Source organism: Mobula birostris, chromosome 11 (assembly GCF_030028105.1).
Source record: "Mobula birostris isolate sMobBir1 chromosome 11, sMobBir1.hap1, whole genome shotgun sequence".
Classification (NCBI taxonomy): domain Eukaryota; kingdom Metazoa; phylum Chordata; class Chondrichthyes; order Myliobatiformes; family Myliobatidae; genus Mobula; species Mobula birostris.
The window spans coordinates 46,175,616-46,247,704 of record NC_092380.1 but is presented as its reverse complement, the minus strand read 5'-3'; the positions used below and the strand labels follow the sequence as shown (position 1 = coordinate 46,247,704).

The 72,089-nt window shown below is 44.4% G+C and overlaps 1 protein-coding gene across 1 annotated transcript; it reads right to left on the bottom strand.

Moving 5' to 3' along the window:
• Positions 1 to 17,118: 17,118 nt before the first annotated feature.
• On the bottom strand, positions 17,119 to 58,450 carry ehf (ets homologous factor). Its single transcript, XM_072273109.1, has 8 exons — positions 58,391 to 58,450; positions 57,467 to 57,571; positions 53,087 to 53,380; positions 47,318 to 47,377; positions 39,270 to 39,338; positions 38,467 to 38,523; positions 25,802 to 25,997; positions 17,119 to 18,974 (listed from the first exon to the last, which is right to left on the bottom strand). The coding sequence occupies exons 1-8, from the start codon at positions 58,443 to 58,445 to the stop codon at positions 18,875 to 18,877; spliced, it is 936 nt and encodes a 311-aa protein (XP_072129210.1). The 5' UTR covers positions 58,446 to 58,450; the 3' UTR covers positions 17,119 to 18,874.
• Between the last annotated feature and the right edge of the window lie 13,639 nt (positions 58,451 to 72,089).

Below are 72,089 nucleotides of genomic sequence, written 5' to 3'. Positions count from 1 at the left end.
ATCACACTGTCTGTGTGGGACTCTGTTACCCTTCCCATCTCCATCCAGAGACACTATTACCCTCCCACAGTCTGTGTGGGCACATTGATACCCTCACACTGTCCGTACGGGGACTCTGTTACAATCACACTGTCTGTGTGGGACTCTGTTACCCTTCCCATCTCCATCCAGGGACACTATTACCCTCCCACAGTCTGTGTGGGCACATTGATACCCTCCCACTGTCCGTACGGGGACTCTGTTGCCCTCCCACTGTCTGTGTGGGACTCTGTTACCCTCCCACTGTCCGAACAGAATCTCTGTTACCCTCCCACAGTCTGTGTGGGCACATTGATACCCTCACACTGTCCGTACTGGGCATCTATAACCCTCTCACTGTCTGTGTGGGCTCATTATTCCCCTCACACTGTCCATACGGGGACATTGTGACTGTCTCAATGTCTGTATGGGAACTCTATTACCTTTCCACCATCTGTGTGGGGACTCTGTTACCCTCTCACTGTCCGAACGGAATCTCTGTTACCCTCCCACTGTCTGTGTGGAACTCTGTTACCCTTCCCGTCTCCGTACGGGAACTCTATTACCCTCTTACTGTCTGTGTGGGACTCTGTTACCCTCCCACTGTCCGAATGGAATCTCTATTACCCTCCCACTGTCTGTGTGGGACTCTGTTACCCTCCCACTGTCCGAACAGAATCTCTGTTACCCTCCCACTGTCTGTGTGGAACTCTGTTACCCTCCCACTGTCTGTGTGGGACTCTGTTACCCTCCCACTGTCTGTGTGTGGAACTCTGTTACCCTCCTACCGTCTGTGTGGGACTCTGTTACCGTCCCTGTCTCCGTACGGGTCTCTGTTAACCTCCCACTGTCCATGTGTGAAATCTGTTATCCTCCCCGTCTCCGTATGGGAACTCTATTACCCTCTGACTGTCTGTGTGGGACTCTGTTACCCTCCCACTGTCTGAACGGAATCTCTGTTACCCTCCCACTCTCTGTGTGGAACTCTGTTACCCTCCCTGTCTCCGTACGGGAACTCTATTACCCTCTTACTGTCTGTGTGGGACTCTGTTACCACCCCACTCTCCGTACGGGGTCTCTGTTAACTTCCCACTGTCCGTGTGTGAAATCTGTTATCCTCCCACTCTCCGTATAGAGACTCTATAACTCTCGCACTGATTGTGTGGGGACTCTGTTACCCTCCCACTGTCCGTACGGGGACTCTGTTGCCCTCCCACTGTCTGTGTAGCACTCTGTTACGCTCCCCATGGTCCGTACAAGCAGACTGTTACCCTCCCACTGTCTGTGTCGGGACTCTTTTGCCCTTCCACTGTCAGTGTTGGGACTCTGTTACCCTCTCCTGTCCGTACGGGGACACTGTTAACCTCCAAATGTCTGTGTGGCAACTCAGGGATAAGTCTGACGGAGAGTGCAACGCCATTTCTAATCAGTAGACTGTAAGAAAAAGGTCCCAGATGAATAATCAATAAAAAAAACTATGGAGGCAGGAAATAGAAAATAAAAAAAGAAAATTCCAGAAACTGTCAGCAGGACAGGCTGGATCCATTGGCAGGCAAATAGAATTAAAAGTTTTTGTTGAAAGCTTTCATCTAATGAAGAGTCTGTAAAGTAAAACCTTAATTCCATTAAGATACCCACTGTCCGTGTGTGAACTCTGTTACCATTCCCACTGTCCGTACGAAGACACTGTTACCCACCAAGTGTCTGTGTGGGGACTCTATTACCCTCTCACAGTCCATGTGGGTACACTGTTACCCTCCCACTGTCCGTACGGGGACTCTGTTACTCCCATACTGTCTGTGTAGGGACTCTGTTACCCTCGAACTGTCCGTACGGGGACTCTGTTACTCTCATACTGTCAGTACGGGGTGTCTGTTACCCTCCCCCGCTCCGTATAGGGACTTTATTACTCTCCGACTGTCTGTGTGGGGACTCTGTTACCCTCGCACTGTCTGTGTTGAATCTCTGTTACCCTCCCAAAGTTGGTACTGGGACTCTATTACCCTCCCACAGTCTGTGCGGGGACATTGATACCCTCACACTGTCCGTACGGGGACTCTGTTACCCTCCCACTGTCTGTGTGGGACTCTGTTGCCCTCCTGCTGTCCATGTGGGGACTCTGTTACCCTCCGAATGTCTGTAACACAGAAACATAGAAACATAGAAAATAGGTGCAGGATTAGGCCATTCGGCCCTTCGAGCCTGCACCGCCATTCAGTATGATCATGGCTGATCATCCAACTCAGAACCCTGTACCTGCCTTCTCTCCATACCCCCTGATCCCTTTAGCCACAAGGGCCATACCTAACTCCCTCTTAAATATAGCCAATGAACTGGCCTCAACTGTATCCTGTGGCAGAGAATTCCACAGTTTCACCACTCTCTGTATGAAGAAGTTTTTCCTCATTTCAGTCCTAAAAGGCTTCCCCTTTATCCTCAAACTGTGACCCCTGGTTCTGGACTTCCACAACATTGGGAACAATCTTCCTGCATCAAGCCTGTCCAATCCCTTTAGAATTTTATACATTTCAATCAGATCCCCCCTCAATCTTCTACAACTGCAGTGGTACCTCCCTGCTCCTGTACTCGAATCCTCTTGCTATGAATGCCAGCATACCATTCGCCTTTTTCACCGCCTGCTGTACCTGCATGCCCACTTTCAATGACTGGTGTATAATGACACCCAGGTCTCGTTGCACCTCCCCTTTTCCTAATCGGCCACCATTCAGATAATAATCTGTTTTCCTGTTCTTGCCACCAAAGTGGATAACCTCACTTTTATCCACATTAAATTGCATCTGCCATGAATTTGCCCACTCACCCAATCTATCTAAGTCACCCTGCATCCTCTTCGTATCCTCCTCACAGCTAACATTGCCACCCAGCTTCGTGTCATCCGCAAACTTGGAGATGCTGCATTTAATTCCCTCGTCTAAGTCGTTAATATATATTGTAAACAACTGGGGTCCCAGCACTGAGCCTTGCGGTACCCCACTAGTCACTGCCTGCCATTCTGAAAAGATCCCATTTGTTCCCACTCTTTGCTTCCTGTCTGCTAACCAATTCTCCACCCACACCAATACCTTACCCCCAATACCGTGTGCTTTGAGTTTGCACACAAATCTCCTGTGTGGGACCTTGTCAAAAGCCTTTTGAAAATCCAAATACACCACATCCACAGGTTCTCCCCTATCCACTCTACTAGTTACATCCTCAAAAAATTCTATGAGATTCGTCAGACATGATTTTCCTTTCACAAATCCATGCTGACTTTGTCCGATCATTTCACCGCTTTCCAAATGTGCTGTTATCACATCCTTGATAACTGACTCCAGCAGTTTCCCCACCACCGATGTTAGGCTAACCGGTCTATAACTCCCCGGTTTCTCTCTCCCTCCTTTTTTAAAAAGTGGAGTTACATTAGCCACCCTCCAATCCTCAGGAACTAGTCCAGAATCTAACGAGTTTTGAAAAATTATCACTAATGCATCCACTAATTCTTGGGCTACTTCCTTAAGCACTCTGGGATGCAGACCATCTGGCCCTAGGGACTTATCTGCCTTTAATCCCTTCAATATACCTAACACCACTTCCCTACTAACATGTATTTCCCTCATTTCTTCCATCTCATTAGACCCTCTGTCCCCTACTATTTCTGGAAGATTATTTATGTCCTCCTTAGTGAAGACAGAACCAAAGTAGTTATTCAATTGGTCTGCCATGTCCTTGTTCCCCATGATCAATTCACCTGTTTCTGACTGTAAGGGACCTACATTTGTCTTAACCAATCTTTTTCTTTTCACTTCTCTATAAAAGCTTTTACAGTCAGTTTTTATGTTCCTGTAACCTTCACACTGTCTGTACGGAAACTCTGTTACCCTCGCACTGTCAGTGTGAGACTCCTCTGTTACCCTCCACACTGTCCGAACGGGGACTCTGTAACCCTCCCACTGTCCGTACGGGGTTCTGTTACCCTCGCACTGTCTGTGTGGGACTCTGTTACCCTCCCTGTCTCCGTCCAGGAACACTATTACCTTCCCACTGTCCGTGTGGGCACATTGGTACCCTCACACTGTCCGTACGGGGACTCTGTTACAATCACACTGTCTGTGTGGGACTCTGTTACCCTTCCCATCTCCATCCAGGGACACTATTACCCTCCCACAGTCTGTGTGGGCACATTAATACCCTCACACTGTCCGAACGGAATTTCTATTACCCTCCCACTGTCTGTGTGGGACTCTGTTACCCTCCCACTGTCCGAACAGAATCTCTGTTACCCTCCCACTGTCTGTGTGGAACTCTGTTGCCCTCCTGCTGTCCATGTGGGGACTCTGTTACCCTCCGAATGTCTGTAACACAGAAACATAGAAACATAGAAAATAGGTGCAGGATTAGGCCATTCGGCCCTTCGAGCCTGCACCGCCATTCAGTATGATCATGGCTGATCATCCAACTCAGAACCCTGTACCTGCCTTCTCTCCATACCCCCTGATCCCTTTAGCCACAAGGGCCATACCTAACTCCCTCTTAAATATAGCCAATGAACTGGCCTCAACTGTATCCTGTGGCAGAGAATTCCACAGTTTCACCACTCTCTGTATGAAGAAGTTTTTCCTCATTTCAGTCCTAAAAGGCTTCCCCTTTATCCTCAAACTGTGACCCCTGGTTCTGGACTTCCACAACATTGGGAACAATCTTCCTTCATCAAGCCTGTCCAATCCCTTTAGAATTTTATACATTTCAATCAGATCCCCCCTCAATCTTCTACAACTGCAGTAGTACCTCCCTGCTCCTGTACTCGAATCCTCTTGCTATGAATGCCAGCATACCATTCGCCTTTTTCACCGCCTGCTGTACCTGCATGCCCACTTTCAATGACTGGTGTATAATGACACCCAGGTCTCGTTGCACCTCCCCTTTTCCTAATCGGCCACCATTCAGATAATAATCTGTTTTCCTGTTCTTGCCACCAAAGTGGATAACCTCACTTTTATCCACATTAAATTGCATCTGCCATGAATTTGCCCACTCACCCAATCTATCTAAGTCACCCTGCATCCTCTTCGTATCCTCCTCACAGCTAACACTGCCACCCAGCTTCGTGTCATCCGCAAACTTGGAGATGCTGCATTTAATTCCCTCGTCTAAGTCGTTAATATATATTGTAAACAACTGGGGTCCCAGCACTGAGCCTTGCGGTACCCCACTAGTCACTGCCTGCCATTCTGAAAAGATCCCATTTGTTCCCACTCTTTGCTTCCTGTCTGCTAACCAATTCTCCACCCACACCAATACCTTACCCCCAATACCGTGTGCTTTGAGTTTGCACACAAATCTCCTGTGTGGGACCTTGTCAAAAGCCTTTTGAAAATCCAAATACACCACATCCACAGGTTCTCCCCTATCCACTCTACTAGTTACATCCTCAAAAAATTCTATGAGATTCGTCAGACATGATTTTCCTTTCACAAATCCATGCTGACTTTGTCCGATCATTTCACCACTTTCCAAATGTGCTGTTATCACATCCTTGATAACTGACTCCAGCAGTTTCCCCACCACCGACGTTAGGCTAACCGGTCTATAACTCCCCGGTTTCTCTCTCCCTCCTTTTTTAAAAAGTGGAGTTACATTAGCCACCCTCCAATCCTCAGGAACTAGTCCAGAATCTAACGAGTTTTGAAAAATTATCACTAATGCATCCACTAATTCTTGGGCTACTTCCTTAAGCACTCTGGGATGCAGACCATCTGGCCCTAGGGATTTATCTGCCTTTAATCCCTTCAATATACCTAACACCACTTCCCTACTAACATGTATTTCCCTCATTTCTTCCATCTCATTAGACCCTCTGTCCCCTACTATTTCTGGAAGATTATTTATGTCCTCCTTAGTGAAGACAGAACCAAAGTAGTTATTCAATTGGTCTGCCATGTCCTTGTTCCCCATGATCAATTCACCTGTTTCTGACTGTAAGGGACCTACATTTGTCTTAACCAATCTTTTTCTTTTCACTTCTCTATAAAAGCTTTTACAGTCAGTTTTTATGTTCCTGTAACCTTCACACTGTCTGTACGGAAACTCTGTTACCCTCGCACTGTCAGTGTGAGACTCCTCTGTTACCCTCCACACTGTCCGAACGGGGACTCTGTAACCCTCCCACTGTCCGTACGGGGTTCTGTTACCCTCGCACTGTCTGTGTGGGACTCTGTTACCCTCCCTGTCTCCGTCCAGGAACACTATTACCTTCCCACTGTCCGTGTGGGCACATTGGTACCCTCACACTGTCCGTACGGGGACTCTGTTACAATCACACTGTCTGTGTGGGACTCTGTTACCCTTCCCATCTCCATCCAGAGACACTATTACCCTCCCACAGTCTGTGTGGGCACATTGATACCCTCACACTGTCCGTACGGGGACTCTGTTACAATCACACTGCCTGTGTGGGACTCTGTTACCCTTCCCATCTCCATCCAGGGACACTATTACCCTCCCACAGTCTGTGTGGGCACATTGATACCCTCACACTGTCCGTACTGGGCATCTATAACCCTCTCACTGTCTGTGTGGGCTCATTATTCCCCTCACACTGTCCGTACGGGGACATTGTTACTGTCTCAATGTCTGTATGGGAACTCTATTACCTTTCCACCATCTGCGTGGGGACTCTGTTACCCTCTCACTGTCCGAACGGAATCTCTGTTACCCTCCCACTGTCTGTGAGGAACTCTGTTACCCTTCCCGTCTCCGTACGGGAACTCTATTACCCTCTTACTGTCTGTGTGGGACTCTGTTACCCTCCCACTGTCCGAACGGAATCTCTATTACCCTCCCACTGTCTGTGTGGGACTCTGTTACCCTCCCACTGTCCGAACAGAATCTCTGTTACCCTCCCACTGTCTGTGTGGAACTCTGTTACCCTCCCACTGTCTGTGTGTGACTCTGTTACCCTCCCACTGTCTGTGTGTGGAACTCTGTTACCCTCCTACCGTCTGTGTGGGACTCTGTTACCGTCCCTGTCTCCGTACGGGTCTCTGTTAACCTCCCACTGTCCATGTGTGAAATCTGTTATCCTCCCCGTCTCCGTATGGGAACTCTATTACCCTCTGACTGTCTGTGTGGGACTCTGTTACCCTCCCACTGTCTGAACGGAATCTCTGTTACCCTCCCACTCTCTGTGTGGAACTCTGTTACCCTCCCTGTCTCCGTACGGGAACTCTATTACCCTCTTACTGTCTGTGTGGGACTCTGTTACCACCCCACTCTCCGTACGGGGTCTCTGTTAACTTCCCACTGTCCGTGTGTGAAATCTGTTATCCTCCCACTCTCCGTATAGAGACTCTATAACTCTCGCACTGATTGTGTGGGGACTCTGTTACCCTCCCACTGTCCGTACGGGAACTCTGTCACCCTCTCTCTGTCTGTGTAGCACTCTGTTACGCTCCCCATGGTCCGTACAAGCACACTGTTACCCTCCCACTGTCTGTGTCGGGACTCTTTTGCCCTTCCACTGTCAGTGTTGGGACTCTGTTACCCTCTCCTGTCCGTACGGGGACACTGTTAACCTCCAAATGTCTGTGTGGCAACTCAGGGATAAGACTGACAGAGAGTGCAACGCCATTTCTAATCAGTAGACTGTAAGAAAAAGGTCCCAGATGAATAATCTATAAAAAAAACTATGGAGGCAGGAAATAGAAAATAAAAAAAGAAAATTCCAGAAACAGTCAGCAGGACAGGCTGGATCCATTGGTAGACAAGTAGAATTAAAAGTTTCTGTTGAAAGCTTTCATCTGACGAAGAGACTATAAAGTGAAACCTTAATTCTATTAAGATACCCACTGTCCGTGTGTGAACTCTGTTACCATTCCCACTGTCCGTACGAAGACACTGTTACCCACCAAGTGTCTGTGTGGGGACTCTGTTACCCTCTCACAGTCCATGTGGGTACACTGTTACCCTCCCACTGTCCGTACGGGGACTCTGTTACGCTTGTGCTGTCTGTGTGGGACTCTGTTACCCTCCCACTATCTGTATCGGGACTCTGTTACCCTCTCACTGTCTGTACGGACACACTGTTATCGTCCCACTGTCCGTACTGGGACTCTATTACACTCCCACAGTCTGTGTAGGCACATTGATACCCTCACACTATCTGTACGGGGAGTCTGTTACCCTCCCACTGTCTGTGTGGGGACTCTGTTACCCTCCACACTGTCCGAAAAGGAACTATTACCCTCCCACTGTCCGTACTGGGACTCTGTTACCCTCCCACTGTCCGTACGAGGAGTCTGTTACCCTCCGACTGTCCATGTTGTGACACTGTTACCCTCGCACTGTCTGTGACGAATCTCTGTTACCCTCCCAAAGTTGGCATTGGGACACTATTACCCTCCCACAGTCTGTGTGGGCACATTGATACCATCACACTGTCCGTACAGGGTCTCTGTTACCCTCACTTTGTCCGTAGTGGTACACTGTTACACTCCACACTGTCCGTATGGAGACTCTGTTTCCCTCTCACTGTCCGTACGGGGACACTATTACCCTCCCACTATACGTTCAGAGACACTGTTACCCTCCATCTATATGTTCAGGGACACTGTTAACCTCCAACTGTCTGTGTGGGTACATTGATACCCTCACACTGTCCGCGTGGGGACTCTGTTACCCTCCCACTGTCTGTACTGGGACTCTGTTACCCTCCCTCAGTCTGTGTGGCCACATTGATACCCTCACACTGTCCGTACGGGGACTTTGTTACGCTCTCACTGTCCTTGTCGAAACTGTTACCCTCCCACTGTCTGTGTGGGGACTCTGTTACCTTCCCACTATCTGTGTGGGGACTCTGTTACCCTCCCCGTCTCCGTACAGGGACACTATTACCCTCCCACTTTCTGTGTGGGCACATTGATACCCTCACAATCTCCGTACGGGGACTCTGTTACCCTCTCACTGTCCGCGTGGGGACCCTGTTACCCTCCCTGTCTCTGTACTGGGACTCTGTTACCCTCCCACTGTCTGTGTGGGCACATTGATACCCTCACACTGTCCACGTGGGGACTCTGTTACCCTCCCTCTGTCCGTATGGGGACTATGTTACCCTCCCACTGTCCGTGTGGGGACTCTGTTACCCTCCCACTGTCTGTGTGGGGACACTGTTACCTTCCCACTGTCTGTGTGGGGACTCTGTTACCCTCCCTCTGTCCGTATGGGGACTATGTTACCCTCCCACTGTCCGTGTGGGAACTCTTACCCTCCCACTGTCTGTGTGGGGACTATGTTACCCTCCTACTGTGTGTATGGAGACTCAGTTTCCCTCCCACTGTCTCTGTGAGCACATTGTAACTCTCGCACTGTCGATACGGGGATGCTGTTAACCTCCCACTGTCCATACCGGGAATCTATAACCCTCCCACTGTCTGTGTGGGCACATTGTTCCGATCGCCCTGTCTGTATGGGGACATTGTTACTGTCTCAGTGTCTGTATGGGAACTAAATTACCTTTCCACTGTCAGTGTTGGGACTCTGCTACCCACCCACTGTCTGTGCGGGACTCTGTTATCCTCCCACTGTCCTTGTGGGTCTCTGTTACCCTCACGCTGTCCGTATGGGGACTTTGTTACCCTCACGCCATCTGTGTGGGGACTTTGTTTCCCTCTCACTTTCCGTACGGGGGTTCTGTTACCCTCCCACCCTATGGCTGGGGCTCTGTTTCCCTCCCACTGTATGTACAGGGTCTCTGTTACCCGGCATAGGGTTCGCTCTCAGCTAGTGCAACTGTGCAACACATGAGCCTTTGTAAAGGTAAAAAAACCGGCATGTTAAAGACTTATGTAACACCCTGTTTAAGATTTCTACTGATTCTCTGTGAGTTATTTTATTTTAGCAGATATCTGTAGTAGTAGTCTTTCCTGCTGGTAGACTGTTTTGGTTTAGGCTTAAGATAAGGATCTACGTTCTTCAACTTTGGAATATTGCTCAGCTAATCAGCATGCTGGGATGAAGCGAAGCTTTTAGAGAGAGCTGGGCAGAGAGAGATTTCTGATTGACAGTAGTCGAGTTCATTGTCCTCTGGTGGGAGATGCCCAGTGGAGCAAATCAGGGAAGACGCCTGGCAGATCGGAATTGAAGGGGAGACCCCAATGCAAGGAGTGCTTCATGAGATGTAGGCGTCCATGAACGGCAAGTTCTACCTGTGATTGGTGATGAGAATTCAGTGCCGTGAGTAAAGCAGTACAGAGACCACCGCAGAAATGAGCTCCAATGTTTATGTGCATATTTAGAATAGTTTAATTGGAATGGGTCCTTTTATTTATTTTTTCTCTTTTCTTTTCCTATTTACTGTTCGATAAAGCTGAAATTGGTAAAAATGCTTTCTTTATAATTTTATCATGCTGCACAATCTGTTATGTCTTGGTGACCGATAAGGTGTGTAAGGGCAGTATTTACACAGCATTGGCCCAAATTGAGAATCCTTTAATCGGATTCCCAGTGTTCCTGTTTGGTTGAACCCCAAATCATACCGACCCTAGACATATATTACTTAGAAACGTGGCCCGCTAATTGCTGAGTCATGTGTTTGTTAGCAGAGTTAGCTGAGGAGCAAAGCTGGCACATGAGTAAAGGTGAGGGGTTTACGTTTACATAAAAACGCACACACACTCACTATGTTGGTCTCCTGCTACTATGACTGGGTGTTGTTTGATTGAGTTGCTTGTTGTGCAGGCAGGGTTGCCTGTTGTCCAATATACGTGCCAGTTGGAATAAGGAATTTCCATAATCTAGGTCTGGGTGTGGGATGCACACATCTGTCCTTCTCTTCTCTCACAGTCCAGGACAGCAGTATCTGATGATCTTTATGAGAAGAGGCACTGGATGTCATCGAGGAGTGTGAAGCGTGTCATTGTACTCACCTCCGCATGCCAAACCTTACAACAAAGCTCCATCACCTCAAGTTATTTTGGATGCAGAGTCCTGGGACTAAGCCTCTACCTGATAGATTGTACATAAGCTCAGAGGTCAAGGCAAATTCACAATACCTGAGTAGGATGCTCTCACATACAGACTACAGAGCCATCTGGACAGGTATCTCACTGGGCACTGGGTACAGATTTCCCTGAACCAGGTCCAGAAGAGGAAAAAACTGTCCATTTTTATTACTTATCATTTTAGAAGCTCATGTGACCTCTTCACATTTCAGAGGTAGTCAATTTCCATTGCAAATTATGAATCCTACAGAATAATTTTAAGTCATTTATAAAGTTGCAAATATCTAATTTGCATGTTGGCTTTTCTCAGCTATCTTTTATCATGTTGCCTCTGAGCTCACGTTTTCCATGGGATCCATTAGCTGCTCTCTCGTAATTCCAATCTTACTTAACACGTAAGAGGAAGCCATTCAGCCCATCATAATGCTAGCTCACAGAACAATCCCATTCTCCCGCTGATTTTCCCTGTGATCTATTAGCTCTACTCTCTTCCAATTTCTTTTAAAACCTCACATTAACTGAGACTGCAGTTGGTTGATATTAATATAAGCCTTTTCCTTGTTTCAGAGTGGGATGCCTAGTGGAAAGCAATAAAGAGAACACCTTCAATTTCTGTTTAGAAATGGAGGAAGATTTGGAGGGAATTGTTTTGAACTCCAGAAAGCAGATAGAATCTGTTCCTGCTGCAGTCAGTGTGGAGGATTAACAAAAGAACATCTCCTGACCCAGGGTCCACCCTGTGGATCAGGATGAGAGCTAATCACATTACTTCTTCCAAAAGTTTCACTTGGGGATCTCTGTGATCTATATCTGTCAGGAGAAGAACATACCATAGCAGATCTGCAAAACCTTTTATGCCATACTGTACAACAAAAAAACAGAGACAGCAAAACCTCCTGGAATTTCCTGCCCTCTAGATTGGAAATTTTACAATACAACTAGCGAGGGAGTTTGGACTAGCCAATGTTCATGGGAGAGCTGACAAGTTCCAGACCTTCCAGTGAGATTACTAATGCCTGTGATGGCTTACTGGCCGAGTTGTACCTGGCTAGACTTGGGCCAGACCTACCAGAAATGTACAACCTCATGCTTTTATCTGGTAATGTCAGAATCCATGAGGGACAGCATCAAAGCCCTCATTTATAAGCAGGATGGGGAAGGGAGAGGGTATCAGAAGTTGGCAACTCAACTCACTGTTGAACGTACATTGTCCAAGGTGAGATTGCTGCCAACTGGGTCAAGTCTGTTCTGGGAAAGATGATCTACCAATGTGCCTTTGTTCTTCATCAACTGGCCTAGTCAATCATTTGTTACCTTCATCATCGGAAGTTACTACCTGAAGGTGCTGGCAATCTGGTTCAGATGTGACATGAAGAAACTAAAGCAGATAGTCAAGGTGATAAGATGAAGGTCATTTTAATATATGGATATATGATAGACATTTCAAATGCACAGGAACATAGGAAGCTGCAGAGAGTGGTGGATTCAGCCCAATATATCACAGGAATTTCCCTCCACACCATTGGTAGTTGCTACGGGAACCACTGCCTCAAGAAGGCAACATCCGTCCTCAAAGATTTCCACTATCCAGACCATAGCATCCTCTTGCAGTGAATGTTGGGCAAAAGGCACAAAACCCTGAAGTCCTGCACCACCAGGTTTAAGAACAGCTTCTTCTCTTCAGCCATCCACTACCTGAAATTATATCGTACTTGTTAAGTAGGGGCTGTGCACAATCCTGATTTGATGGAGACAGACATGAGAAGCACAGAGGATCTGGAAAACTTCTGAAAAGCCCGGTTTGTTGCCGCTGCTACTGTACAATTGAGAATTTCTGGAGGGAAGGCCCTAAATCCTCGGCTTTGCCTGTTGCTGGCGGCCGGGGCCAGGGTTGAAGCGCTCGGCAGAGATGATGCTCGGTGCTTGGTGCCGGAGGGCTGGTCGGAGGCTCAAAGTTTTTGGACGGACTGAGAGTTGGACTGTGGTCAGGTGCTTCCAGGATGCTGCATTGGCAAGTTTGCGGCGCTGGAGGCTCATGGCAGGGAGAGTTTCTCCGTTCTACCATCTGCGTGAAATGTTGGGGCTATCGGGACTTTGAGACTTTTTTTTATCGTGCCCATGGTCTGTTCTTCTATCAAATTATGGTATTGCTTTGCACTGTTGTAACTATATGTTATAATTATGTGGTTTTTGTCAGTTTTTCAGTCTTGGTCTGTCTTGTGTTTCTGTGATATCATTCTGGAGGAACATTGTATCATTTCTTAATGCATGCATTACTAATTGACAATAAAAGAGGACTGCGTGTCCTCATAATCTAATCTAATCTAACCAATTTGCAAAACCCCAGTCACTGCCTTAGTACAGCAACATGTTGAACATTTAACACCACAATGGACTTTGCTTCTGTTCTAATTGTGTTCTTTCTTGTAAAATTTATGTTAATGTTCTTCTTCTGTCTCTACTGCTACATCTGTGATGCTCCTGCGAGGAGGTTTTACAGTGCACCTGTGCATGTGCGCATGGCTGTATACTCAGCTTCAACTTTGAAACAGAATCTGGGACTGTGGCAGCAGTGCTCTCTCGCAGTGGTAGCAAGAAGGTGCAAGGTACTATCAGTGTTGCTATGAATGGCACAGATATGGCCCATACCCTGCCCTATGGCTGCCGCCTGAGCCATCTTCTGTTTCACCTGGAGATTCAAGGGTTGGGTTGCATCTACTGGAATGTGATACACAATTCTCTAGGGAAAGATGGAAGAAATATACCCAACATAGCCCTTATCTTGATAGTCACCTTTGGGTGTGGCTGCCTCAGGCTGTGCTTAGAGCTGGAGTATGCAAACACAAAATTTCACTCTATGCTGAACTTCTACCTATGCCCGGTGCTGCCTCTCCTCAATGATTCCATTGACCCTTGCTGTCCTGCATGCAACAGCTTATGCAAAAAGGCACCTTTCTCTCCATTGTCAGCATGGACTGTCATGGAAGCTCTGAGGGAGAAGGAGATGTGGATCCTATGGAATAGTCATTTGTGAGAATGACTCATCACCGGAACATGAACTCTTCAGTTGTTGGTGAGAAGGGCCCTTTCCTGTCAGATGCTTCATGCAGAGCTGTTGTGTCCATCCCGGAGCACACTGCCATCGTGAAAGCTCACCTAAAGGAGTAGAGTTTTACACGTGATTCTGTGCTCTGTGGACTGCTGCCTTGATTCCTGACTGAGGCAGACATTGGCCTCTAGTGAACCGGTCTGCTATGAAATTGGTCGTCTTTGGAGTAGTCCACAATAATGTTGCCTGCTGGGGTGCAAGAAAGAGAGCAGTCAAACAAGTTCGACTGAGGTCTCATTGGGATTTGCACTGGTCCATTTTTGGAGAAGAGGTGGGGAATCCTACACTTGAACAAATAGCATTTGATTGTTCACAGTGTGTGAGAGCTAACTAAGTGCAAATTGCCAACTATACATGTATATTTCAGTACTGAATCAGTGATTACACTTGAGAAATGGTTATGAAGGGAGTTAGACCATTGTGAAAGCCACATTATAAATTGAAGTTTGGTCATTACTCTCCTCAGCTACTGGATTGTAAACTCCAGGGATCACACTTCTGAAGGAGTGGCTGGGTAGGAAAAAGGGCTGAGGGGTAAAGTTGAGGGAACACAGACCCACAAAGAGGCCGTTGTAAGACAGTCAATGTCAACAGCGTAACAGTGCTGAGGGAGCTGTAGCACTGATTGGGATAAATGATATATTTTATTAAGCAGCTCCTGTCAACTCCAGCTCATGCTAGATAAACAATCTTATGCCACGTACAGGTTGTCAACTGAACAAAAGTAATTATAATTCAATTTACTAGATATGTATTTGATAAAACCTTACATGTACTAGTTACCGAGCCAGTTGGCATAGGTCTTGAAATATTAATGGAACATCTTCCTTTTTCACTTATCTCTCTGTCTGTAGCTTGCAACGTTGGTTGTTTGTTGTATGTACCATTATTTCTTGTGTAAGCAATGCTGCACTACACTTTTAATCCTGTTTAATTTATGTGCTTCCCAATAAGCAAAGCAAAGTTTTAGAAAAGTTTTTTTATTTTAATTAAGGCACTGTCCCTTTAAACAAACTTTCATAAGCTTTACAAGCTTCACAGTACAGGGATTGGCACTGTCATAAGGCAATGCCATGCTCCTCTGTTTCTCCCAAACTTAGTATGCTTTCAGAAGAAAATGAATGCAGCTTTTAAACTTCTAAAAGTAGTTAAGAGAAAGGTTTGCCTATGCGATATATTGATAATAATGGTTCTTTTCCACTGAAGAGAATGATTGGCCATGACTGTTCATAGCATGACCGATTGTGTCTGTAGTCTGTGTTACTAGGGACAGTTAACTGAGCAGATTTCACCTGAAGAATTCAAGATTCTTTTGTGTGGCTTACCCCAGTACAATGTATTATAGGGCCACTCAATATCGAGTCTACTTTAGTTTTCATTGTTAGGTTCCAACACCATGTACTCATTTCGCAGCAATGAGTAATGTTTAGTAGAAGGAAGCTGGATGGCAGTCGTTTGGCAGGTTTCCACCCTTGGCCATTGGCAGTAGCTGGTTAACTGGTTGGTGAGTGGGGACCTTCTTTGATTCAAGGGAGAAATCCTTTGTGCTACATGAAGGGGGCAAGAGGAGACCTATGTCATTGGTTTGGGAGGGATTAAAATTCCATTTAGGAAAAAAGATAGTTTTTCTGAGAGTGAAGCTGAGAAATGGAGGAGAGTTATACCCACTGTAATTTAGTCATTCTAATGATAACCATGTGAGCAAATTTTAATGAAAATATTTCCATTGTTACTCAATGGAGCAGAGGTGTGTTGGAGGAAAGATTTGCCAGATTTACAGTATGTCTATTAGAACATGCCCACAGTGTACAAGGCTGGGGAATTGTATTTCTTACATGTTTTTCTTACACAATATCAAGTTCACTGCCCCCATGGGAAAATTGATTGTTGTAAGCATCATTCTAGCTCAGAGTGCCTCAGTAAGACGCCCAGTCAGGGAATCTACCATGGCTGAGCACAGTCCTCTCCTGAAGGAATTTTACACACATTCCAACATACAGTACATTGAAAAGGTTAGGTACTTACAATCTTGACAAGATACATCATCAAAAAACTTGAAAATTATGCATTCTTTATACAGGGATTGGTGGGAGCAGTTTGGAATATTACATTTCCAAAGAGCCCAGCTAATTGTCACTGGGTTTCATTTGAATTTTATAAAATGAATGTGATGGGGAAGGCATTTGGAATATTGGGAGTATACAGCAATTTCAAACACATTAGGCAGGAAAAGATTACATGGTCTTTCTATGTCCTCATATGAAGAGAAAATCTAATCCAAAGTCAAAAAATGGAGCAGTTTTATCATTGCATGCTTATGGTGAATGTAGCTGGCTTATAAGGCAATAGGGTGGTCCCACTCCTCTTGTGTAGTATAATCTAGGCACAGCCAGTAACCAGTGGACACGAGTGCAATGAATTGTCACTGAGCATATACGTTTGCAAATTATCCCAGTGTAAAACTAAATTGCCTGGCACTTGTCCTATTTCTTCTCTTCCATAATTTCTACTCATGATCCCTGCTCCACCACAAGCCATTAGCAAAGAAAGAGATCAAACTGATCCCTATGAAAAACTACTGCTAAGTCTTTTCCCAACTGATTATCTGGTGGAAGGATACGTACAGCTGGCTGTAGTTGTACTAGAAAGAGTAGATGGTCTTTTCAGTTAAGATTGGGCAGGCTAGACTTATATCCACTGGAGTTCAGAAGAAAGAGAAATAGATGGTAACATATTTGATTCTGAGGGGTCTTAACTGGATGGATGTAACCAGAATGTTTCACCTTATTGTAGAATCAAGAGCTGTAATTATTATTTAAAACTAGGGAGTCACTCATTTAAGATTGAATTGAGTTTTTTTTTCTCTAGGAGATTCATGATTCTTTGTTACTGCCTCACTGGAATCATTGAATATTTTTAAGGCAGATGCAGGCAGATAAGCAAGATCAACAAGAGGTGAAAGGTTACCAAGGTCGGCAGGAACACAGGTCAAAGATCAAAGTTCAAAGTACATTTATTATCAAAGTATGTATACATTATACAACCTTGAGATTCGTCTCCTTACAGGCAGCCACGAAACAAAGAAACTCAAAAGAACCCATTAAAAAAAGACCATTAAACACCCAATGTGCAGAGAGTAAAAAAAAATTTTGCAAACAATAAACGCAAGCAAATAGTATTCTGAACTGAAGTCCAAAAAGAGAGTCCATCCACAGACCTTCAGTTCAGGCACATTTTCAATCTCATCCGGCACCTAAATCATCATCCAAACATCGGGTTCAGTTGCTTCAATATGCTCTGGGGACTGGACCCCAGCGCCTCGGTTCGGTCTGTACCCGACCTTTCCAACTCGGGCCGGTGCCTAAAATGATAGAACCTTGGGTCCGTTGCCTTACCTCACCCTGGTTCTGCTGCATTGAATATGTGCTGTTGTTTGAGACGATCGCTTAGCAGCAAAAGCCTGATTTAGTTGTTTTCTTTGTTTCATTGGGCACCTGCCAGAAGTCAATAAGATTTGCCTCATCTCAAACCTCAGGTACGATGTTGTTGAGTGATGGAGCAGGTTTGTGGGGCTTACTGTAGATCCCATTTTGTCTGTCTCCATGAGAAACCCCAACGTATTTTCTATAGACATGGACAAGTAAAAGAGTGTTGCTGCATTTAAACAGCTCTCTATGTCACTTTTGTCTCATTACCACTGTTCTGAGGTGACCAGAATTAACACAAATTACAGTGTTACCTCATTAGTTAAAAAATATATGAAATACGGCCTTAACTCCACCCATTGTAGAAAATTTTATACATTTACAAGGATTATGCAGAATAAAATAATCTTTAACCATTTCCATTTGTCATGAAACGTTGAGATCAGATCTTCCTATATGTTGCTTATATAAAGTTTAGCCCTTGGGATACCACGGTAACGATTTACTATTCCTGAAGCACATTTTACCTGAGCTTAAAACAGAGGAATTTGCTGATATTGTGTCAGCTGTGGTGGTAATTAACCCACAGCAAGGATCGCACTTCATGTGAAACGCTGCCCCATCTTCCCAGAGTGTTCTTTACAGATGGGATGAGCTTAGCTGCACATAGAATCGGTTCTTGAGTTGTGTATCCTGGTTCCCTCATCACAGATCAACTGACCAGGCCTCGAGCTCTGGAATCCCTCCATTTCGTTTTACCTCTTTTTGCTCCTTTGAGGCATTTCTTTAAACATTAAGCCAACAGTTTACACACAGGCCAGGATCTCTTCTTCGCAGCTGGGATTCATGAATCTGGCTGCACTCCAGAGTAAACCCTCGCTTGCTTTACCATAATGAAGGCACTGCATAAATTCATTTGTTTAGCGACGACTGAAATGACAAACATTTTCCGTGGTCAAATTATTGTTTTATTTTTGGAGAATGTTTTATCTGCTCCTACTTCCGAGCTGGTGTGCACGTGTGTGCCCCAGCGAGTACGTGTCTCCCAGCTAACATTTGCCTAGATACAATCCTAATAATGTCCTGCAGTCACTGGGTGCCAGAGGTTCCATTGGTTGAAATCTGAAAACTCATTCTTCCTTCCCACCCCACATTTCCACTGCTCTCATATCTAGACAGCAAGGTCTAGAGAGGCAGGTTGTAGACAAATGGAAAGGATTAAAGACCAGCTTCATAATTTTTCTATACACATAAATAACAGCAACCATTTCTGGTGTCGCTTTTCATAAGGTGGAAGTCACTCCAACAGCAGCCTCCAAGAATTCCCACTATCGGTCGCAGTCTCTCCAACCACGAGCATTCTTTCCAAACTTATAGACAAGTCTGCGGCCATCCACCCTCTCCAAAATCTCACGCTTGTAATAATATCTGTCAATATAAAAGAAATCCCATCAGTGGCTGCATAGGGCTCTATATCTGACTCAGTTTAACAGAAGCAGGAGAGAATGGCCATGGTGTTTTGTGGAAGTTGCGGCAAGGCTAGGGTTAACATAATGCCCAGGCAAGAATAGACTGCAGACAGCCCAACCAAGAAAGGTCTTTAAAAAGCAAAGATTCCCTTTACAGAGCAGATTCCTGGAGGCATTTTCACTTATGGGAGATGAGATAAGAATATAAGGAAAGGATATGAAACACACACACCAGCTAAGGGACAATTACTTTACAAAGTATCATCGGTTTTTAGCTTTAGTTCCTGTTGACTTTTAACACCTCTATTGTGATTGGTGATTGATCTTACAAGTAAGGAGCTCAAACATACACCGTTTGCTAAATAGTCAAAATCCATAACTGCTAGTCAACTCTATATAAAAATAACATTTTTCTGTTCTGACTTTCAAACAGTGTGGTGACTGGGGCCATGTCGTTCTCCTTGTGCATATGTAAATTAAAATATGATTGACGAATGAGTGTGGGTTTTCAGAGTGCAGTTAATCAGCAATGACAATGTCAAGTCAATAAAGACGGGATGCACAGGATGTACACTCCTCACCTCCTTCCCCTAAGACATAGTTAAAGCTTTACTGCCACTTAACACCTATATTCACCATGAGTAAGTAGTGAAGTCAAATGCAATGTTAGCATTCATTTCCAGAGGACTAGAATATAAAAGTAAGGATGTAACGCTAAGGTTTTATAAGGCATTGGTTAGACCACAACTGGAGTATTGTGAGCAGTGTTGGGCCCCTTATCTAAGAAACAGTGTCCTGACAGTGGGACTCGAATGATCACAGGAATGAAAGGGTTAACATATGAGCAGCGTTTGATGATCCTGGGTCTGTACTTCCTGGAATTTAGAAGAATTGGGGAAAGTGGGAGGGTGGATTTCATTGAAACCTACGGAATATTGAAAGGCCTAGATAGTGTGGAGGAGGAGAGGATGTTTCCAATTGTGGGGAAGTTTAGGACTAGAGGGCACGGCCTCAAAATAGAGGGACATCCTCTAGAACAGAGATAAGGAGGAATTTCTTTAGCCAGAGGTTGGTAAATCTATGAAATTCATTGCCGCAGGCAACAGCGGAGGCCAAGTCATTGAGTATATTTAAAGCATAGATTGATAGGTTCTTGATTAGTAAGGGTTATGGGCAGAAGGCAGGTGAATAGGATTGAGAGTGATAACAAATCAGCCACAATCACATGACAGACTGAACTTGATAGGCCAAATGGCCTAATTCTGCTCCTGTCTTTTATGGTCTTACATAGGGGTGTAATCAATGTTCCCTCTAAGCTGTGCACACACATCTTCTGCTACTAGTGCACAAAGGAATTTAAACGGCGCACAAAAGGTTGTCACCCTCTACCCCGTCGGCATAGAAACCATAGAAAAACTACAGCACAGAAACAGGCCTTTTGGCCCTTCTTGGCTGTGTCGAACCATTTTCTGCCTAGTCCCACTGACCTGCACACGGACCATATATAGAAACCATGTTAAGTATATTTCACAATTGTACACAATCACATTTCCTTTTCTGGTTTCTGATGCATCCGGTGTTGACAGCATGGAGTTCGTGATGATTTGTCTGCAGGTTTTAGAACTGGCTTATTTATTCTGTTTTTATTGAAGAAATTATTGATTCACAATGTTGAATTCCAAAGAAGCAAAGGGCAAGAATAGCAAAAGAACTGCTAGTTCATTTAAAGCGGAATGGCTTAAGGAAACAGTAGAAACTGCTACACTGAAAGCTCGTGGAAGAAGGAACATGCAGCTACGAGAAATATTTATTTAGCCTAAGTATTTTCATTATCTTTGTTCAAGCTTATGTCTCTTGTGTAATAAAGCTACAAAACTTGTACTGTATGCAATGACTTCCAAATAAAATACTTAATTGGATATTTTGTCAACTAGCTTTGTAATTTTATAAGCTTTGCTTGACCATTTCAAACATCTTTAATAACGTGTGAAAGGATTGATATTATTACATGCTGTCATGTAGTAAATGAGAACTAAGACTCATTGATGGGTAGTATTTTATTTATTTTAAACAGTGAATAACAAACTGGACTTGGTAGTTTATTATCCTTAGAATACCCTCAGGTTTACTTCCACTTAAAAATTCAAGGCACTCATGTTGTTGTCAATGGGCAAAAAAAATGGCACAGCACAAAATGTTTGTGCACACTACAAATTAGAGGGAACACTGGGTATAATCTGTTATCATACAGTGCAGAAACTAGCCCTTCTGCCTACTGAGCTTCCACTGACCATCAGCCACCCAATTACACTTTATTCCAACCACAATTCCACCCCCCCCAGTCCCAATAATGTAGTCCTGTACCACAGAATGCTCTGAAATGTTGGAGGAAATTCTTTTCCAGAAGGGTGATCGGAGTTGAGTATTACGTGGAGAATGATTCATCCTTGCCCTTCCTTTGTCTCCTACACCTCGTATGTGTTCACTCATTAGTCAATCACACCCCAGCGTAGTGAATAAACTCCTTTGAATGCTGTCAAATGTAGGCCCGTGTTATTTAATAAACCCACGCATTTCCAGCTTCCAATATGTTAGGCAGAATGTGTAATCTAAACAAATATCTGTAAAATTATGGACAAAATCAGTAATTTAATATTTGTGTAATATGCTTGCTGAGCACGTTGTTAAATACTTCACTGGATTAGCATAACCTCCAAGGTGAAAACAAACTAAATACTAGAATATGCTATCACTTACAATCAGCAAAACAATCTAAATCAGGTTTAAGAACACTCTGGTGAGTTTACTTCCTCTATTTACATGGTGATGGATCTGTTGCCTGGGAATGTGACCTCTGAGGTCCCCTCTTAACTTGGACTATTGCCTTATGGATGCTGGGAGAGAACCTAGAACCTTAGTAGTCAAAGTGTCTTTGCCACATACATTACTGAGGCTCGGGAAGATCCAATACCTCCTTTGGGATAGGGTCTGATTTGTTTCCACTGTGGGCACCAAGTTGGCAGATGACACCAATATGGTTCTTGCATATTCTGCTTTAGAGTTGAGGAAGTGGATGAGATGGTGGGCAGGGTGAGGTGGTGCATTCCTTCCACTGCTTAGGAGAAGGTCCTTTGAATTCCTGATGCATCAACTTAATGTTCTCAATACACTTCCAATTGCTTTTTCTCCACATTTGACTGGTTCTGGGCTAGAGATGCCCAGGAATCAGGAGGGATGTTGCATTTCTTCAAGGAGGCTTTGAACAGTTCCTGGAACCTTTTCTTCTGTCCACCTGATGGTCTCTTCCCATGACAGTGCCCAGAACAGGGATTGGTGCTGGGCATGTGAATGGCGTATTCTGCCCAACAGAGCTGATAGAGTGTAGCAAGGGCCCCTGTGCTGTGGATGTGGCAAAGGAGAGCACGCTCACACTGATTTGCTTGTTCTTTGGAGGATTTTTCTGAGGCGGTGTGAGTGGTCTTCTTCCAGATACTTGAGATGCCTGCTGGAGGTAGTGTGGGTCTCAGAAGCAATAGAAAGGAAATGGATCACAGTTACCTGATGGACAATGAGTTTATTGCCAGGGGCGAGGTCTTGTTCTTCATCCCTCAATGTCCAAAGGCTGATTAATGAGAGGACCAAGAGCTTCAAGTTCCTGGTCTAACCATGCTGCTGCCATGTCTAAGAAGTCTCACCAATACCTCTATTTCCCAGGAAGCTACCAAAATTCAGAAACATCCCTTTCAATTTCTGTCGATGCATCACAGAAAGCATTCTGTCTGGATATATCTCGACTTGCTATGGCAACTGGTCTGCTCATGACCACAAGTAACTGCACAGAGCTGTGGGCACAGCCCAGGAACCAGCCTCCCCTCTATAGACTCTGTACTTCTCCAGAAAATGTAGTACATATTGGCACCAAGACATAGGTAGGAAAAGGGAGGAGGTCCTGAAAGACAGAATGTAAGGAGTTAGGTAGAAAACTGAAATCCAGGATAGTTATCTCTGGATTGCTGCCTGTGCCACGTGCCAGTGAGGGTAAGAATAGGATGATTTGGCAGATGAATGTGCAGCTAGGGAATTGATGCAGGGGGCAGGGTTTCAGATCTCTTCTGAGGAAGGAATGAGCTGCACAAAAAGAACTAATCACAGCTGAACCCAAAGAGGACCAATATCCTTTTGGGCAGGTTTTCTAGAGGTGTTGGGCTGGCGGGGTTGGGAACCAGAATGGCAGGGCTGGGGATAGGGCAACTGGTATACAAGTAGATGCAGTGTTTAATGAGACTGTGAGGAAGGACAAGCAGATCATCTAGCAAAATTACAGTCAGTGGGATGTATTGAAGTGTAATATGGGGGGAGGGAATTGAAAAGGGTAGTGAATACAGAACTGAAGGTGTTATATTTGAATTCACACATATACAGAATAAGGTACAGTAGATGATCTTGCAGCACAATTAGAGATTAGCAGGTACGACACTGTGGTCATCACTGACTGTGGCTGACAGAAACTTAACATCTAAGGATACACATTGTATCAAAAAGACAGGCAGGAAGACAGAGGGGGTGGGGTGGTTCTGCTGGTAAAATGGAGTCAAATCCTTAGAAAGAGGTAACATAGGATTGGAAGTTGCCAAGTCTCTTTGTGGGTGAAGTTAAAAAACTGCAAGTGTAAAAAGACCCATGTGGGACAAGAAGGCACAGTTTTAGACGATGAGGAGGAATTTCTATACCCAGAGGTGAGTGAATCTGTGAATTCAATGCCACACATCACTGTGAAGGCCGAAACATGGAGTATATTTAAAAAGGAGATTAATAGGTTCTTGACTGGTCACGGCATCAAAGGTTATAAAGAGAAAACAGGAGGATGGGATTGAGAGTGAGAATAAATCAGTTATGATAGAAGAGCAGAGCAGACTTAATGGACAAAATGTCTCAATTCTGCTCCTAGGTCTTATGGTGTTACGGTCATGTTGTCTTCTCACTGCCTCAGGAAAGCAGACAACATAACCAAGGACTCACTCACCACAGATGTTCTTCTCCACTCCCTCTCCTGTTGGGCAGGAGATACACCCAAGCTCAAGCACAGGATCCATCCTATCATTGTCAGACTCTGGCTCTGAGCTCTGGAGTTCACTGCGATAGGATGCACTCTTGGCCTCGCAATCTAAGATGTTACGATCTTCTTCTTCATTGTTTATCTGCACTGCACTCTCTTGTTAGCTGTTACACTTTATTCTACATGGTTAGTGTTTTACCTTTTCCTAGCCCAATAATTTGATCTGTATAAACAATATAGAAAACAAGCTTCTCACTGTACCTTGGTACCTGTGACAGTAATAAACCAATTCCAATATGAATCCTCAACCCTAATGCCACCCAGGACCTTTCCAAGGATATAAACTGATGAGCAACAACCTCAGTGGTGCCACTAATGATTCTTTTCTCAAAAATGGTTTTCTAGTTACTGCTCCATGCCACACACTTCACTTTTGTCCAGTGGCAATAGTATTAGCCAGTGCTCTGGAATTTTGGATTATTTTGGATCCTGAAAGACAGATCCATTAATAAATTATCTTAATCTTATAAAGAACAGGAAAGTAATCTTCTTATAAATATCAGCTAAAATTGGGTGCATAATCAGTTAGCAAACAATCAAGAGAATATTAGCATTTGGAGTTTCATTTTATGAGAAGAGTGCCTAGGTGTTCCCACAAACTATGGACTCACGTTCAAGGACTCTTCATCTCAGGTTCACAATATTTTTGTTATTTATTTGATATTATTATTTCTTTCTTTTTGTATTTGCACAGTTTGTTGTCTTTTGCACAGTGGTTGAATGACTAAGTTGGAAAGGACTTCCATTGATCCTGTTTTGGTTATTACTATGTCCACAAGAAAATGCATCTCATGGTTGTTATACACTGATATATATGAACTTTGATAATAAATTTACCTTGAACTTTGGAGAGATACAATTTGTTTGTTGTAATATTCACCATATATTCAATCAACATGGGATAGTGTTACAACAGGTTGTTGTAATTCGGTTGTAATCTCCCACAAAACTCAAAAACTGAACTGATACTGCTGGGTGAGGAAAACGTTGGACCTCATGAATCTCAACCTTCATCAGCATCTGGTGACCAATGGTTTCATTCATTGTTTGTCTGTACAAGATCTTGCTAAGTTGATGATGGAGTGGCAGCAGTCATGAACTTCGTCTTTTGAGCAGTACATGGCAGATGGCTTGTACACTGCTGGATGAGAGAGTCAGCTGAGCCTTGAGTTGGGCTGGGTTACAGTCCTCAATGGGAGACTTGGGGAGGAGATTGGCTCCATCTCGGAATTTAATGGGGATGAACAGACTGTCCCGGGATCTCCTACCTCATGAATGGGGTGAACAGACTGTCCCGGGATCTCCTACCTCATGAATGGGGATGAACAGACTGTCCCAGGAACTTGTACCTCATGAATGGGGATGAACAGACTGTCCCAGGAACTCCTATCTCATGAATGGGGGTAAACAGTGTCCCAGGAACACCTACATCATGAATGGAGGTAAACAGACTGTCCCAGGACCTCCTACCTCATGAATGGGGTGAACAGACTGTCCCAAGAGTTCCTACCTCATGAATGGGGGTAAACAGTGTCCCAGGAATTCCTAAATCATGAATGGGGTAAAAAGACTTTCCCAGGAGCTCCTACCTCATGAATGGGGGTGAACAGACTGTCCCAGGAGCTGCTACCTCATGAATGGGGTGAGCAGACTGTCCCTGGAGCTCCTACCTCATGGCACGGCTCAGCTTCTCATACGTCATGCTGCTGTTGTTTTTCTTCTTCCCCCAGAGCTGAGCCACAGCCTCGGACTTGAGGAAACGGAAAATGCCCTCAGACCGGTCTTCCCACTTGATCAGTCCTGGATTCTTCTCCGAGTCCAGGAGGATGTCACGAATAAACTCCCACAGATGTGTTCCCCTGGGGCCTGAACAACGAAAGGTGAAAGAGGGAATCAGCAGGACTTTTTACAGCATCAGCACTCTAAAGCTCACGGAGAACATAATAAACATGGTTATTCTTGGAGAACAGAAAAGGGAACTGACAAACGCAACAAACACAAGGAAACTGCCGACTAAATTCTGGTCTATTCATTCTTAATGCTTGGAAAGTGCAGCCATTTCTGAGGGACAGCTTGTGTGGACAAGCAATGCATGGTTGATGCACTCAACCAGGCTGATTTGACTATTGATAGAGTGTGGGAGGGAAAGGCTGGGTGTGAGGTAACTGGGTAAGTTGGGATGTCAGTCAGTAGTTAAGCATATGTTCACAGGATACCCTTCTAACCCTTGGCATCTCAGAAATTATCCAAAGGTAATTGAAAAGTTAGCACTCGGGGGGTGAGGGTCAGGAATACATGCACAGAGGAAGTGCAGTGAGGGTAGAAAAATCATGAGCAGGAACCATAACGAGGTAGCCTGGGAGGTCAAGGTTTCATCTGTTAGTGCATGCCAGGTCTACTCAAACCACTTCTCTGCTTAAAGCAGGATAGAAGCTGACCTGGAGCAAGATGGCACTTATACTTTCAAGCTTTTTTTTTTATCTTCTAAGGTGGAAGGAGGAGGAAGAAAGAATGATTGGGGAGGGAGTGTTGATTATTTTCGATAGTTTCCTGAGCAGGAAGTGTAGACAACATCACTGGAGGAAAGGGTGGTTTGTATTTTGAGCTGTGTTTAAAGCTCTATGCAATTTCTTGGGTGTTTAGGGCAGGTGCCGTATCAAGTTGTGATATGTCCAAACAGGATGCTTTTTAACTGAAGAAAATTGGTGAGGGTCAATGGAGAATTGTTAAATTTATTTAGCTTCCTTAGGAGGTAGAAATGTTGGTGTGCTTTCTTGACCATGATTGTGGTCGTTCTGGGTAATATTTCAATAGGAACTCAAAGCTGTCAACCATCTCCACCTCAGCACTATCGATACAGACAAAGGTTGCGCAGAAGCCTACTTCATGAAGTCAGTGATCAGCTCTTTCCTTTTGCTGACATTGGGGGAGAGATTGTTCTCTTTACAGTATGCCACTAGGTTCTCTATCTCCTTCCTCTGATCATGAGGGTTATGTTGTACATTAAGTAGACCCTCCTCAAGCTGGTTTCCAGTGCCCCGTTCAATTGCTGAGCCTCTCCCAAGAAACTAACAACTAAGCTGTGCCCAGGAGTGTGTTGAAAAATGGTTCTACTAAGGATGGTCTGTACTCTCTACTGAGCATGTTACTGAGGGCCTGCCAGGTTTGTACATCAGACACAGGGAGAGCGCAAACGTCCCTGATTTCCACATCATTACAATACAGCGGTTTCTAGTTTGAGGTGGATCAATCTGTAGACAGAGCTTCAGAATGAGTCATCTATACAAAATTTTGTTAAGATAGGGTCATCCAAGAGGAGAGGACAAAGGTTTAAGTTGAGAGAGGAAGGTTTCAAGCTGTCCTAAGAGTAAGTTTTCAACACCTAGGTTGGGGGTATATAGAACAAGCTAAGTTCAGAGTAAACACAAGGAAATCTGCAGATGCAGGAAGTTCAAGCAACACACATCAAAGTTGCTGGTGAATGCAGCTGGCCAGGCAGCATCTCTAGGAAGAGGTACGGTCGACGTTTCGGGCCGTGACCCTTCGTCAGGACTAAGGAATCAATAGAAGACTGCACCAGTTTGGACATTCAACCAGAGGAAATGGTAGAGGTGGGTACAATTAAAAGGTATTTGGACAGGTACAAGGATAGGAAACATTTACTGGAATATAGGCCAAACACGGACAAGTAGGACTAGCTCAGATAGGCAAATTGGTGGAGCTGGCCCAAAGGGTCTGTTTTGATCCTGTTTCGCTCTCTGTATCTGTGACTCTATGTGTCATAGACATCAATAACAGCTATTGTACATCTATTTTAGCCATTTAACCTTATGAGGTTCTTCCATGCTCTGACAATTCAATAATTGTCTGCATGCTACTTAACTGATGTTATAAAGCTTTAGCACTTCCAAAGGCAGGGTTTTCTAGATTCCAGCCAGCTTCCATGTGTAAAAATTCCCACTGTCATCTCCTCCATTCCCTCTCATACTTACCTTAAACCTAAATCCTCTTGTTCTTGATAACCACACCATGAGATAAAGATTTTTCTATCTAATCTATCAACCTCATAACTTTATAACTCCCTATCAAGTCACCCACTCCAGAGAAAGCAGACCAGGCCTATCCAATCCCTCCTTATAACTTCAATCCAGGCAACATCCTGGCGAATTTCCTCTCCTTCCCATAGTGCGGTGAACAGAACTACACACAGTTGGTTTGGTGGGAAAGGGGTCATATTCAGGAGATTGGCAGCACCATCCCTAAGCCTCAGTTTTCAATTAAAAAGAGAGATTTTCTTTAAAGAAGTATGTAGTGTGCATAAGCATAGTGTCCTCAGAGAGAGAGCTTCCAAAAACCACATTTTCATTTCACATAAGGAATTGACACTGGTTGAACTTCTTTTGTAAGGTGATGGTACAGCACCTTAGACAGCGAACAAATGAGTGCCAGAACATAAACACAAGGAATTCTGCAGATGCTGGAAATTCAAGCAACACACATCAAATTTGCTGGTGAACGCAGCAGGCCAGGCAGCATCCCTAGGAAGAGGTACGGTCGACGTTTCGGGCCGAGACCCTTCATCAGGACTAACTGAAGGAAGAGCTAGTAAGAGATAATGCCAGAACATCGCTGGTTCATTGCTGAGATCTCAAACTGAATCATGCATCAAGGAGATGGTTCCCTTTACTCCCAAGTGGCAATGAGGGACAACAAAGTAATTACAAATCTCCATGCAGAAAATGATCAGTTTTAAACTGTAATAATGGGTTAAATATATTTCTTTTATTAAGCCATTGTAAAGAACAGTCTGTAACACTTAACCACACAGTGTAACATTGAGAAGAAGGAAGTATGCTCACAGAGAAATAGAACATAGAACCTTCACCCTTCAATCTGCATCAAACATGAACCACTAATCCTACATGAATCTCCTGTTTAATCTCCCCATATCCTCATTATTGTTTTCCCATTTTCAACCACTCATCCACACATCAGGGGCAGTGCACTAATTAACCTACCAGCCAGCATGTCTTTGAGACGTGGGAGCAAACCAAAGCATCATGGGGAATGGATATGGTCACAGAGCATGCAAACTCCACACAGACAACACCTGAATTTGGGTTCCCGGCACTGTGAGGCAGTGGTTCTACCAGATGGGTCTCTGTGCTGCCCAGTAGTTAAAGGGCAACATCGGTCAGTTGTCACTGAACAGCTGGTGCAGTGGTGCAGCGGTTAATAATCAATCGTGACCTCTGGCATTGTCTGAATGGAGTTTGCTTGCTTCCCCATAATCGTATGGATATTTTCCGGGTGCTCTGGTTTCCAACATCCTGAAGATGTGTGGGTTGGCAGGTTAACTGGCTGCTGTGAATTGCATGGGGGCGTTAATGGGGATAAAAGAAGGAAAACAGTATTAGAGTAGATGAAGGTTGTTGCATGGTGCAGACACAATGGGCTGAAGGGCCTTTTTCTATGCCGGATAATTCAGGCTATCTTCCCTACTTCTACTTCTCTAACCAGCAGAACCAGTTTTTACTTATTTAACAAATGCTTCCAGCTAATATTGCGAAATGTTGATCAAATTCCTACTTGTAAATTTCAACCTCATAATATTATATTCTCGGTAAATTTCATGCCTCGCAAATCTACAATGCATGCCAAGCACTAAGGAAGTTCCTCCAGATATGGTCTGACAATCACTTTGTACAACTGTAGCATGATTTCAGTGCACATCTGTTCTCATCCCTTCTCCCGTTCCAGGACATCAGCCTTGCAAAGTGAGGGCAAGGAGTCTCCCTTGCTGGAGGAGAATGTCAGAGTGACATTACAAATGGATGAATGGAAAACGGATATGGAGTAACCCAACAGTAGTTCAGTAGCAATGGTTAGCTCAGAATTTAAAATTATCAAGAAAAGAAAGAGAGTGCGATACCTCAGTCATGAGATTAAGTAAAGAATAAATAGAATAGGGAAGTATGTTGAATGTTTTGAATTCAAGTCAAGAGAAATGGTAAAACTAGGAACTAAAAGGTGACAATGGATGTTAACACACAATGACTAACTTATCTCTTTTAACCCATTTGCTGGGATAGTGGAGCCTTCTCTGTGAAACATTGACCTAATTTCATTTCCGAGGCTGCTTACCAAAATTAAAATCAGGAACTTCAGCATCTTGGGTGAGGTAAGGGACTGGTCTTTGTGAATGCTTAAAGAGCTCTTGGGCCATTATCACATTGTGGGTCAGTCAGAGAAACTTGTTGTGTTCAAGCCAGGTAAGCTGGTTTTTACATTACAACAAACTAGGCTTTGGAAACTCGTAATTGACTCAGAAATGCTTTGAGACAACTTTAAGCTATGAAAGGTATAATAGAGTCAGAGAGTCAGAGAAAACTACAGCACAGAAAGAGGCTTTCAGCCCATCTAGTTACTGCTGAACTATTTAAATTGTCTAGTCATTTGATAAGGTATCCCATACAGGGCTTATTGAGAAAGTAAGGAAGCATGGGATCCAAGGGGACATTACTTTGTGGATCTAGAACTGGCTTGCTCACAGAAGGCAAAGAGTGGTTGTAGACGGGTCATATTCTGCATGGAGGTCGGTGACCAGTGGTGTGCCTCAGGGATCTGTACTGAGAGCCTTACTCTTCGTGATGAGGAAGTGGAGGGATGGGTTAGTAAGTTTGCTGATGACACAAAGGTTGGAGGTGTTGTGGATAGTGTGGAGGGCTGTCAGAGGCCACGGCGGGACATTGATAGGATGCAAAACTGGGCTGAGAAGTTGCAGATGGAATTCAACCCACATAAGTGTGAGGTGGCAGAATATAGTAATAATGGTAAGACTCTTGGCAGTGTGTGCAGAATCAGAGGGATCTTGGGGTCCGAGTCCATAGGATACTCAAAGCAGCTGTGCAGGTTGACTTTGTGGTTAAGAAGGCATATGGTGTATTGGCCTTCATTAATCGTGGAATTGAATTTAGGAACCGAGAGGTACTGTTGCAGCTATATAGGACCCTGGTCAGACCCCACTTGGAGTACTGTGCTCAGTTCTGGTCGCCTCACTACAGGAAGGATGTGGAAGCCATAGAAAGGGTGCAGAGGAGATTTACAAGGATGTTACCTGGATTGGGGAGCATGCCTTATGAAAGCAGGTTGAGTGAATTCAGCCGTTTCTCCTTGGAGCGGAGGAGGATGAAAGGTGACCTGATGGAGGTGTATAAGATGACGAGAGGCATTGATCATGTGGATAGTCATAGGCTTTTTCCCAGGGCTAAAATGATTGCCACAAGAGGACACAGGTTTAAGGTGCCAGGGAGTAGGTACGGAGGAGATGTCAGGGGTAAGTTTTTTACTCAGAGAGTGGTGAGTGCGTAGAATGGGCTGCCGGCAACAGTGGTGGAGATGGATACAATAGGGTATTTTAAGAAACTTTTGGATAGGTACATGGAGCTTAGAGAAATAGAGGGCTATGGGTAAGCCTAGGTAATTTCTAAGGTAAGGACATGTTTGGCACAGCTTTGTGGGCCGAAGGGCCTGTATTGTGCTGTAGGTTTTCTATGTTTCTATGTTTATTCCCATCAACCTGCACCCAAAGCTCCACACCCATAGACCTCCATACCCCTACTATCCATATACCCATTCAAACTTCTCTTAAACACTGAAATCGAGCTCACATGCACCTTTTGTGCTGGCAACTCGTTCCACACTCTCATGACCCTCTGTGTGGAGAAGTTCCCCCTCATGTTCCCCTTAATCTTTTCACTTTTCACCCTTAACCCATGACCTCTAGTGGTAGTCGCACCCAAACTTCAGTGGAAAAGGCCTGCTTGCATTGACCCTACCTGTACCCCTCAGTGCCCCACCATTCACTGTGTAAGACCTACCCTGGCTGGCCCGACTGAAGTGTAATACCTCGCACTTGTCTGCTTTAAATTCCATCTGCCATTTTTCAGCCCATGTGGGACCTTGTCAAATGCCTTGCTAAAGTCCATGTAGATAACATCCACTGCCTTGTCTTCATCAACTTTCCTGGTAAACTTTACTTGCTTTCCTTGAAAAAGTCTAAGATTAGCTAGACATGACCTACCACACCCAAAGCTATGCTGACTATTCCTAATTAGTCCATATCTATCCAAATACTCATATATGCGGTCCCTTAGAATACTTTCCAGCTACTTTCCCACTACTGATGTCAGGCTCACTGGCATATAATTTCCTGGTTTATTTTTGGAGCTTTTCTTAAACAGCAGAATGACATGAGCTAACCTCCTATCCTCCAATATCTCATCTGTCCCTATAGATGATTTAAGTAACTCTGATTGAACCCCAGGCATCTGCTGCACTTGCTTTCCACAGGGTCTGAGGGAACACCTTGTCAGGCTCTGGGGAGTTATCCACCTTAATTTGCCTCAAGACAACAAACACCTCCTCCTCTGTATTCTGTAAAGGGTCCATAACCTCACTGCTGCTTTGCCTCACTTCTATAGACTCTGTGTCCATCTCCTGAGTAAATACAGATACAAAAAATCCATTTAAGATCTCCCCACCTCTTTTGGGCTCCACATATGGATTACCATTCTGATCTTCCGGAGTGCTAATTTTGTCCCTTGCAATCCTTTTGTTGTCAACATACTTGTAAAATCCCCTAGGATTCTCCTTCACCTTGTCTGCTAGGGCAACCTCATGCCTTCTTGTAACCCTCTTGATTTCTTTGAGTGTTCTCTTGCATTTCTTGTACTCCATAAGTACCTCATTTGTTCCTACCTGCCTATACCTGTTATGCACATCCATTTTTTTCTCAACCAGGGCCTCAATATGTCTTGAAAATTAAAGTTTCCTAAACCAGTTATCTTTACCTTTTACTCTGACAGGCACGTATAAGCTTTCTACTCTCAAGATTTCACTTTTGAAGGTCTCCCACTTGCATCTTTGCCAGAAAACAGCCTGCTCCAATCCACATTTACTTGATCCTTTGGATACTATCAAAATTAAGTGAATCTAATTTGACACATTTTCCCACCTCAGAGCCTCCATTAATGAACTGGGGGTATTAGATCCATTAATAATTTATCAGCTGCTCCATCGTCGGAAGTATTTAATTAACATGGTAGTGCCAAATAGAGTGTATGACTGGAACAAAATCACAGTAGTTAATATCTCTTGGTTTCCAACTTCATACTTGGCATTTTTGAGTTGGGTATGACCTCATTTAACCAGTTTTACTTTTTACTTTCTTACTTTGTGTAAAATGATGAGGGAAAGATCACATAACCTGTCCTATTTAAGTTGACAGACAGGAAGGGTTTTGAGGCCAATTTCATTGGCAAATGCAAAGCAATTGCCATAAGCTCACAGATCCTGTCAACATCCTTCGAAACCCATTTATCATGTGAGGATAAGGGCCTTGAAAACTACCTAAAGACAAGATTAATATTTGAACAATTTAAGGTAGAATACGTTTGTATTCCTCAATGAGCAGTGGAGAAGGAGAAAGGAGTTGTTTAACAACCTTACCTAAACAATAGATGGAGGAACCTCACTACAAGTATACAGTACATGTAGGGCAGAAATGGGAGAATTAAAGTCCCAACTCCAGTGACTTGCCAGATGAAGTACAATGCAGTAGGTTGAATATCTGCCTGGGGTTACTAATCCTATCAAATTGTCCGGGATCCCCCAGGATTAAAGATCCATTGTATTCTGCAGCTTTACCATATCACTGAATTGGATAGATTCAGCATAGAGCTGGCAGCTCAAAAGTGGGTAAACATGAGGCACTATGGAAGGCCAGCAGTAGCAGATAAGTGCATGTCCACACACTATAACCCTGTGGTCTGGCAGGGGACTCTGAGCTCTCTTCTGTCTACACCTGGGTAAAGCAGCTAACATAATCAAAGACCCTACCCACCCTGACATCCCTCTGTTCTTGCCCCTCCCCTTGTGCAGAAGATACAAAAGCCTGAAATCTTGCACCACCAGGTTTAAGGGCAGCTTCTATCCCAATGTTATTGAACAGTGCCCTTGTACAATCAGATGGACTCCTAATCTCACAATCTACCTCATCATGGAGTACACTTTATTGTCTGCCTGCGCTGCACTTTCTTCGTGACTGTTAATACTTTATTCTGTTATTACTTCGCCCTTGTACATCTTTTCTGAGTCATAGTTTAATAATCACAGAAAATTGTTCAATTCAAGACAACTCTTTGAAAAAGCTACCAATGAGTCTACTACCCTTTCAGTACAGGCAAGACAGAAGACATCTAACTCTCTTTGAGCAACACACATCAAAGTTGCTGGTGAACGCAGCAGGCCAGGCAGCATCTCTAGGAAGAGGTACAGTCGATGTTTCAGGCCGAGACCCTTCGTCAGGACTAACTGAAGGAAGAGTTAGTAAGAGATTTGAAAGTGGGAGGGGCAGGGGGAGATCCAAAATGATAGGAGAAGACAGGAGAGGGAGGGATGGAGCCAAGAGATGGACAGGTGATTGGCAAAAGGGATATGAGAGGATCATGGGACAGGAGGCCCAGGGAGAAGGAAAAGGTGGGGGGGGGGAACCCAGAGGATGGGCAAGGGGTGTAATCAGAGGGACAGAGGGAGGAAAAGGAGAGAGAGAGAAAGAATGTGTGTATATAAATAAATAAATAACGGATGGGGTACGAGGGGGAGTGGGGCATTAACGGAAGTTAGAGAAGTCAGTGTTCATGCCACCAGATTGGAGGCTACCCAGACGGAATATAAGGTGTTGTCCCTCCAACCTGTGTGTGGCTTCATCTTTACAGCAGAGGAGGCCGTGGATAGACATATCAGAATGGGAATGGGATGTGGAATTAAAATGTATGGCCACTGGGAGATCCTGCTTTCTCTGGCGGACAGAGCACAGGTGTTCAGTAAAATGATCTCCCAGTCTGCATCGGGTCTCGCCAATATATAGAAGGCTACATCAGGAGAACCGGACGCAGTATATCACCCCAGCCAATTCACAGGTGAAGTTTCGCCTCACCTGGAAGGACTGTCTGGGGCCCTGAATGGTGGCAAGGGAGGAAGTGTAAGGGCATGTGTAGCACTTGTTCCGCTTACAAGGATAAGTGCCAGGAGGGAGATCAGTGGGGAGGGATGGGGGGGGACGAATGGACAAGGGAGTTGCGTAGGGAGCGATCCTTGTGGAAAGCTGGGGGGGGGTGGAGGGAGAGATGTGCTTAGTTGTGGGATCCCGTTGGAGGTGGCGGAAGTTACAGAGAATAATATGTTGGACCCGGAGGCTGGTGGGGTGGTAGGTGAGGACTAGGGGAACCCTATTCCTAGTGGGGTGGCGGGAAGATGGAGTGAGAGCAGATGTACGTGAAATGGGGAAGATGCATTTGAGAGCAGAGTTGATGGTGGAGGAAGGGAAGCCCCTTTCTTTAAAAAAAGAGGACATCTCCCTCATCCTGGAATGAAAAGCCTCATCCTGAGAGCAGATGCGGCAGAGACGGAGGAATTGCGAGAAGGGGATGGCATTTTTGCAAGATAAAGGGTGAGAAGAGGAATAATCCAGATAGCTGTGAGAGTGAGTAGCCTTATAGTAGACATCAGTGGATAAGCTGTCTCCAGAGACAGAGACAGAAAGATCTAGAAAGGGGAGGGAGATGTCGGAAATGGACCAGGTAAACTTGAGGGCAGGGTGAAAGTTGGAGGCAAAGTTAATAAAGTCAACGAGCTCTGCATGCGTACAGGAAGCAGCGCCAATGTAGTCGTCGATGTAGCGAAGGAAAAGTGGGGGACAGATACCAGAATAGGCACGGAACATAGATTGTTCCACAAAGCCAACGAAAAGGCAGGCATAGCTCGGACCCATACGGGTGCCCATAGCTACACCTTTAGTTTGGAGTCTAACTCTAACTCTCTTTGTAAATTTTATGTTAAACTGATCTCAGTTAGCCTTTAACCTGACATATTTCAAATTACAACTAGCTACTAAGTTACTGAGAGAGAAAAAAACACTTTCCAATTGGATTTTTTGCCCTTTATACTCAAACTGTATCATCTGTCTCCCAACCCTTCAACCGGTAAAAAAGGGTTTCAAGGAAATAAATTGTGTCTTGAGGTAATGTTTGGGAAAAGAACATAATGAGCAACTCAATGATTATATTTGCAATGGAAAATTTTGGCTGAAGGTGTTTTGAATATTATATTTATGGGAGAGCTTCCGAACAGGAAACAGTCTGTGAATTAAATCAGAAACATCAGAAGTTTAGAGCTCTTGTTTATGTCTAAGGCTGGCCTTGATACAGACTGATAGACTGCTATTTATTGATGTTTTATTTGATATCTATTCATTAGATACAATCACTGTTGCATTTAATGGCCCAGACTACATGATCATAGTGTATAGAGTCATCTAGCTGAACAGCACAGACCTACCATCTTCCTGCCAACCTCTTTTTTTCAATTCTTACACAGCTGCAGAAGAATATTCTGCATTTGATTATTACTGTTTCCAGCTCTGCTCTCCTTAAATGATAACCAAGACACCACTGTGTTTGAATTGGATTAGAGATCTTAAGGATTGAGGGATACCCAGATGAAGTTAAATGAAACAGAATGGGGAGAACATTCTACAACCATAAATTCGAGCCTAGTGGAGATGAAGTTATCAGCCCCTATGCTGTAGATTCTGTCATTCTATGTAGCCTATGCTTGATGTTTCTGGGGAAAGGAATGCATTATCTTTTATACCCCCTTCAATTCCAAGTAGAGATTATAGAGGCCACTTTGCACTTTTCCCCAGATTGTCAATAGGCTGAATTGTTGCACTATTACCCATTGGAATTATTGTGCTGGACAATTTGAAATGTGTGGAACATCTCACAACTTTCAAAGATAGTCTGGAAACTAAAAACACATCCCATATTGGCTTCATTAACATTGTTTTTTATTGGTCTACTACATTTGAATAAATTTCTGTTCTGTTTGGCACAAGAGCCAACATAATCACATTGTAAAGTCATAGAACTGTATGTGCAGTGTGTGGCTGTCGAGCCTGCAACGTCCAGATCAACTGCTTTCCCAATCTAAACTCATCCCATTCGCCAGCAAATAGGTCCACATGCTTCTATATTTTGACTATTCAAGTGCCTGTCTAAATGACTTGTAGGTGTAGTGATTGCATATGGACCCACCACCTCCTTTGGCAGTGTGATCCGGATGACAGTCACTCTTTTTAAAAGTCTTTGTTCTCAAATCTTCTTTAAAACACTTGCTTCTCATCTTTGCCCTCTTCTTTTCAATACCCCTACCTGGTGAAGGCAGCTGGAAGAACTCAGGGGTCAGGCGGCATCTGTGGAGCCGAAAGGTGTAAGTTGATGTTTGGTTGAGACCCTGCATCAGGCCTGAGAATGAATACCTCATTGGCACCTCCTCGTGCAACTGGACCCTTGACTTCCTCACTCGCACACCCCAGTCAGTTTGGATGGGCAACCATTTCTCATCCACAATCTCTGTCTGTGCAGGTGCACCACAAGGCTCTGTGCCTACCTCCCTGCTCTACTCACTTTATACCTATGACTGTGAGGCCAAGTACTGCTCCAGTGCCATAGTTAAGTTTGCTGACAACACCACTGATGTAGGCCAAATCAAAGGTGGTGATGAATCAACTATATAGGAGGGAGATTGAAAATCTGGCTGAGTGGTGCCACAACAACAACCTCTCACTCAATGTCAGCAAGACCGAGGAGCTGATTATTGACTATAAGAGGTCCGTGAGCCAGTCATTGTCAGGGTATCAGGGGTGGAGAGATCAGCAACTTGCTTAGAAATTTGCGTAGATTTGGCATATCATCTCAATGACTTTTTTGAGTGTATTAAAAGAAGAAACTAGAGTAAAGATGTTTAAAGGATTGAGTAGGAAGCTCCGGGGCTCATGGGTCAATGGAACTGAGGACCTGCTTATCAATAGATCAACAATGAGAATAGGGATGCTCAAGTGGCTGGACTGGGTGGATGCAGAAATCTTTGAGGGATGCAGACTGGAGGAGCTTACAGAGTTAGAGAGAAGCAAGGCTCCAGAAAGTGTTCCAAACAACTGAGAACAAATGCAAGTCAATAACTATGGAGCTGAAGTTTATGAATGCCATGGTGCTAACTGAACTATAGGGTTTAGTTCATTGCCAAAAAGCAACCTGCCCACTCCAGTATTCTGCAAGATACCTCAATGATCCCTGAGAGTTGCTCTCGAGCCTTTCGCTGTCGGGCTTCACTCATTTCCTGTGTGGACATCTGTTCCATCAGAATCTGATAAACCCCTTCAACAACAGGGCAATTTGAAACAGACATGGTAATGGATCAAGACATAACTTACTGTGTTTTTTCCCATTTGCTTTGTGGCACTGGACTTGGTGTTCTTTAACTTGACAATCTACAAAGACACAAATATTATTGGGAAGAGTTTTAACTTTTATTCATTTGTTTAATCCACTAACTCAGACCCCATCACTGCAAATGTGAAGTCAAGTAATGAGCCAGATGTCACCTCGTCTATAGAGTCATGTAGTAAGATGGCACAGAGACAGGACCTTTAGCTCAACTGGCCCATGCCAACCGCATGTTCAACCAACCTAGCCCCTTTTGCTCATGTCCCTCTCATCCTTCCCTATCCGTGTAGCCACTCAAGTACACTGTAGATGTTGCTGAGTTATAGCACAAGCACTGCAGGGAATCTGGATCAACTTTATGCATGCCATTGCTTAGCCACATTGGAACAAGGTCTGGGGGCGAGGGCTGCTTGTAGTCAAACAATGAGGAGCCTCGCAGAGGTATGTTAAGTGGATGTTCTTCAGAGGAATATAAAAAAAGCCCGAGAACTCTTCACCACTTCTTCCCCCAATCACAACAGCATCCTTGTGAGGTCAAAGTTCCACTCCTTCCCACCCACCACAAAACCACAAGGAACAACCCACCACTTGCCTTCTGTCAGGAATCACATGATCTTCTTTGACCCCACTGTGGCTGGGTTCCCCCCCCTCCCCCATCCACACACCACCCTTTAGCTCCTTCTCACCAGCTTCATGGCAGTCTATAATGCCAGCTGGGCATTAAGCCAGAACCAACTGGTCTTGCCCACTTTGATTTAAAAGCTACGCCATCCTCCTGAAATGCCATTACCTGGAGTGTCCTGGGTGATAGGCTTCCAAGCAAGCGCCGCTCCTCCCACCTCTCTCTCGTCAGCAAACTCTGAGACAATGAGAATACCAGACTAGAGGTCAGGGCCTAGGCTTCCAGTATGGAGAGCTGGAGGTAAAATATACTCTCCATTGTTACTGTCACATATCCATCTTCCTTCTTGCCATTTTGGCAGTGAGTTAATTCAAAACAGACTTGAAAAGTCATTGGGACAAATTGATATCCAGTTCTATTCTATATCTGCTCACAGACAGCTATAGAGACACAAACCACAGCAGATGCAGGAATCCGGAGCAAAACACAAAATGATGGAGGAACTCAGCCAATCAGGCAGTGGAGGGAACTTCACTATTGACATTTTAGGTGGAAACCCCTCAACTGTTCCAAACCGCTCCATTTTCTCCACAGGTGCTGCCTGACCTGAATCACTGAATACTGCCAGCATTTTCTTTGTTGCTATGGATTTCTGGTAAGACTTGGCAGCTTCTATGAGTGTTATTATCTTTTTAAATGTATTTTTTTATGAAACTGAAGGAGCGGGACTTGCTGCTGCCTGTGTCAGAGAGGCCTCGGAGAAGTCGGCACACGAAGGTAGCTTGCAGTGTAACAGCGAAAGGTCACCTCAGTCGCTCTTGTGATTGCAAGACCCTGTTGGACATTGTTTATGTGAAATGCTGCAAGTCTGATTCACTGTTTATTGGTGGCTTGCAGGGGCACAGCATGGCGTCAGTGGTAGCCAGGAGAGGGCCCCAAGCTGTGGTATCACCCTGTTTACAGCCACCCAGGAGAGAGGCATCAGAGTCAGTGCGCTCCACCGGAGGCGGTGTAGCGTGGCGTCCAAGCTGGAGCCAGTGCTGCCCCCAGTGTTCGTTTGGCAGAAGACAAGCCTCATTGTTTTCGATTGCAGATTATCTCAACAGTCATGGACTCGGGGTCTAGGACTGTATGTTTAATGTGGACTGCATTTTACTGATACCTTATATGTGCTTGCTGTCTCGTATTTGTGATAGACATAAAAGTTGCTTTTATGTGTGTTGCTTGAATTTCCAGCATCTGCAGAATTCCTGTTGTGTTCGTATTTGTGATAGATGCCTTGTGCTGTGTGTGACTGTTGGTAATGTGTTTCACACCTTGGCCCCAGAGTATCACTGTGTCTTTTGGCTCTATTCATGGGTATTCTGGTGTGGTTGAATGACAATTAAACTTGAACTAGTTGGGCATAGCGTGGCAATGTCTGTAATCATGAATCATCTTCACTACAATTCAGCTGATCGGTCAGAGTGCAACTACTCCCTACAGTATGGAAAAAGACTGTTTGGCCCATCAGATCCATAGCTGCTCCCAGGAGAACAATCCCAGCAGTCTCACTCCCCCACTGGATTTCCCTCTAGCCCTGAAGCTTGTTCTCTCCCACACATGCCTATTAACTCTCCTTCAGCCAAATTACCTGCATTCAGGGTCATTTAGAGTGGTGAATCGACCGATCAACCAGTGTATCTTTGGGCTGTGGAAGAAGCTGGAGCCTCCAGGAGGAAATTGACGTTGTTGCAGGGAAAATGAATGTGCAAACTTCCATGTAGACAAAACCTGAAGTTAGGATTAAAACTGGATTCCTGGAACCGTAAGACAGCTGCACCTCACATGATGCTACTTAATTATACAATCACAGCAGGAAGTTTGCAAATAGGCAGACTTGAAGCCTCTGCCTATTTGTAGCTCTGACATTTTGCCTCTGAATACGTGACGTCACCACGCAGCATAACACTGCTTTGTATTTTAAAATCAAGCCGTGATCAGGGCTACCAGCTTGGGGAAGACGTAAAGAACTAAACAAGTTAAAGTGGCAGTAAAATATAAAATTGTGCAGGACTTTGACTCAGCAATAACTTGAATATTTTGCCTATTTGGGGTGTTGACACATGATGGAGGCAAATCAAACCCAGGCTTGAACATTAGAGGCTCGGGGTGACCTGATAGAAATTTATAGAGTTATGAGAGACAAAGATGGGGTAGATAAAATTTTTTCCCAGGGTGGAAATACCAAGTATGACAGTGCATAGTTTTAGAGTGAGAGGGGAGAGTTCAGATGCGATAGACAAATTTTTCATATGGAGTGTGGTGGGTGACTGCCTGGAACATGCTATCGGGAGTGGTAGTGAAAGCAGAGAAAATAATTACATTTCAAAGACTTCTTATTGACTACAGCTAAACATTCAACACCACCATCCCCTTAAAACTAAATCAATATACTCCAAGATATGGAGATATATACAGTATGTACTTTGATAATAAATTTACCTTGAACTTTGAAGAAGTACACAGACAGGCAGGGAATGAAGGGATGGAGGCCATGTGCAGGCTGATTGCTTTACTTTTGCATTATGATTGGCACATACATCATGATGCAAAATCAAACCAGTCTGACTGACAAGGTCGAGGAACTGGAGTTGGACCTAGATGTACTCAGGATCATCTGGGATGCTGAAAACCTCGTAGATGAGAGGTGGTCACACCCAGAGTGCAGGCTCCAGATAGTAAATGGTTGGCCACAAGGAGAAGAAAGGGGAGTGCAGGGTTCCTATGTTGTCATTCCACTCAGCAACAAGTATTCTCCTTTGGATACTGCAGGATGGGACGGCGGGACGGGATGAGGGGGGGAAGGAGATGGGGAGGAATGACCTCTCAGGGTACAGTCAGGCCAGTGGCACTATGGCCAGCTCTGAGGTTCAGCAGGAAAGGGTAAAGTCAGACAGAGCAAAAGTGATCAGAGACTTGATAATTTAGGAAGATAGTTGGGATACAGGTCGATACATTGTGTAGTGAGACTGTGAGGAAGGACAGACAGATGATAGGGCAAAATTGCAGTCAATGGGATGATTTCAAGTGTAACATGGGGGCAAAATCATAAATGGTGATGAATATAGGATTAAAGATGTTATATTTGAACACACCTATGGATTAAGGTAGATGTAGCACAGTCGGAGATTTTCAGGTATGATGTTGTGGGTATCACTGAGTTATGGCTGAAAGGAGATCATAGTTGGGAGCTTAACATCCAGGGCATTGCATCAAAAGGGCAGGCAGGTAGGTAGAGAGGATGGTGTGGCTCTGTTGGTGAAAAATGAAATCAAATTCTTAGAAAGAAGTGACACAGGATCAGAAGGTGTGGGTAGAATCCTTGTGGGTAGAGCTAAGAAGCTACAAGAGTAAAAGACCCTGGTGGCAGTTATATACGGTCCTCATACAGTAGTAGGATGTGGGATATCAGTTACAATGGGAGATAAAAAAGACATGTAATAAGAGCAATGTTACAATAGTCATGGGGAATTTCAATATACAGGTCTGTCTGTCTGTCTAGGTACCATATCCAATGCGGACTTTGGTGACCATGGTTTTCCATATAGATCTATCCTTCGTCTTTTGGATGACTTCCATTTCCTCGATGTGTAGCCACCTGGCTATGCTTTTGATGTACATAAGCCGAGGTCTTCCTCTAGGTTTGCTCCCCTCAATCTTTCCAGAGAGTATGAGTTTTTCTAGTTCATCTTTCCGCATGATGTGGCCTAGGAACCTGAGTTGTCTTTCTCTTATTGTTGGTATGAGTGATCGAACTTCTTGGGCTCCTCTGAGAACTTCTTCATTTGATGTGTGTGTGGTCCATGATATTTTTAACATTCTCCTGTAGAACCATAATTCAGCTGCTTCTAGTCTCTTTTCCATTGCTGGAGAAATGGTCCAGCATTCACTTCCATAAGTCAGGATAGAATCAATGTAGCACTGCAGTATTCTGTTTTTAGTGTGCGTGCTCTTCTTTCTGTCTGTTAATATGGTCTTCATTTTTTGGAAAACGAAAGAGGCTTTCCAATATACAGGGAGATTGGTAAAATCAGCTTGGTGCTGGATTCCAAGAGAGGCAATTTGTAGAATACCTATGGAGATGGCATTTTGGAGCATCTTGTGGTTGAGCTCACTAGGGGAAAGGAAATTCTGGATTGAGGGTTGTATAATGAACCAAATTTGTTTAGGTAGCTTAAGGTAAATGAATGATTGATCATAATATGGTAGAATTCAACCTGTAGTTTGACAGGGCGAAGATAAGATCAGATGTATGAGTGGAATAAAGGGAGTTACAAAGGCATGAGAAAGGAGCTGGTAAAAGTATTTTGGAAGGAGACATTAGAAGGGATGATGCCAAAACAGCAATGGCTGGAGTTTCATGGGGCAATTTGGAAGGTGCAGGATAGATACATCCCAAAGATGAGGGGGACCGGGGGAGGAGAGGGAGGGAACGTCGACTCAGACCATGAGAGGCCTGCATCAGGCATTTTCATGCCTTACAAGGCACAGACTGGAAGTCTGTGTGGGGTGCCACTCCTCGCACAGACACAAGAGCAATGTGTGGTTAAATGCCTTGCTCAAGGACACAAACACACTGCCACGGTGGAGGCTTGAACTAGCAACCTTCAGATCACTAGACAAATGCCTTATCCACTTGGCCACGTGCCCAACATCCCAAAGATGAAGAATTATTCTGATGGGATGATGATGAGTCAGCTAAGGCTGACAAGGGAAGTCAAAGACAGGACAAAAAGAAAGGAGAAGGCATAAAATATAACAAAAATTAGTGGGAAGTTCGAGGATTGGGAAGCTTTTAAGAACCAACAGAACACAACTAAAAAGCCATACAAAGAGAAAAGATGAAATATGAAGGTAAGCTAGCCAATAATATACAATAAGATACCAAAGGTTTTTCAGATACTGTATATAAAAAAATAAAAGAGAGATGAGAATGGATATTGGACTGCTGAAAAATGATGCTAGCAAGGTAGTAATGGAGGAACAAAGAAATCCAGATGAATTTAATAAATATTTTGTATCAGCCTTCATTGCAGAAGAGACTAGCAGCAAAGCAGAAATTTGAGATTGTCAGGGGGCAGAAGTGAGTGTAATTGCTGCTACAATGGAGAATGTGCTTGGGAAGCTGAAGGGTCTGAAGGAAGATTAGTTACCTGAAGCAAATGGTTTACACCTCAAGCTTTTGAACAAGATATCTTGTTCAAAAGAAGAGATTGTGGAGGCAGTTATAACAATCTTCCACAAATCACTAGATTCTGGAATGGTTCTGGAGGACTGGAAAATTGCAAATGTCAGTCCATTATTTAAGAAAGGTGGGAGGCAGAAGAAAAAAAATATAGATCAGTTAGCCTGACTCCAGTGGTTGGGAAGATGTTGGAGTCCACTATTAAGGATTAGGTTTCGGAATACTTGTCGGCATATGATTAAATGGATCCAAGTCAGCATGGTTTCCTTAAGGGGAAATCTTGGCAGACAAATCTGTAGGAATTCTTTGAGAAAATAACTGGCAGAATAGACAAAGGAGAGTCAGTGGATGTTGCTTACTTGGATTTTCCTAAGACCTTTGATAAGATGCCACACATGAGGCTGCTTAATAAGATAACAGCCCATGGTGTTATGAGAAAGATACTAGCAATGGCTAGATGATTGGTTGATTGGTAGAAGGCAGCGAGCGGGAATAAAAGGATCCTTTTCTGGTTGGCTGCCAGTCACTAGTGGTGTTCTGCAGAGATTGATGTTGGGAGCACTTTTTTATGCTCTATAAAAATGATTTAGATGATGGAATAGATGGCTTTGTTGCCAAGTTTGCAGATGATATGAAGATTGGTGGAGGAGCAAGTAGTGTTGAAGAAACAGGTAGGTTGCAGAAGGACTTAGACAGATTAGAAGAATGGGCAAGAAAGTGGCAAATGAAATACAATGTTGGAAAATGCATGGTCATGTATTTTGATAGTAGAAAACATTGTGCAGACTATTTTCTAAACGGGAAGAAAATCCAAAAATCTGAGATGCAGAGAGACTTGTGAATCCTTGTGCAGATCACCCTAAAGTTAACTTGTAGGTAGAGTTGGTGGTGAAGAAGGAAATGCAATGTTTGCATTCATTTCAAGAGGTCTAGAATACAAGGGCAGAAATGTGTTGCTGAGGCTTTATAAGGCACTGGTGAGGTCTCACCTTGAGTATTGTAAACGGCTTTGGACTCCTCATCTAAGAAAAGATGTGCTGGAATTGGTGAGGGTTCAGAGGAGGTTCACAAGGATAATTCCAGGAGTGAAAGGTTTATCATACGAGGAACGTTTGATGGCTCTGGGTCTGTATTCACTGGAATTTAGAAGGATGAGGGGGGATCTCATTGAAACCTTTTGAATGTTGAAAGGCCTAGACAGAGTAGATGTGGAAAGGATGTTTCCTTTGGTGGGGGTCTAGGACAAGAAGGCACAGCCTCAGGATAGAGGAACATCCATTTAAGTCAGAGATGTGGAGAAATTTCTTGGAGAGTGTCCAGAGGAAGTTCATGAGAATGATTCTGGGAATGAAAGGGTTAACGCACAATGAGTCTGGGCCTTTACTCACTGCAGTTTAGAAGAATAAGCGGGGGGGGGGGGGATCTCATTGAAACCTCCTGAGTACTTGATAGAGTGAATGTGGAGCGCGTGTTTTCTAAGTGAGTGAGACTCTGACCAGAGGACACAGCCTCAGAATAGAGGGATGTCCAATTAGAACAGAGATGAGGAGGAATTTCTTCAACTTGAGGGTGATTAATCTGTAGAATTCATTGCCATGGACAGCTGTGGAGGTCAAATCATTGAGTATATTTTTAAAGCGCAGTTTGATAGGTTCTTGATTAGTCAGGATGTCAAAGGTTATGGGGAGAGGCAGAAGAATGGGGTTAAGAGGGACAATAAATCAGCCATGATTGAATGGTGGAGCAGACTTGATGGGTCGAATGGCCTAATTCTGTTCCTATGTGTTATGGGTTGATGATCCTTATCCTGCGCTCTACAGTTTTGTGTTCTCTTTCCTATGTTCTATGTTCTGTGTTGTATGTTCAATCCCTTATAACAGCCGGTAGGATTAGCGGAAGCTGGATATTCTTCAGTTTTGAAAGGAACTATTGTTGGCCATGAGATAATTAACCACAGCCAACTGAATGATTGTCAACAGCTCTGTAAAAGTGAACTGGGAAATATGGCTCATAAAAATGGTTCAGAGAAAGGCAAATATAAGGCTAATTTCAAACATTCTTCAAAAGAAGGTGTGAATTACACATCCCATTGCTATAGAGGAGGGAATGGAAGTTCCTTGGTTCAATAACCTTGTTGACGTTAGTTCCGTGTATGATCTTTGAGTAAGCCTAATCAGCAAGAGTGCAAGATCCCTGGTGGGCATTGGACCCATGGAGTTTATTTCTTTGGGGTATGGAAGAGAACGGCATCAAAGAATCTGGCGAGAAGGCAGGTGTATGGGATTGAGCGGGCTCTGGGATCAGCCATGATGGAATGACAGAGCAGACTCGATAGGCTGAATGGCCTAATTCTGCTCCTATGTCTTATGGTCTTATGGGCCTCAGCAGGAAGGATTCGAGTACTGTGAATATTCACCCAAAAACAAAACTCTGCACAAAATTAACTGCTGGAGCATTTCAAAGAGTCAGACACCATCTGTGGAGGAAAAGGGATGGCAGCTTTTTCAGTTGAGATCCTGCATTGAGACTGAGCGTGCAAAGAAAGGAGGGAGGGATGAGGTTATATGTGGAACCGGGGGGAGGGGTGTAGGGGGCGGAAAGGGCAGGTGGATCCAGAAGACTCAGCTCTGGTAAGAGCTGGTTCTGTATACATTGAGGAGGCACGTGGGATTGTGCAGATTATTTTTGTTAATGAAGCAATAGTTGGGTATGGGTGGGGAGGGGGATTATGTGGGTGGTGAGGAGGATTTGGGTGGGGAAGGACACTGGGCATGGAGAGGGGTGGTACATGTGTAGGAGGGGGGAGAGACCAGTCTGTTGGGATTGAAAGTTTGTCTTATGCATTTTGGATTTATAAGGCTACAGTGTAGAATTAAGTGACACTTGTGTTTAGATTGATAGGTTTTTTGTAGTTTAATAAAGCTGTGAAATTTACTATTGTAATGAGACTCCATTACCTTATCAATTGAATGAACGGGCAAGTACTTACCAAATGATTGTGATTTAACTGCGTCATTCACTGGGAACACTATATCAGTGATAAAGGAACCTAAGTGTAAAGATACAAAATTAATTCCTTTATTCACCAAGGCTGATGACGCATACTGTCATCTTCAAGTTTCCATGATGTCTATAAAAATGATTGTTTGGTCTTCTAATATGATTAAAATCTTCAATTCATTTCTACAATATTCCAGGCAGAAAATATAACTACACAACAGGAGTACATCATCTCTCCTGAGTATGATACATCATGACTGAAATATAAAAGGAATATTATTACTCTGTCGGATTGGGTTGGTATTAATCCCATTTCAGCTGCAGCCTAGTTTAGAACTACTGACAAGCAACCTCATGCCAAATATTTCACTTTCTGAGTCACTCTATTTACTCTGAGCAACACACACAAAATGCTAGAGGAATTCAGCAGGTCAGACTGTATCTATGGAAATGAATAAACAGTCAGTGTTTGAGGCTGAGACCCTTCCTCAGGACTGGAAAGGAAGGGGGGAGATGCCAGAATAAAAAGGTGGGTGGAGGGGAAGAAGAACTAGCTCAAAGCTGATTGGTGAACCAAGGTGGGTGGGAAGGAGAATGAGGAATCTGATAAGAGAGGAGAGTTGGCTATGGGAGAAAGGGAAGATGGAGGTACACCTGGAGGGTGATAGGCTGGTGAGAAGAGATGGGAGGCCAGAGTGGGGAATGGAAGAAGAGGGAAGGGGAAGGGGAAGAAAAGTGGAAGGAGAAACTGTTGTTCATGCTATCAGGTTGGAGACCACCCAGATGGAATAAGAGGTATTTCTCCTCCAATCTGAGAGTGGCTTCATCGTGGCAAAAGAGGAGGCCATGAGCTGACATGCCAAAACAGGAAAGGGAGAGGAATTAAAATGGTTGCCGTCCTGAACATTTGGTTTTTGGCAGATGGAGCAGAGGTGCTGGACAAAGCAGTTCCCCAATTAATGTCGGGTCTCACCAGTGTACGAGAAACCTCATTGGGAGCACCGGACACAATAGACAACCCAACAGATTCGCAGGTGATGTGTTGTCTCACCTGGATGGAGGTGACAGAGGAGGTGAATGGGCAAGTGTAGCATTTCTGTCGCATGCAGATGTGGGCTAGGAGGGAGATTAATGGAGAAGGACAAATGAACAAGGGAATCGTGGAAGGAGTGATACCCGTGGAAAGTAGAGAGCGGGGTGAGGTAAAGATATGTTTGGTGGTAGCTTTCCATTGAAAATGCAGAAATTATGGAGAATGATGTGTTATGGAGGTTCATGGGTTGATAAGTGAGGACACGAGGAACTTTATCCCTGTTAAGGCATCGGGAAGATGGGGTGAGCTCGGATATCCGAGAAACAGAGGAGATGCAGGTGAGGGAAGCATCAATGGTGGAGGAAAGGAAACACCATTCTTTGGGGAAGGAAGGCCTCCCTGATGCCCTGGAAAGGAAAGCCTAATCTTGGGAACAGATGCGGCGGAGATGAAGGAATTGACTTTGTTGGGAGTTAACTTATTGCTTGGAAAGAGCAAAACAATAAGGTTCAGATTTTCTTACCCTGCTTGTAGAGGTCTAGTCTGCCAGAGAGTTTCCAACACTTCACCATGAGCAAGCAAGAAGCTTCATGTGCTAGTAACTACTCTCAGTAAGAGTCATTTAGCCTTGCCCTGTTGTAGGTATTACCTCCTACACAATCTTTGACCACCTTTTCCCCTCTGGGAAACTAACTGGCGTCTCTCTATTTCCCATTTCCGACAATGGATCAGGGACTTGAAACATTAGCTGTTTCGTTTTCCAGAGATGCTCTCTGACCTGCTGACTTTTTTCCAGCCTATAGTTTTGTTTTTCTGATTTTCATAAGAATTAAATCACTTAGGCACTTTACCCTGACTCGGAGCTGAGGCCATTCACTTTTTTCCTATTCCTGAATGTCTGGAGACCTCTCAGACTCAATTTGGAGGCAGCACATCTCAGGCACCCTCCAGTTTCAGTGTAAAAACTACCCCCCACCCAACACCTCCTTTGAACTTGCACCCTTTCACCTTAAATGCATGCACTTTTGTATTAGATTCTTTGACCTGATAGAAACTTAAAGGTTTCTCTCAGGTCTCCTATGATACTTTGCCATTCTGGAGAAAAGTGTTTAACTTCTCATTGTAGTAAATACGTTTTAATTCAGAGTTCAGCAGAGGAGGACAAAGGGCTTAATTAGGAAGGGGAAAAAAGATTATGAGAGAAAACTGGCAGGGAACATAAAAACGGACTGTAAAAGCTTTTATAGATATGTAAAAAGGAAAAGACTGGTAAAGACAAATGTAGGTCCCCTGCAGACAGAAACAGGTGAATTGATTATGGGGAGCAAGGACATGGCAGACCAATTGAATAATTACTTTGGTTCTGTCTTCACTAAGGAGGACATAAATAATCTTCCAGAAATAGTAGGGGACAGAGGGTCCAGTGAGATGGAGGAACTGAGTGAAATACATGTTAGTAGGGAAGTGGTGTTAGGTAAATTGAAGGGATTGAAGGCAGATAAATCCCCAGGGCCAGATGGTCTGCATCCTAGAGTGCTTAAGGAAGTAGCCCAAGAAATAGTGGATGCATTAGTGATAATTTTTCAAAACTCGTTAGATTCTGGACTAGTTCCTGAGGATTGGAGGGTGGCTAATGTAACTCCACTTTTTAAAAAAGGAGGGAGAGAGAAACCGGGGAATTATAGACCGGTTAGCCTAACATCGGTGGTGGGGAAACTGCTGGAGTCAGTTATCAAGGATGTGATAACAGCACATTTGGAAAGCGGTGAAATGATCGGACAAAGTCAGCATGGATTTGTGAAAGGAAAATCATGTCTGACGAATCTCATAGAATTTTTTGAGGATGTAACTAGTAGAGTGGATAGGGGAGAACCAGTGGATGTGGTATATTTGGATTTTCAAAAGGCTTTTGACAAGGTCCCACACAGGAGATTAGTGTGCAAACTTAAAGCACACGGCATTGGGGGTAAGGTATTGGTGTGGGTGGAGAATTGGTTAGCAGGCAGGAAGCAAAGAGTGGGAATAAACGGGACCTTTTCAGAATGGCAGGCGGTGACTAGTGGGGTACCGCAAGGCTCAGTGCTGGGACCCCAGTTGTTTACAATATATATTAATGACTTGGATGAGGGAATTAAATGCAGCATCTCCAAGTTTGCAGATGACACAAAGCTGGGTGGCAGTGTTAACTGTAAGGAGGATGCTAAGAGGATGCAGGGTGACTTGGATAGGTTGGGTGAGTGGGCAAATTCATGGCAGATGCAATTTAATGTGGATAAATGTGAAGTTATCCACTTTGGTGGCAAAAATAGGAAAACAGATTATTATCTGAATGGTGGCCGATTAGGAAAAGGGGAGGTGCAATGAGACCTGGGTGTCATTATACACCAGTCATTGAAAGTGGGCATGCAGGTACAGCAGGCGGTGAAAAAGGCGAATGGTATGCTGGCATTTATAGCAAGAGGATTTGAGTACAGGAGCAGGGAGGTACTACTGCAGTTGTACAAGGCCTTGGTGAGACCACACCTGGAGTATTGTGTGCAGTTTTGGTCCCCTAATCTGAGGAAAGACATCCTTGCCATAGAGGGAGTACAAAGAAGGTTCACCAGATTGATTCCTGGGATGGCAGGACTTTCATATGAAGAAAGACTGGATGAACTGGGCTTGTACTCGTTGGAATTTAGAAGATTGAGGGGGGATCTGATTGAAACATATAAAATCCTAAAGAGATTGGACAGGCTAGATGCAGGAAGATTGTTCCCGATGTTGGGGAAGTCCAGAATGAGGGGCCACAGTTTGAGGATAGAGGGGAAGCCTTTTAGGACCGAGATTAGGAAAAACTTCTTCACACAGAGAGTGGTGAATCTGTGGAATTCTCTGCCACAGGAAACAGTTGAGGCCAGTTCATTGGCTATATTTAAGAGGGAGTTAGATATGGCCCTTGTGGCTATGGGGATCAGGGGGTATGGAGGGAAAGCTGGGGCGGGGTTCTGAGTTGGATGATCAGCCATGATCATAATAAATGGCGGTGCAGGCTCGAAGGGCCGAATGGCCTACTCCTGCACCTATTTTCTATGTTTCTATGTTTCTAATCCAGGCACCTTCTCCATTGACCTCTTCTACACCCATCTTAATTTGCATCCTTCCTATGATGGACTGACCAGAATTAAATGCAATACTCCAGACATGTCCTTACTAGAGTTATATAAAGCAAATGTTGCAAAAAAATACTTTTTGCTTTCAGCCAGTGAAATATTTGGATGGGGGAAGATGAAATGTTCTTTAGGAGGTAAGATGAAACTTCCTTTAGGACATTTTTGGTGGAAACCTTTGAAGGGTGAGGTTGAATAGTGCAGGGTTTGTGGGAGGAATAACAGTGGTTCTTAAGCCTTTTATATCTCCTGCAATATTTTGTACAATAGTAACATGGGAGAGTCCAGGGCCAGGACTTGCCCAATGGGAGGGGCAAGAAGAGAGAACTTCTTCTGTGGGTGGGTTCTTTAGTTATTCTCTTTCACTCAATTTCTTGTGTTTGGTGTACACATGAACAGTGCTGACCCACACCAAAGCAAAATTACTGAATCTGTAAGCCGGACTTTCCTACCCAGAGTAAAACACTGCAACCAACTACCAGAATCAGTTCCATGAAATGGCTGGTGTCTCAGAGACCCCACGCACTGCTCAGCTGAAGATACCCAACTGGAAAGTGGCCTTGAATAAGGTGGTGCTTTCTGCAGGAGAAGGATTCAGCTGATTTGTGGTTGTATGGAAGGGGACCAATTCAACAAAGATACTAATGCAGAATGGGCAAAGGCAGCCCTGATACCGGTAATAAATAGGCATTAACCTTTACTAACATTATTCATTTCAGAAAATAAATCACACAGTAAATCATCAATAAAATCAACCATTGAAAAGATGTGCTGGTTAGTAAATTGTAGAATGGCTGTGTTGGTGATACCTGAGGGCTACCCCCAGGCTATATCCTTGGACAGTATTTGTCGTTGACACAAATGAGGCATTTCACTGTATGGTATGATATTTTGATGTGCGTGTAACAAATAAAGCTAATCTTTAATATTCTTAATAACTAAAGAACCCACCCACAGAAGAACTTCTCTCTTCTTGCCCCTCCCATTGGGCAAGTCCTGGTCCTGGACTCTCCCATGTTACTATTGTACAAAATATTGCAGAAAATATAAAAGGCTTAAGAACCACTGTTATAAGACTATAGAAGGATTCCTTAGTGTGATAAACTGGACTCTTAATCTCATAATCTTCCTCGTAATGGCCTTGCACCTTATTGTTAACCTGCAGTGGACTTTCCCTGTAGCTGTAACACAGTATACTGCATTCTGTTATTGCTTTTCTCTTGTTTGACCTCAATGTACAGACGTGATGAATTGATCTGTATGGATATCACACAAAGCAGTTTTTCACTCTACCTCAGTACATGTGACAAGAATAAACCAATTCACCAGTTTACTCCCTCCCCACTGATGAGTTGAAAGTTCTCACTGCTCAAAGTAGTTGGGGGCAGGTACTTATGGAAAGTTTGCAGAATATCAAGCCCCACCACCCTCACGGCAGGCTCAGCATCATTCTCCAGGGCCAATCTGATGAGAGTGCTGCTGCATGGAAGTTCATTTATTGCATGCCAGCATAGACGAGTGGCTGTGTTCTCTCTGAGTATATGAGTGAACTAAGGGCTGACACCCTGATACTTGCCTCTCTGTTCTGCCATTAATGGCTGCTCCATTGGCTGCAGAAACTTACTGCTCCACTTGAGGCTCTCGAGGCTGCTGAAGAGAAGTGGACCCAGAGGTCCGGTCACGTGGTTGAAGATCTCGAAGGACATGGAGCACAGCTGCTCTCCGGTAACGTCAAAGTCGTGAAAGCGAATGCAGTTGGCATCCAGCTGATTGGCATCCAAGGTGTGCTGGAGCCATTCCCACACGTGGTACTTGGTCCATAGGTGGGGTGGTGTCTGCAGCCAGGAGCCTCCAGAGTAGCCACCGGGAGCTGGAGGATACAAGAGGAGTGAAGGTGTTATGTCAGATTTCAGAATACGTGAAGCACATGTCCTCAGCTTCTGATTCCCTGACATCTGAATTCCCCATCCCACTTTGACTCTGCCTCCAGCACTGTTACAGTGCGGTCTGAAGGAACAGCCCCTCCACCGTTTGTGCATGTTCCAGCATGTAGAACTCAGTAACTGAGACACGGAGACCGCTTCGAGTCATAGAGTCGCCCAGCACTGAACGAGACCATTCGGCCCAACTGACCCATGCTGAAAAAAGTTCCCTTCTAAGCTTTTGCCATTTGCCTATATTTGACCCATGTCCCTCTAACCTAGGGGTTCCAAAAACCCAGAGCCCCGGACCCCTTGGTTAATGGTAGCGATTCCTGGCATAAAAAAGATTGGGAACCTATCTTATCCATGTACCTGTCCAAAGTACTTTTCAATTGCTGTTAATGTTCCTTCTTGAGCTATTCTCTGGCAGCACATTCCATATATAGACCACCCTTTGGGTGAAAAGGTTGCCCTTCAGGTTCCCATTAAATTTCTCTCCTCTCACCTTAAAACCATGTTCCCTAGTTTTCCATTGCTCAAAGCCTCAAGCCTTTGTGCATTGACCCTATTTATACCCCTCATGATTTTGGACACCTCTTTAAGATAAGTCCTCATTCTCTTATGTTCCAGTGAAAACATTGGAGGCCCTTCATCTACACTGAGAAGTAGAGTGAAGGTCGCCTATATAGAAAGGGCTGGAGTGAGTGGGAGTGGTAGGCAGATGGTGGAAGGCAGAGTCAATAGTACCAGAAGCCAAGAGATGATTTTTGGAAGGTCTGCAGCCAATGGAGTCTGATAAGAGAGGAACGTGGAGCATGGAATGGTTGGAATGGGCAGAGGGATTGGTGGAGGAGGGGTCCCCGTAGGAGGAGTGTGAAGTGATAGGCAGATGGAGATGATGGAGGAGGTAAAAATACATACTGATAAGGGTTAGGTAGATCAGGAGAAGAGACAAAGGGACAAAGGCGGAGCTGGGAGACATTTTTTAAATTTGTTTTGCTTTAGGACAGCAGAAATAAATCAGTAATCTTTTTTTGTACTGCTAGGTTGATTCTTAATGAGGAATGGGGTGAAAGATTACTGGGTGGGCAGGAAAGAGAGAGCAATTACAATTACATCAGCCATCATTTTACCAAGGGACCTGCTCCTGTTCCTGATCCTGATTTGAATGTTTGTCTACACAATAAAACAGGAGACACAGTTTATTGAACTCTGAGAAGAGTGACATGAACACTCACTCGTGATTCACAGTGCCTCAGCTTTTGTTCCCTCAACTGCAGATGAGTCCAGCTGAGGAAAGCAAGTCAAACTCTTTCAGGATATCCTAGGATCCTGCCTGGCCCCATAGATTTTGCTGAGAGACTAGCCATTTCTTAACATCACACAGAGTGAATCGAATTAGCAGGAGACTGCATCGATCATGAAGGTCCCTTACCATCCAGGACATGCCCTCTTCTCACTACTACCACCAGGGAGGAGGTACAGAAGCCTAAAGTTCTACATTTACTGTTTCAGGAGTAGCTCCTTCCCCTTTGCCATCAGATTTCTCAATGGTCCATGATCTCATGAACACAAACTCACTATTCCACTTCTGCACTGTTTCTTGATTTATTTATTGCAATTTATAGTGATATTTATGTCTTGCACTGTACCACTGCTACAAAACTTCAAATTTCCTGACATAGGTCAGTGATAATAAACCTGATGTTGATTCTGACTGTATTCTCTGATGGAGTGATCTCAGATTACCCACTCAACACATCCAACTGAACCCACCTGCCTTGGCTAGTCATGTGCTGTGCACCATCACTTTGGAAGACAGGGATATTCTCAAAGCCCCCACTTCCTGTTTAATTGCTTTCTGCTCATGACACCCGAGTCTGTGGTGGAATCCCTTTGTTCTGACTGCTACACGGTAGCTTAATATTCCACATCGTCCCTTGTAAGTGTTTGTTTTCTCATTGATACGAATGATGTCATCACTGGCGAGACCAACATTTAGTGTCCTTGAGAAGATGGTGGTGATCTCTTGCTGTCCTGCTGTTGAAGGTGCTCCTGCAGTGCTTCTCGGGGGAGGGAGTGCAGGATTGAGATCCAGTGATAATGAAGGAACATTGGAATGTTGTGCAGCTCGCCGGGTACGTGCAAGTAGTGGTGTTCCCTAGCAGCCCTGGCCCTTGACCCTCTTGGTGGTAGAGGACGATGGGTTTGAGAGGTGCTGTCAACACCAGACCCTGCAGGTAGCTTCTGCAGCCACTGGGGCAGCTGTTGGAGTGAAAACACGCCAAGTGACGGAATGGCTGACAACCCTCTGGGTTGTTTTGCCCTGCACATAGACTTTTCATCTTTCTTTATCATGAAGAAGGAAGCCATTCAGCCTATTGAATTTATGCCAGCCCTCAGAACAATCACATGACTCTTATTTCACAACCCCCCCCCTTCCTTGCGCTGATTTATAGACTCTCCCGCATGCCCATTGGCTGCATATTGATTCTCCATCCGCCCACCTGCACATAAAGGCCAATGATCTTCACAGCCCACGTGCCTTTGGGATGTGGGAGGAAGTCCGAGCACCCGGGGAAACGTGCTAGGGCGCAAGGTGAACTTGCAAACTCTGAATAGTTCTGGATAGTGTCGAGCTTCCCTAACATAGTTAATGTGGCTCTGATGCAGGGAAGTCCTCCAGACTGGTGTCTTCAGAAGTTGATATACTTGCTGCTGGAGACCCAGACTATGAACATGGGTGTCTCTTTGTCAGGTGTGCTTCTGGAACTCCCTTTCTTCACTTAATAACAGTGATAATAGAGACGATGCTGAGTCATGAGCTGTTCTCCTTTGGAACACCATTTGCTGAGTAATGTTTTGGATTTCTTGCTTCACAAGGCTATTGATCAAAGCCGGAAAGACAGCTGCTGAATCTCAGCTGGTTTGACTGAGACGCCGTATGAGGAAAAGCTTACGAGTAAACTGGGAGGGGGGCAGTATTAATGAGATGGTTCTCACAGAAGCCTACTGGATACTGAAAGGCTTGGATAGAGTGAATGTGGACAGTTTGTTTCCATTGGTTGGAGTGCCTGGATCCAACCCTCAGAATAAAGGGGAGTCCCTTTAACACTGAGATCAAGGGGGATTTCAGTGGGCTGTGAATCTGTTGATTTCTTTGTCACAGAAGGCTGTGAAGACCAAGTCATTGGCTGTATTTAAGGCAGAGATTGATAGGGTCTTGACTGGTAATGGCGGTTGAGGATTAAGAGGAAAAGGCAGGAGAATGAAGTTTTAAAAACTTGGCTACGATTGAATGGTAGAGCAGACTCAATGGCCTGAATGGCCTAATTCTGCTCCTATATCATGTGTCTTGTGGTCTGAGTGAGCTGACCAGAGAGCTGAATGTGTATTGGCAGATGGGAGAATGGACATAATAGCCTTTTCTCATTGCCAGTTCTCCCCCGAGTCAGAGCTTGATGCTCTGTGATGGGGTGAAGTGTATTAATACCCAGCCAGTGTGCCCCTCACATCAGTCCCAAATTTCATTTCCAATAAAGTCAGGAGAAATAACATTTTTGAGACATCTAAAATGAACTTTCAATTTGCTTTCAAATACCCAATGACCCAAGCAGACATAAGGGTTCCATCTTCAGTCACAGTCAAATTTCTCTGTAAGCACACAAAATGTCTGGATAAGTTGACCATTAAGTGATGTAATGAGAAATATCAAAAACACTAACTGATAAGAAAGAGCAATTACTAAAAGTGAAGGGAGAGAGAGAGAGAGAGAGAGAGAGAGAGAGAGAGAGAGAGAGAGAGAGAGAGCAAGTTACAAGTTCTGTTGTTTGTAGGACCATGTAAATGTAGATTGGAATTTTGGATCTAATAATAATTTGGGAGCTTGTTCATATGTAGGGTGTTCATATCTTGGGCTTTTGTAATCCAAGGATGACCTGTATTGTATGTCTGCCACACTCACATTCCAAATCTGCACTGGCTGCTTCAATTTTTATCATTTATTTTGTGTCATTAAAAATGTGTCATCCTACCGTTGCTTTCGAGGTCAAAATTACTCCAAGTTGATGGTATTTGCTGTGGTACTGGGTGATTTCTGAACTGACCATTCATAATGCTTCTGTCTGCACAATCATGATCTGGAATCACATAGAAAGAATTGATTTAGCAATGAGCGCCTGTCAGTAACCTCTCTGTAAAGATGCTTAAGATTACTGCAAAAAAAAAGGAGAGATTTACAAAGGTTTTGAAACAAGAAACCACCTAGGTCAGGTCAAGGTTCTGTCCTTCCCATTAAACCTGCTGCTGATTCTTCCTTTGTCCCAGTGCCAGTCCTCTGAACTTGGTAGCATCATCTTTGCTACCATTTCATCTCTCTGCTCTTTCAGAGAATTTCCTTTCCATTTCTGAAAGAAATACGAAACGGCAGGAAACACGCAGGAGGTCAAGCAGTACTGAGGAAAGAGGAACAAGACTTCCAGCGCTTCCTTGCTCTACAGATGCCATCTGACTTGTTGAGTGTCCCCAGCATTTTCTTTTTCAGATTTCCAGCATCTACTGTTTCTTTATTGGCTCTCTGTTCTATTCTCTGGCCACTCTGCCTCACCAAAAATGTTTAACGCTGCCCTTGATGGGCTGTCAATCAGCTGTCAAGTATTAAGGGGGGGAGGGAACGTTGACTCAGACCATGAGAGGCCTGTGTCGGGCATTTTCAAGCCTTACAAGGCCCAGATTGGAAGTCTGTGTGGGGTGCCACTCCCCGCACAGAGACTAGAGCAATGTGTGATTAAGTGTCTTGCTCAAGGGCACAAACACGCTGCCACAGCTGAGGCTCAAACTAGCGACCTTGAGATCACTAGACGAATGCTTTAACCACTTGGCCACGTGCCCAACACAAAGTATTAAACTGGATCTAAAAAGAAATGAAAAACTCAATATTTTTCGACTCAAGCTCTTACTTGGGGGAGAGCTGCCAACAGGAACCAGCCATTGTTCCTTTCTCCCATCTGCCATCACATATTCACTTCTTTGTTCAGACCATAAGACAGCATGATATAGGAGCAGAATTAGGCTATTCAGGCCATTGAGTCTGTCCTGCCATTCAAACAGAGGCAAGTTTTAAAAACTCCATTCTCCTGCCTATTCCTCTAATCCTTAATCAGTTACCAGTCAAGAATTTATCAATCTCTGCCTTAAGTGCACTCAATGACTTTGTCTGTGCAGCCCTCTGTGGCAAAGGATTCAACAAATTCAACACCCTCTGGCTGAAGGAACTCAATACGGCTCCAGATTCTGAGAGGCTTCTGGACCACAATAAGGTCACTAAGATGTTTCTCTCCCTATGGACGTCACCTGACGTGTTGAGTATTTACAACATCCTTTGGTTTGGTTATCGCAGTTGATTTATCAGTCTGTTTTGATAATGGATTCCAACAGGATCAGTGAAGCAACAGCAAACATCCTGGTTCTTCTGAATGTTGCTGCTGTCGCTGCACATTGCTGGATCATGCCTGCGATTTGTTCATTTTAACCGCACCTGCTAAACTTCTTATTTAAAGCCATAGAGACATGGAGTTGTGCAGTACCAGAATGGCCCCTTCAGTCTTTTGCACTCATCTGACTTTCCATACAACCTACGAACCTACGAAGACCAGCCAGGACAAGAGCACTCCCCCCGCTCCCCCCCCTCCTCAGGTAGGCGAGACACTCGTGGGATCATAGGTAAGAGATACGAAGGCTGAAGACACCTCTCCCCGGTACACGAGACAGGAATTTGAGACCTGGAGTTCGGGGTCTCAGCATCGGTGAATCCAGTCTGGTGTCCAAGGTCCTGTCATCAGTGAGACCTGGGGTCAATACCAAAGATTGAAACTGAAGGTCAATCGGAAGTTGGGAAGTCAAGGCCCAATGGCCCTGGGTCTGCGAGTTTGTGAGCCTACTGGGGAAGTTGGAGGCCCAGTCTCAGTGAGTCGCAGTGTCCAATGGAAGCAGCATGTCCTGGGGGTGCAGGGCTGTCTCTGTGTGTGAGGGGTGAGTGGGTGGGTGGATAGGAAGGAGGAAAGAGGTTAGGTCTGCTGTTGTAGATTTGTTCCTGTTGTTCTGCTGAACATTGTGGGCATGCGACATTGGTGCCAGAATGTGTGAAGACACTTGTGACTGATTCCAGTCCATTCTTAGGCTGTGCTGATTGTGAACACGAACAATGCATTTCACTGTATTTACATATGATATATGAATCTGAACACGGTACTCCAAATGTGGTATAACCAGTTGAACCTTACCTGGTAACTTAATAACTTACTTATCTATTTCAACATTGAATGAGGCCATTTGACTCATCAGGCTTTTGTTGACTTCCAGCAGACAATTAGTCTCAACCACCACCCCCCCCACCCCGCACACCTTTCTTTATTTCATGTTGCCCTGTAATTTATTCTCTCCACTGGCCTATCTAAGTGTGAATGTACAGTGGCCAATTAAGGCCATCAGTGCATGATTGGGATGTGGGATAAAGCCAAGCACCTGGATGAAACCCATGTGGTCACAGTGAGAGTGTACAAACTCCACATAGACAGCACCGGAGGTCAGAATAGAACACAGATCTCTATTCTGGTCTAACTTGTGTATCACTGTGTCACTCCTGTTCTATAGAAACTAACCCCACTTTTACTCTGTCATCCCCAAGGAGATTGGCTTCAAACTTCAAAGTAAATTTATTTTCAAAGTCCATATATGTGACCATATACAACCCTGAGATTCATTTTCTTGTGGGCATTCACAGTAAATACAAGAAACACAATAGAATCAATGAGCACCCACCAAGACAGACAAACAACCAATGTGGAAAAGACAACAAACTACGTAAATACAAGAGATAAATTTATAATAATATTATACATAAATAATAAATATCAAGAACATGAGGTGAAGAGTCCATGAAAGTAAGTCAGTGAAGAGAACGGTTCAGTGATCGGGTGAGTGAAGTTCAGTGAAGTTATGGTTCAAGAAATGATGGTTGAGAGATAATAACTGTTCCTGAACATGGTGGTGAGGGTTCCTGAGGCTCCTGTACCTTCTTCCTGATGCAGCGAGAAGAGAGCATGGCCTGGATGGTGGGAGTCCCTGATGATGGATGCTGCTTTCCTGTGTAGATGCGCTCAATGCTGGGAAGGGCTTTACCCATGATGGACTGAGCGGTATCCACCACTTTTTCTAGGCCTTTCCATTCTAGGGAATTGGTGTTTCCATACCAGGCTGTGATGCAACCAGTCAATATACTCTCTACCACACATCAAAAGAAGTCCATCAAAGTTTTATATGATGTGCCCAATCTCCCCAAACTTCTAAGGAAGTAAAGGCACTGCCATGCTTTCTTCATAATGGCACTTTGTACTGTATCTAGAATAGATCCTCTGAAATCATCCGTCAAAAAACTGTAGATGCTGGAAACCTGATTTAAAAATCAGAAGATGCAGAACATCTTTGTAGGTCAGGTAGTATTTGTGAAGAAAGAAATAAGAGTTAACACTTCTAGTTGAAGATCCTCCATTCAATCTGAGAAAGAGAAGTAAAGCTTTAAGCAACACACATCAAAGTTGCTGGTGAACGCAGCAGGCCAGGCAGCATCTCTAGGAAGAGGTACAGTCGACGTTTCAGGCCGAGACCCTTCGTCAGGACACTTTACGGCTGCCTTTTCTTATCTGCCTTCACCAGTTCAGAGTCTTAGATCTGAAACAGTAACTCTTGTTTATTTCTCCACAAATGCAGCCTGGTCTGCTAAATATTTCCAGAAATCTGTTTTTTTTTTTTAATTTTCTTAAGAACACCATACCCCCAGGCTCAAGGACAGCTTCTACTCCACTGTTATCAGACTTTTGAAAAAGATGCGATAAAGATCAATTCTCAATTTCCCAATCCACTGTGTCATGAGCCTTGAACCTTATTTGTCTACCTGCACCACAGTTTCCCTGTAACTGTAACACCGTATTCTGCATTCCGTTTCTCTTTTGTGGTACCTCGATGTACTGATGATCCACCAAGATGACATGTAAGCACAGCTTTTCACCATCTCGGTACACGTGACAATAATAAGCCAATTGCCAGTTACTATCCTCATTAATATACTACACTAAATTACACCTTATCATTAAAACTTAAGCGATTTTGCAGATTCTGGATCCTTTCCAGCCCTGATGAATGGTCTTGGCCTGATATGTCGGCTGTTCATTTCCCTCCATAGATGCTGCCTAACCAGCTGAGTTCCTTCAGAATTTTGTGTGTGTTAGAAACTTAGAAACATAGAAAATAGGTGCAGGAGTAGGCCATGTGGCCCTTCGAGTCTGCACCAGCATTCAGTGTGATTATGGCTGATCATCCAACTCAACCATGATCATACTGAATGGCAGTGCAGGCTCAAAGGGCCGAATGGCCTACTCCTGCAGCTATTTTCTATGTTCCTATGTTTCTAACACACACAAAATTCTGAAGGAACTCAGCTGGTTAGGCAGCATCTATGGAGGGAAATGAACAGTCAACAAATCAGGTCAAGACCATTCATCAGGGCTGGAAAGGAAGGGGACAGAAGTCAGAATAGGAAGGTGAGGGAAGGGAGCAGGAAACGGAATGATGTGAGAAGCTAGGCGATGATGGGTGGAGGAGGCAAAGGGCTGAAGAAGGAATCTGGTAGGAGAGCACTGTACATAATGGAATCTTATAAGGTGAGGGGGTAGGCAACCCTAGAGAGATGATGCACAGGGCGTGAGGGCTTTTTAAAAACATTTTACCCTTGCTTCTGTTGTTCATTTCCCTCCATAGATGCTGGCTGACCTGCTGAATTCCTCCAGCATTTTGTGTGTGTTGATACATGCAGACATTGCCTGTTCCACAGCAGGTTTTGAAAGCCCTGAAATAGACTTGTGCCTGAGGAAAGCCTCTACTCCTTCTTTTGGCAATTATATCCCAGGGTGTTTTTAGCAAAAATGTTTTCACTTGCAACATCAATAATCCAGTTCCTGTTTTATTGAGTAATGAGATGTTAAATGACCTTGCTGGGTAACGTCAGCACTGACACTTCTAAAGGGAGTGGTAATAGACAATAAGACATTCATCTTCTAGTTTATATCCGTACAGTTCTAATGGAATATATAATAGTAAAAGTTTATCTTGTGTATTTAATATTTCAGTAATATTGTAAATATATTGTTTGGTTAAACATTCTTTGTTTACAGATTTCATTAAGGGTAATATATAAATATTTGTGAATGGCATATGTCATAATGCCACCGTGTCATATGTGTGCGGCTTGCTAAAGGTACAACAACACTAAGACATGTTACTCCCAGCTCCATGTTTTTCTTTTGATTAGTTTTATATTTTGGAGTTACAAATCATCTAACAGCTTATGTCACACTGGGTCTGAGACTGGGAGCCAGCATTGCGACACAACAGGAAGCTGCAGGAGTGTGTGGTGGTGTTATGGCAAGGATGGGTGAAGTTTCAAGTCTGTGGACTATTGGACAGAGATTGGTGTGGTGGCAACGTGCAGCTCCTGAGGATCATTGTGTTAAGGCAGGGGCACGTTTGGCGATCCTGGCTCAAAGGATGTGTCTGAGAACTAGGAGCAGGGGCAGGCCAGTTAGCCCTTTTATGGCTGAGTCACTTTCCCATACTCTCCCCCACTCTCTTATCTCCTTGCTTAAATGTCTGTCAACCACCACCTTCAATCTATTCCTTGGTTCCACCTACATGGCTATCAATGGAGAACAATATGATTCACAGTCCCCTGAGGGAAGAAATTCCTACTCATCTCCATCTTGAGTGGAGAAGACCATTTATTCCAAAGCTATCCCATTCTTGTACCAAACACCCTCACCCAGGGGAAGGTCCTCTGCAACCTGCACTGCCCATTTCTCTTAGAATCTTAAATGCCATCCTCAGCTTATGCACACCAAATTTATGATCCTTAGTGTATATGAACAAGCTCCTGAAATAAAATTAAATTCAGAAATGTGATGTACGTTCCTATAAATGACTGGACTAGTTCTCTCCCATTCCCCACTTGTAGTTGTTGTTCTTCCTTTCCGTCATATATGTTTTTGATGCTTTTCATTACAATATTGTGAGATATGGTTAGCACATTGAGTGAATTTTGTTCATTTTTTGACTCTTAGACAAAACCAAAAGATTCCATTCATTAAATGGGGACAGCCTGAATAGATGTCAGTAAAGTCATCCTCATTCTTCCAAATATCATCCCAATTTCTTCGCTTGTTCCAGCGAAGACAGCCCCTTCATTCCAGGAATCAGCTTAAATGATCACTGAGCTGCCTTCTGTGTGATTATTGATTCTTAACTAAGCAGACTGTATGTAATATTTCGGGGGGATGGCGGGAGTCACAATTGTACGGGCAGTAAAGTCACTGCTTCACACCCCCAATGACTAAGGTTCAATCCTGGTCGATGGACTTGTCTGTGTGCAGTTTGCGCCCAGTCCCTGTAGTTTTTAAAAACTGGGTTTTCTCTACCAATAATCCTCTATCACATCAAGTTCCTCTACCACCAATCTCCTATCCCATCTTACCTCCAATTTCCTCTACCACCAATCCCCTATCCAACACACCTCCAATTTCCTCTACCACCAATCCCCTATCCTTCACACCTCCGATTTCCTGTGCCACCAATCCCCTATCCATCACATCTCCAGCTTCCTCTACCACCAATCCCCTACCTCACTTATCTCCGATTCCCTCTACCACTAATCCCCTATCTATTACACCTCCAATTTCCTCTACCACCAATCCCCTATCCATCACACCTCCAATTTCCTGTGCCACCCGTCCCCTATCCATCACATCTCCAGCTTCCTCTATACCAATCGCCTATCGATCACACCTCCGATTTCCTCTACCACCAATCCCCTATCCATCACACCTCCGATTTCCTGTGCCACTAATCCCCTATCCATCACACCTCCGATTCTCTCTACCACCAATCCCCTATCCATCGATTTCCTGTACTATCAATCCCCTATCCACCACACCTCCAATTTCCTGTGCCACCAGCCCTGTACCCCATCTTACCTCCAGTTTCCTCTACCACCAATCCCCTATCCAATTGTACAGTACTTCCGGTTTCATCTCCCACCAAACCCTTCCCCATCACACCTCCAGTTTCCTCTACCTCCACTCCTCTTTCCCATCATACCTCCAATTTCCTCCCACATATCGAAGACGTGTGTGGTAGGTAAATTGCCGTTGTTGAGAATGAGGAAGAAGTAAAATGGGGATTCGAATAAATGGACGGTGAATGGTCAGCACAGATTAATTTTGCTGAATGGTCTATTTCTATTATGTGTGTGTCTCTCCCTGACCTCTATGGGTCATACTATACAGCATACAACAGAACAACAGCTCCTTCAGACCACTGACTCTGAGCTTACAATATTAATCCTACATTTGTGCAGGCCATCGTGCCTATCTGAACGAATCGCACTCAGCTGCATTCATTCCATATGCTGCTGTGCCTGTCCAGCAGCAGAAGAGCCCTATATGGTGGTCCTTTCCCACGAAGCAGCTCTTTCTGACTCCGCTGAGTCACTCACTGGGAGAGAGTTCAGGAAATCCAGATATATATATATTAAATAGTTACGTTAAATACGTTGTGCAAGAAAAAAAGAAGTGTTGAGGCAATGTTCATGGGTTGAAGGTCCATTTGGAAATCAGATGGCAGAGGGGAAGAAGCTGTTCCTGAATCGTTGAGTGTGTGCCTTCAGGCTTCTGTACCTTTAGGTAGCAAAGAGAAGAAAGCTGATAGAGGTCCTTAATGATGGCCACCACCTTTTTGAAGCATCGCTCCTTGAAGGTGTTCTGGATACTATGGAGGACGGTGCCCATGATGGAGCTGACTAACTTTACTTACTTTGATCCTGTGCAGTAGCCCTCACATTTCAGATGGTGGAGCAGCCAGTCAGAATGCTCTCCACGGTATATTTGTAGAAATTTGCGAGTGTTTTTGGTGACATACTAAATCTCCTCAAACTCCTAATGAAGTATAGCTGCTCTCTAGCCTTCTTTATAGCTGTGTCGATACATTAGGTTAGGTCCTCAGAGATATTGACCAGGACTTGAAGTTGTTCACTCTTCCCACTTCCGATCCCTCGATGAGGACTGGTTTGTACTCCCTCGTCTTACTCATTCCGAAGTCCACAATCAGCTCTTTGATCTTATTGATGTTGAGTGCCAGATTGTTGCTGTGACACCACTCAACTAGCTGGGGTATCTCAATCTGCATACAATGCTAGTATTCCCAGCAAATTTATAGTTGGCATCTGAGTTGTGCCTAGCCACACAGTCATGGGTTTAGAGAGAGTAGAGCAGTGGGCTAAGCACACATCTTTGAGGTGTGCCAGTGTTGATTGTCAGCAAGGTGGAGATGTTATTTCCAAACCACACAGATTATGGTTTTCCGGTTAGGAATTCAAGGAATCAGTTACAGAGGGAGGTACAGTGGACAATGTTCTGGAGCTTTCCAATCAGAACTGTAGGAATGATGATGTTAAATGCTGAGCTGTATCCTGACAGAGGTATTTGTATTGTCCAGGTGATCCAAGCCCATGTGGGGAGCCAATGAGTTTGTGTCCACAATAGACTGTTGTGGTGATAGGCAAACTGCAGTGTGTCCAGGTCCTTGCTGAGGCAGGAGTTGATTCTAGCCATAATCTGGAGGTGAATCAGCTTAATCAGAAGGTGGGTGGGAGTATGATGGGTAGGGGATTGGAGACCAATGCATTATGTCTCATGGCACTGGTCACCTGGGTATGTCCAAGCATCAGGGCATGTCCAGTTCTGCAATGTTGCCCTACAACTTGTGTTGCCCTGGGCACCATGGTTTTCCCATCACATCACAAAGACATGCTGTAAGGTACGGTAATTGGATACAGGAAACTACATCTTTGTGTGAGTGACTGGTAGAAGAAACTGCAGAGAACTTATGGGTGTGTGAGGAGAATACGCTGGGACACTGCACTTAGAGTATGGTGTGCAGTTTTGATCACCAACATTTAACTGGAAAGGTTGCAACAAAGATTCACTTTGATGTCACCCAGACTGGCAGGAGAGACTGAATAGATTGGGACTGTTTTCCCTAGAGCAAAGGAGGTTGACAGGGGACCTAATAGATGTTCATAAAATCATGAGGGGCATAGATAAGGTGGATGGTCAGTCTTTTCCCAGGGAAGGAGATTGTAAAGCTAGGGGTCGTAGGTTTAAGGTGAGATGGGAAAGATTTAAAAGGGACCGGAAGGGAAACCTTTTCACATGGATGGTGTTGGTGGATGGAACAAGCTGTTGGGGAGAGCTGTAAAGGCAGGTAAGCTTATGCTTAAACAAGATTTTGATAGGTACGTGGATAGGAAAAGTTCAGAGGGATACGAGGCTGTAGGACTTGCTCAGGGAGGCAACACAGTCAGCAAGGACAAGTTGGGTTGAAGCAAAGCATCTGCTTCTGTGCTGAGTGGCTCTCCAATCTCCACAACCAAGTTCTGGGAGGACAGGGGACAATAAAGATGAAAAAGGACCGTTGAGATTGCTCTGTTGGGAACTAGCATGGATTCAATGGGCTGATTGTCCTCCTGAATAAATAATTCACCTTGATAATGAATATCTTCACATCTTGGTCTGACCAGTACAGTTTACTTAAAGGATACACCTCAATAAACTACCTTACTTCCTGGGCCACAATAAAAAACATTTACAAGAATACACCATGCAATGCCTTTTTCATTCTTACATTCGTAGACAATATGCTTAGCCTTAAATTACATTGTTTAAAACCAATCCGACTGTTGTCACTCACTTGGCCCCCATGGGGCGGTACACGACCACAAACTGAGGGGCTTCCTCACCGAACCCAGACCCCCCCCTCCCAACCAGTAGTGGAAGAATCTTATACTTGCCCGTTGAGGCTGCGCCAACTGTCAATGCATTTCTCAGACTGTACTCAGCAGCTTTGAATGTGCCAGTCAGCAGCACATCTTGACTTGCTGGCAGATCGCCAAACACTAGGTAGACCAATCTTACTCAATTGTTAACCTTCCAGCAATACTTGATGTCCGTGTGTGTATGTGAGTGCATGTGCATCTATGTGTGTGTGTGTGTGTGTGTGTGTGTGTGTGTGTGTGTGTGTGTTTATGTGAGTGCATGTGCATCTATGCGTGTGTGTGCGTGTATGTATATGTGTGTGTGTATGTGTGTGTGCATGTGTGTGTGTGTATGTGTGTGTGTATGTGTGTGTGTGTGTCTATGTATGTGTGAGTGCATGTGTGTGTGTGTGTGTGTGTGTGTGTGTGTGTGTGTGTGTCTGTCTGTCTGTCTGCCCCTGGGAGCAGCCTGTAGATCAGAGGGTCCTCTATTATGCCATGCTACAGATTGCAAGTGTCTCCAGTACCCGGCCTGAGAGTAGATCTGAAATAAGTGAGACAGACCTAGAGGTAATATTGCACACCATAGTTCTTATACATATCATGGATAGACTTTGTGCACTGCTCTTGCGTCTTTGGAAGGAAGGGCACAATGTGGCCTTCAGTTAGAGGACAGCAGGACCCCCAATAGCGATGAGATACACCATCAAGAAATTGGCTTTTTATTACTGCGTTGGCGCTGTCCTCGAGAGCCAGGAGACCCTTTTGTTCTTCCTAAGTCTCCTGTTGGGGTGGGGGGGGAGCTTCAGTTCCCCTGAACCAATGCACTGGGCCACAATTTAACCTCTTCTCAGATGAAGGCCAGTGAAGTTCAGCTATCAGGGAAATAAATTAAATTAAATTGATAAACTGTTTTATTATTGTCACTTGTACTGAGGTACAAAGAAAAACTTTGTCTTGCATGCCAACCAGACAGATCATTTCATCACATCAGCACACTGAGGTGGGACGAGGTAAAGTGATGAAGTGCAGATCGAAGGGATGATGGTTTACTGTTCCAGAGAAAGTGCAATGCAGCAGACAGTAAGGTGTAAGGCCATAATAGGTAGATTGTAAGGTCAAGAGCCAATCTTATCGTACAAAGGAACCATTCAATAATCTCATTGAGAGCAGGGTAGAAGCTACCCCTGAGCCTGGTTGTGCATGCTGTCAGGTGTTTGTGCCTTCTGCCTGACGGTGGGTGGGGCGGGCGGAGACAACGGCGAGTGTATGGGGTGGTGGGGTCTTTAATTATGTCAGCTGCTTTAGAGAGGCAGTGAGAAATGCAGACAGAGTCCATGGAGGGAGGCTGGTTCCTGTGATCTGTCGAGCTGTGTCCACAGCTCTCTGCAGTTCCTTGCCGTTACGAGCAGAGCATTTGGTATACAAGTCATGATGCATCCAGACAGGGTGCTTTCTGCAGTGCATTGATGACAATGGTTGAGAGTCAAAGAAGACATGACAAACCTCATTGTCCTCTTGAGGAAGGAGTTTTGGAGTTGAACAATTTAGAGATGAACCTGAAACTGTAATTGTCACATGAGGGGTGGTGGTGAGGTGAGCTTGAGGAGGACTAGGACCAGGATACTGAGTGTGCCAGCCGCCCTTAAAGGTGTAAAGATGGCCTTGTTGCCGAGGAAGGAAATGGGTAAGAGAGCTGCTGTGTAGGTAAATGCAAACGGCAGTAAGCAAAAATGGAATGATCTATTTTGTTTGGCTTACCTCACCCCTGCATCCCAACGGGTTTTTGCAACCAGCGCATTGGCAGGGGTAGTACAGAGGGCAGCAAGAGGATCCAGCCCTTACTCCACCAGAAACCAGGAAGTAGGACTCTGACAACTCACATCAAAGTTGCTGGTGAATGCAGCAGGCCAGGCAGCATCTCTAGGAAGAGGTACAATCGACGTTTCAGGCGGAGACCCTTCATCAGGGCGAAGGGTCTCGGCCTGAAACATCGACTGCAAGTCCTGACGAAGGGTCTTGGCCTGAAACGTCGACTGTACCTCTTCCCAGAGATGCTGCCTGGCCTGCTGCGTTCACCAGCAACTTTGATGTGTGTTGCTTGAATTTCCAGCATCTGCAGAATTCCTGTTGTTTGCGTTTTTAAAAGTAGGACTCTGAACTCTGTTATTCACTAGTCAACAAAGTCGGATTTTATTTTTACTTTAACTATCACTTCTTTATCACTCTCTTGAATTGTGTGCGACAACCAGCATTGCAGAGGTATTATTTGTAACCACAAAATAGCATATGCATTTATATAGAAACATAGAAACATAGAAAATAGGTGCAGGAGTAGGCCATTCGGCCCTTCGAGCCTGCACAGCCATTTATTATGATCATGGCTGATCATCCAACTCAGAACCCCGCCCCAGCCTTCCCTCCATACCCCCTGATCCCCGTAGCCACAAGGGCCATATCTAACTCCCTCTTAAATATAGCCAATGAACTGGCCTCAACTGCTTCCTGTGGCAGAGAATTCCACAGATTCACCACTCTCTGAGTGAAGAAGTTTTTCCTAATCTCGGTCCTAAAAGGCTTCCCCTTTATCCTCAAACTGTGACCCCTCATTCTGGACTTCCCCAACATCAGGAACAATCTTCCTGCATCTAGCCTGTCCAATCCCTTTAGGATTTTATATGTTTCAATCAGATCCCCCCTCAATCTTCTAAATTCCAACGAGTACAAGCCCAGTTCATCCAGTCTTTCTTCATATGAAAGTCCTGCCATCCCAGGAATCAATCTGGTGAACCTTCTTTGTACTCCCTCTATGGCAAGGATGTCTTTCCTCAGATTAGGGGACCAAAACTGCACACAATACTCCAGGTGTGGTCTCACCAAGGCCTTGTACAACTGCAGTAGTACCTCCCTGCTCCTGTACTCGAATCCTCTTGCTATAAATGCCAGCATACCATTCGCCTTTTTCACCGCCTGCTGTACCTGCATGCCCACTTTCAATGACTGGTGTATAATGACACCCAGGTCTCGTTGCACCTCCCCTTTTCCTAATCGGCCACCATTCAGATAATAATCTGTTTTCCTATTTTTGCAACCAAAGTGGATAACTTCACATTTATCCACATTAAATTGCATCTGCCATGAATTTGCCCACTCACCCAACCTATCCAAGTCACTCTGCATCCTCTTAGCATCCTCCTCACAGCTAACACTGCCACCCAGCTTCGTGTCATCCGCAAACTTGGAGATGCTGCATTTAATTCCCTCATCCAAGTCATTAACATATATTGTAAACAACTGAGGTCCCAGCACTGAGCCTTGCGGTACCCCACTAGTCACCGCCTGCCATTCTGAAAAGGTCCCGTTTATTCCCACTCTTTGCTTCCTGTCTGCTAACCAATTCTCCATCCACATCAATACCTTACCCCCAATACCATGTGCTTTAAGTTTGCACACTAATCTCCTGTGTGGGACCTTGTCAAAAGCCTTTTGAAAATCCAAATATACCACATCCACTGGTTCTCCCCTATCCACTCTACTAGTTACATCTTCAAAAAATTCTATGAGATTCGTCAGACATGATTTTCCTTTCACAAATCCATGCTGACTTTGTCCGATGATTTCACCGCTTTCCAAATGTGCTGTTATCACATCCTTGATAACTGACTCCAGCAGTTTCCCCACCACCAACGTTAGGCTAACCGGTCTATAATTCCCTGGTTTCTCTCTCCCTCCTTTTTTAAAAAGTGGAGTTACATTAGCCACCCTCCAATCCTCAGGAACTAGTCCAGAATCTAACAGGATATATCAGGAACTACAAACCACAAAGACCAACAGTTTTCCTAACCCAGAGGTGCACCCATAGCACTCTGTTACCAGGAGTTTGCAGCTTTCTATGTTTCCAGCTGACACGATTACCAGGGCAAGGGGCCAGGTATGTAAAGTGGGGCTACTAGTCAACAGTTAGGAGGTCTGTGATGATATTAACTGGAAAAGTAGTCAGCTATAGGACATGCTGCCCTCTTGACAGCTGTTCCTCCATAGCCCACATTCAGTGATTGGAACGTGGGAATTAGGACTAAAGGAGGCATTTAGCCCTTTAATTCTGCTCCACCTAAGGCTATGGCTGACTTCTGGACTCTGGCCATCTACCTACCTTTGATAATTTTCTTAAATGTCTTTTATCACAGAAACTTATCAACCTCACTTTCAAATAAGCTATCAATTGTCACTTCCGCAAGACAGTTCAAGACTTCCACTGCCTTCTGCATACAGAAACGTTTCCAACCTTGGCTCTAATATTTGAGACTATGACCCTAGCCCTAGAATCACCAAATAACAGAAGCATTTGTTTTGTTCACCACATCAGTTGCTCATTGTCTGTGCTGGAAAATCACGGCTTAGTCTTGACATTTCTGGGAAATGTAACCTCTTGTTTCCACAAGCGACTAGATGCTGGAATCTAGAGTAACAAACAATCAGCTGGAGGAATTTAGGGGCAGAATCTGTGGGATAAAAGGAATCGCTTTCCTTTCCCGGTGCCCAGTTACAATTACAGTGTTTCAACCAGAAACATCAACAATTCCTTCCCCATCACAAATGCTGCTCAACATCCTGAGTCCTACCAGAAAATTGTTTGCTGCCAGAGTTTTTATGATCGCTTTCTTTAAAAATCTCTTGAAATCTGGGCGGCATTCCAGTAAACTGTCCCTTCCTTGGACCAGATCAAATTACCTCTCTGAAGA

What these genes read in the sequence shown, in the direction of transcription:
- ehf (XM_072273109.1), bottom strand. Translation starts at nt 58,445, where the DNA reads ATGGCAGATGGGAGAAAGGAACAATGGCTGGTTCCTGTTGGCAGCTCT. An exon ending in TGTTGGCAGCTCTCCCCCAA is followed by an intron (nt 57,572 to 58,390) that starts GTAAGAGCTTGA and finishes ATGTGATTCCAG; the next exon opens with ATCATGATTGTGCAGACAGA. An exon ending in AAGCTGAGCCGTGCCATGAG is followed by an intron (nt 18,975 to 25,801) that starts GTAGGAGCTCCA and finishes TTATATTGACAG; the next exon opens with ATATTATTACAAGCGTGAGA.